Source organism: Caretta caretta, chromosome 1 (assembly GCF_965140235.1).
Source record: "Caretta caretta isolate rCarCar2 chromosome 1, rCarCar1.hap1, whole genome shotgun sequence".
Lineage (NCBI taxonomy): Eukaryota > Metazoa > Chordata > Testudines > Cheloniidae > Caretta > Caretta caretta.
The window spans coordinates 121,914,048-121,986,136 of record NC_134206.1 but is presented as its reverse complement, the minus strand read 5'-3'; positions in this window follow the sequence as shown (position 1 = coordinate 121,986,136).

The window sequence follows — 72,089 nt, the reverse complement described above, 5'->3', positions numbered from 1 at the left end:
CACCCAGTTCCAACAGTGAACCTGATGGAAGTCAAAGCGGCTACAGAAAAGGACATCCAACTACAGGCTGTCAAGACAGTAATCCTAGCAGAGTGGCCAGAAGACAAAAGCCACGTATCGGTAGGCACAGAACTGTATTTTCAAATTGAAGATGAACTGAGTGTGCAGGATTCAATCATATTTTGAGAACAGAGAGCTGTTGTTCCTGCCTCATGCCAAAATTACATCCCTCACACCTGGGCATTTACCGCTGTCTTAGGCAGGCTTGAGAGTGTGTTTACTGGCCAAGAACGAATACACGATTCCACTTCTGGACAGAAGGGTATGACATCTGTTGGTTGTGCAATAACCACCAGAAGAAAAAGACCCTGTTACCGCATTTGCTGCCCACCCAACCGTGGGAAACGGTGGGAGCAGTTTTATTTACCTTCTATAAAAAGCAGTATTTTAATACAGTGGACTACTATTCAGTTTTGGAAAGTCAATGCCCTGCCGGATACGAGAAGCAAGTCAGTGATTGGCAAACTGAAGGCCCACTTTGCAAGATATGGCCGCTCAGGACACTGTATTCACCACCAACAGACCCCAGTCTTCTTCCAGTTTTGGAAGAATTCAGGGAATTTTCACGCAAATAGGAGTTTGACCTCTACATCACCTCCCCAGTATGCCCACAGAGTAATGGTAAGGTGGAATCAGCTGTGAAAACAGCTCTGAGACTGTTACACAAAGCTGTCTCTTGTGATCCCTTGTTGACATGTTGACACACAAGAATACGCCATCGTAGGTGTGCCAAAATAGTCTGGCATGGCACTATTGGGGCAAAGGACCAAAACCCTGCTACCATTGAGGTTGCAGCCTGAAGGATGGACATACTGCCAAAAGCAGATGTCCAACAATCAGAGAAAGCAGGCACTAGAGTACAACAGGTCAGCCAAGGACCTACCAGCCCTGGAAACAGGCTCTCATGTGAGCATCAAGCCACTAGAGGGGCACCATAAGGAGTGGACTAATGGAGTCATGAGTAAGGAGGCTACCTGTCTGGTATCAAACCGGACAGTCCTCTTTTTGAGAGGTTTGTCCCCCATCCAGTACTGGGACAAAACCAGACTTGTTTGTCAGGTATCAGACAGGGGCCGCCATTTTAAAAGCACACTGCTCCACCTCCCCCAGTGTGATTTGACATGCCTGATGTGTGCACGGTCATGCTGATGGGGGCAGGGCAGCACACCAGTGGGGGTGGAGATTACACACTCTTAAAGATGACACCCTCCCCCCTTGCAGCATGACCTCACACACCCCGTTTTGCAAGGTCACACTGGTGGGGGTGGGGTCATCCAGGTGGGGCAGACCCACACCATTCCCGGAAGTACTGGAATGTTTGGAACTCCGGGAACATGTGAGTGGCCACCTTAGTCATGAGAGGTGCAGTGGCACCCAGGTCATACAAAGTGACTACGCAAGAGAGACAAATGATCAAATGATCTGATGGAACAGGAGACACTTAAGAGCCAGCAGACAACACGCAGAGAGAGCCTACCAAGGTCATCACAGAAAACCGTCTGGAGTCCAACCCTGCAGGAGACTCCACAGAGAGAAAGTTTGCTAGAATTTGACAGAGGTGACAGGAAGACAGAGAGAGGTTGCTCCTAGTGTGGTCACTGGTTGAAAAGACCCAACTTCCTCAAAGAGTATGTAGCTCCCTGAGTCTACAGTAAAGACAGGACTCCAACTCAACTATGCACCAACAACCTCTAACCAAAGGAACAGGGGGTGGGGATCATGGGTTCAAATGTTTTTTCAATGTGTAAGTTAAAATGTTTGTGAAATAGGAAAGATGGATCATGATCAGTGGAATCGGAGTCAGAGGGCCCATGGTCCCTGGAGGAACTTTTTACTGAAGTCAGAGCAGGAAAACGGGGAATCTGAGGAGCTGGTTGGTGGCAGCACAGCCACATGAACAGAGCAGTGCACATGGTTTATTAACGTTACACTTGTTCAACTTAACGTGGATTCAGCTTCACTCTTTGCTAACAAAACACGCTGTGTGTTTTTCAACAGCACAATTACAGTAGTGTCTCATGCAAATTGTCCTAACATTAGCCTCAGAGCAATAGCTCCTGTGCCTTTTAGGCTAAGCAGAGAGAATGTCAGGTTTCATCAATATCCACTAAAGTCCTTGAAGATACTTAATGCTCATGCTTACAAATTTTTTTGAAGGGAATACACGTGTTAACTAGCATTCTGTTCAGTAATCCATATTTGTAGGACCAGGTCCTCAGAAGTTTAGTACGAGAATTTTCAAACTAAACTAGACATCCCTGTTCCAAAATGTAAGAAATTATAAAGAGATTATATTTGATTGAGCTTTTCAGTCCTTTTTCACATTACAAAGAGACTGATGGGGAAGGCTTCTTAAGAAGATGAATCTTTCATAAGAAAGAAGAATCATTTGCCAAAAGTCCCAAGAAGAAAATTCTCTTCCTAGATCTTCTCAAGGACTAGATTAATATTGCTGAGATCATCTCAAGGATTTGGCTAGTTGGAATTATTTTTGCTCATACTTCTTTCAGAGATGAGTTTACCTCACTCACTATCTTCCAATTACAAATTCAAAACCTGGCAATAAAAACCTTTCTACTGATCATCTCACAATATACAGCATAGTTAGAAGACCATAAATGATTATCTTAAATAGTTTCATTACATTTCTTTAACTAGATTATCTTAATCTCTGGGAAACTTCTAAAATTTACTTAACAAATGTATAGTATGTAAGGGCTATCTGGTTGTTTAGGATTCAGATGTTAGTATTGTAGAATGTGGAATGTACCTTTCTGTATCATTCCAGTATGAACACAAACTCTTGGAACTCTTGCATTCCTTCTTTTGGAGAAACATTCTTTCCATGCTCTGAAGTATCTTTAGCCTCTGTTTGCCAGAAGCTGAGAATGGGTGACAGGAGATGGATCACTTGATGATTACCTATTATGTTCATTCCCTCTGAAGCACCTGGCATTGTCCATTGTCAGAAGACAGGATACTGGGCTAGATGGACCTTTTTTCTGACCCAGTATGGCTGTTCTTATGTTCCAACAGGATTAACTCAATTTCATTTCATCATAAACAAAAGATATGTACAATTCCATACTCAAGCAAATGTTTGATTTAGAACAAGAGCTGAAGATATCTTGCACCAACATCCTATGGTGTGAAATTCATAGCATCAAAAATATATAAACATAATTTTGTAACCTGAAAGATATTCTGTTTCTTCCCTTCCCACCTTGAAACAGGCCTTACAACTCTAGAAGCAACCCAAGTAAATTATTGTCCTGCTTAATCAAAAATTAGAAGGAAAATTAATTTAATCATCTACCTCCCCTCAAAGATATCTGTAGGTGAATAGTTTATGAAACTAAAGCTATTAACGTGATGATGAAGGAATCCTGCCAAGAACAGTACATGACTGCTCCTTTGGGACTTCTAAATACTATTCATACTTTTTTCAGTAAAATTAATCCCCCTTCATTGATGCAGAACACTGATTGAAATCTGTTTGCCTAAAACTGTGAGCAGAGCTAGGACTAGCTTTATAGTCCTTAGTGAAGGGGAAGGTGCCAGGCTACGATTGCTTTAGGAGCTCATTTCTGTGAGAATTTTTGAAAAGGGCTGGTTCCTTGCCATAAAAATGTCTCACAGGATAGGTTTTTCAGAGGTCTGTCATATCACAAGCATACAATTCCAATCTGAACAGCTAGAAGCAACCATCATGTCTTATTTACAGACCTTCCTTACCAAAAATGACACAACCCACACTGCCTCCAAAATCATTGTTCGCATATGTTGCAAAGTCATTCTTTCCCGAACACAAAATTTAGGTAGAGAATTTTAAAGGCACAGAGGGCAGTTACACATCCAACTCCCATTTAAAGTCATGCTGTAACCTCAGGGGGAGCTGCATGAATGGTGGTGTAGTGGAGAGAAATTTGAAGCCAAACGCTGATATAGACACAATAATTTAGAATCCCTTACATCTGCCAACTTTCATTTACTGCTTGGTGAGTGAAAGGAGCCAAAATTGGTATAACTTCTCCCTTTTGATTCAAAGGAAGGATTTGAATCCACATCTCCTACCTTCCACGTGACTGCCTTAATCACCAGCCAGAAGAGTACCCAGAAGTCACCTACTACAGGACAGGCCCAACAAACAAAATAACAGAACGCCACTAGCCGTCACCTTCAGCCCCCAACTAAAACCTCTCCAACGCATCACCAAGGATCTACAACCTATCCTGAAGGATGACCCATCACTCTCCCAAATCTTGGGAGACAGGCCAGTCCTTGCCTACAGACAGCCCCCCAACCTGAAGCAAATACTCACCAGCAACCACACACCACACAACAGAACCACTAACCCAGGAACCAAGCCTTGCAACAAAGCCCGTTGCCAACAGTGTCCACATATCTATTCAGGGGACAGCATCATAGGGCCTAATCACATCAGCCACACTATCAGAGGCTCGTTCACCTGCACATCTACCAATGTGATATATGCCATCATGTGCCAGCAATGCCCCTCTGCCATGTACATTGGTCAAACTGGACAGTCTCTACGTAAAAGAATAAATGGACACAAATCAGCTGTCAAGAATTATAACATTCAAAAACCAGTCGGAGAACACTTCAATCTCTCTGGTCACTCGATTACAGACCTAAGTCACAATATTACAACAAAAAGATTTCAAAAACAGACGCCAACGAGAGACTGCTGAATTGGAATTAATTTGCAAACTGGATACAAGTAACTTAGGCTTGAATAGAGACTGGGAGTGGATGGGTCATTACACAAAGTAAAACTATTTCCCCATGTTTATTTCCTCCCCCCACTGTTCCTCAGACGTTCTTGTTAACTGCTGGAAATGGCCCACCTTGATTATCACTACAAAAGGTTTTCTTCCCCTCCCCCCCGCCCCGCTTTCCTGCTGGTAATAGCTCATCTTAAGTGATCACTCTCCTTACAGTGTGTATGATAACACCCATTTTTTCATGTTCTGTGTGTATATAAATCTCCTCACTGTATTTTCCACTGAATGCATCCGATGAAGTGAGCTGTAGCTCACGAAAGCTCATGCTCAAATAAATTGGTTAGTTTCTAAGGTGCCACAAGTACTCCTTTTCTTTTTAGGAGAGAGTGAGTGAAATAATCTGGTGTTTAGGGCACTCACCTGATATGGAAGCAAAGTGAGTTTAAGTTGCTGCTCTAAAGTGGGGATTCAAACCTGGGTCTTCCACATGCCAGGAAGGGCCCTAGCCACTGGGCTAAAGATTACAAATAGTGCCCCTCCATAAAGGGCTTTCTGAACCTAGCCCTGAAAATCTTTTTCCCCAACCAGAACTAACTGGGTCTGATTTGTGAATAGTTTCAGGTTGACCAAAACTGCACTTTTTGGTAAATAAACTATTCAGTTGAAAACCTTCATCCGCTTCTAGCTACACCAGCTTTAAAAATCAATGAGTGTTGAGTGCTGACCTCCTGTTGCTGATGATGTGAGTTGTTGGATTATCACAGGAGGTTAATCAGAGGTTAATGGGGCTAAAAGCAGAGGTGAGTGTGTTTAGTGGAAATCAGAGTTGGCATAACCCATGCTGATAGGCCAAAAGAAAGGAGTGTAGCATGAAAACAACTAGTTTTAAGTCAAAGTAGGCCACCTCATACTATCGGGAACTTTCTCACACTTATTTTCCTATTGCTCCTTGTTCTCATTCATGCATCTGAAAGTGCCATGCTAAAGAATTACTCTTTATTTTGTTTTTCTTTGGGGGGTTGGCCAAAGTAAGCCATGCTTTGCTCTAACTATGGTCTGAGAAAATCAGGAAAAGACTCTCCCCTCCCCCACTCTCCACTGGCTCCTGTTTGGCCCTCAAAGAGGCAGGACTGTGGAACACCCTTGAAGGACATAAATCCACACCGTGTAGAGGTCAAGCATAGGAGTTTATTACGTACAGCGCTGACGGAGTGTCACCTCGCTTATTTGGCTCAGAGACACTGTCAATCAATTGATTACAATGGAATATATGGATTTTCCATGGGCGGGGAAAGGGACGGGGTAGGCAGTCCCATACCCCCGGATAGGTTTAGCTGCAAGACATGATATCATAGTAGCCAATGGTCAAAAGGTTACATAATGTCTCCACCCATGGTCTCAAGTTAACAAATTAACATTTAGCATTTAATTAGTACTTTAATAAATGTATCAGTATAGAATATATGCTGGATTCAATTTGGGGTCCATAGGAATGAAGTAGCTCCTTTGATTGTCCAACAGATATATATCTAGGGGTAAGAGCAAAGAAATAGTGAAAGTATATGGCAATAAAGATTGTCTTTCAAGTTGTTCATTTGTGTTTTAAGGCAGGCATTGCTCCTTGGGAAAGGGAGGTGGGAGGAGGCCATGTCTTATACTGACATGTTCCAACCTTTTCATAAACTCAAGGTTGGATGTGTGGGAAGAACATCTCCCTACAGAAGAAACTAACACAACAGAAAAAGGGCTTCTTTGTTCTATTTGCAACTTTGAATATGACACAATTATTGCCCCCAACATCTGGTGTTTTGCTGACCAGGCATATCTTAGCAAAAGCAAGGTTATCTTTGGTTATTTTGCTTTTTCTTAGCTATTGCTATTTGCTAGGCCTCCGATCGCTTAATCAAACTCTGGACTTTGGGCCTGTACACAAATCCATATACCAGGTTATTACATTAGCAATGGATTTTAACCCTTAAGTCCCTCCTCTTGACCCTAGGGTTCCCTAACCCACCAGGTCAAATTTACCAATTTCAATGTACCCAGTCTATTTTGGAGTCGCCAGTAAAGCACCAATACCATCAGGAATGTCAGTATAGACACACCCCACATAACTTGACAAAATAGCACCCAGATCCATCCCCAGGGGACCTTATCACCTGAGATGGCATCGCCCATGATCATCGCTTTAACCTCCACTGCCTGGTTCCGCGCCTTCGAGTACTTCACATCTGCCTGGTCCACAGTTTCCCCTATCAGGGTGTACCTCAGACAGCCTTCCCCAATGTGCCTCTCGGCCTGGGCCACCAACTCCTCGATCTTCGCCTGCAGGGCCTGTAGACCCTCCTCTAGATACTTACTGCCGTAGTGCCATTCCGGATCCCATGTTAGGTTACTCATCGTTGGCGGAGTACGGTGGAGCAGTGTCCCATCAACAGTCAGTGTTGCCCTTCAGGGAACTGTCATGCATATGGATGGATGCCTCGAGGGGCAGGGCTTTCCATTTAGCTCGATGGAGTGGTTCTGGACAGTCACACACCAGTAGGTACCGTTCATCTGGACCAGCTCTGTGTGTGCCAATTTCTCAGTGATGGCCACTTCGAAGCTAGAGAGATTCATTAGAATATTATGTGGGCATGTACACAGAATTTCCTTATCAGAGTGGATGCAAGAGTCACTAGGATACAATGCTCTCCCAGCAACCTCGGAGTATGCAAGGCCTTCTATCTTAATAACATGACCCCTCCTCCATACTGGCAGGGAGGTCACCATCCTGGCTCACTGTAAATGCGGGATGCCCAGACGTACCAGAAGGTTAAAGAGTATACTTTGACCTGTCCAAACTGGTCTTTGGACTCTCATTGATTCTCTGTTTCGCCATGCCCACGGAGGAGTACTGGGGAGATAGGGTCCCACCACTTCCATAAGGGCTGGGTGGACCCGGCCATCAAGGAGATCGGTTACAATTCCCTGTGTGGTGATGGCCGAAGTTTGTCCTGGTCTCCAACAGCTCTCCGCCAGTGCCTTTATTTTGGTACCATGTCAGTATAATTGGCACACTACTTGCGTCCTTCCCCATGCACCACAGGGACAGCAGGAGCCATAGCAGGAGCCTCCCCATGGTCGCTCTGGTTGTCCTGGTCACCCTTCAACCCTCTTTTGTGGTGTTAGATGTCAACAGAACCTCCCCACTCCAGGCTGTGGAACATTTATGTGACACGCTAGCTATTGTTTGCCCTCCTGGCAAAAAACCTTAATACCATAGACCTTTTTCTGCAGCTGAGAAAATGTAGAATATTGATACTCCAGTCCCTGGATGGTGGAAATATTATAAAAAGGCTGCATCTCATAGGCCAAAAAGAGACATTGAAGAAGCCACTAGGAAATAAACTTAACTACCAAGACATTCTATGAATTTTGCACAGTGCCTAGCACCCTGGGCCCTGATTTGGGGATGGGGTGTGTATGGCAGCTACTACAGTGTAAATGGTTCAGTTTTATTTAGACTTGTCTAAATAATGCTGTGATTGAATTATTCAATTTCACTTTTTCCAGACACTAAATGCAACATGATATGATGGATAAGGCACTGGGTTGGGATTTTGAAGACTGGTTCAGCCATTGACCTACTGTGTTACTTAGGTAACATTTTCAAAAGCACTTAAGTGACTTAGGAGCATAAGTCCCATTTTCAAAAAAGACATTGGCATTTAGGGGCCCATAATCATCGGGAGTTAGGCACCTAAATACCTTAAAAAATCTAGTCTCCTAAGTGCAAAAATCTCTTGAATATGGGACTTATGTTCCTAAGCCACTTAAGCACTTTTGAAAGTACCCTTTGTGCCTCTGTCTTCCCTTCCAACTATGTCTCTTTAGATAGTAATAGTGCCTGTCCCCCAAAATATTTTACACACAATGGGACTTGAGACTCAGGGCCTTTAGGGTACACTGTAATATAATTATTAATAATGGTGCCCTGTGTTTGGAAATACTCTGACCCTGCTTAACAAGTTTTCCCACTTCTAGAAACCGGGACATATCAAAAGTGGTAGAACTGGGCTAACTATTCATTTTGGATAATACTTATTTAGCAAATAGATCCTGAACCAATACTGATTTTCTTCTAATGAATTTAAATATTTTTTTAGCTTACTGGTTATTCACAGACTAATTTGCTTTATCTGCTTACTATTCAAAACTTCCTCTGGTTGATCACCCAAGCACATGGTATTGCTTCCGCTCCCTGATTGGAGGACTGAAATGCTCAAACAGGAGAAATGAAATAGTGAAGAACACTCTTGCATGAATTTGTCCAATGAATAAACACTTATGCTAACATGAATATTTTACAAATACCTTGCAGCTATCTGAACACTCACAAATAATGAATGACCACATATTATTGACCTAAACTTTGCACCTGGAGCCATGAAAATACTTGAAAATCAGATTTGTTAGACCAGCTGGAAAAATACCATTCTTATTCTCTGTGTTCCCTCTGCCTTGCTTCTACGGCAATATCTATTTCTTTAGAAATGAGGCAGTACCATGTCTCTTCTACATCGAGGCTGATTATTCTGATTTTGTACCAGTGAGTAACTGCTAATTTTAGAAGTCAGCTCTTCAGTCTGTCATTCCACTGACAATTTTTTTTAATAACAGATCTTTTCTGGAATCCATATTTCTCTCTCTCAACTGCTACCCAACAGCTCTGGGGACTATTTAAGGGCTCTGACCTGTCTGCTGGTGCTGGCAACTGATCCACCATTTCCAGTTATATCCTGCCTTCTCAAAAAGAACAGGAGTACTTGTGGCACCTTAGAGACTAACCAATTGATTTGAGCATAAGCTTTCATGAGCTACAGCTCACTTCATCGGATTTCCACAGTATGCATCCGATGAAGTGAGCTGTAGCTAACGAAAGCTTATGCTCAAATCAATTGGTTAGTCTCTAAGGTGCCACAAGTACTCCTTTTCTTTTTGCGAATACAGACTAACACGGCTGTCACTCTGAATCCTGCCTTCTGATTCCCTGCTTTTTGCTAGCTGAAGCATTGAGAGTTCTTATTTTGCATCTGGACCTCAATACAGATTGTGAAACTCAAAACATATAACATACACAGTTTTGACATTGAAGGACTCCAGTATGCACAGACCCATTACAGGGTTGTGACTTTAAAGTAAAAGCTGATTCTTATTCCTACATGATACAATGTGCTAATGTTTTGGGGAAAGAAGCAGTATACGAAAGTTATATAAAATATTTTCCTTTGAATTTCAGGATTTAACTTTTGATAGCACACATTTAATTTAAAGTGTATATATACATAGGGGATGCTGACTTGAACATGAACTTCTAATATTTTAAAAATGCTTGCATTCATAAGTATCATTCACATTCAGTTGCAGAATTCCAGATTAAAACCTTGTTTCCTGCTGCCCTTTTTCTTACTACCGCTATGTGCTGTGCACTAAGATATCCTGTGACCTCCCATGCTCACCGGTTGGTCCCACCTACCTGCTACGTCTTGTCCTTCAAATTGTATGTTCTTTGTGGCAAAGGCTCTTCCCTTGCTATATATTTGTGCAGTCCCTAGTACAGGGGGACCTCAACCTAGTCAAGGCCTTTAGGCACTGCTGCAAGTCAAATAATTTACAGTAATAAATCCCTTCACCTCGATTACACCACCTTTTTGGAGGTCTAGACACCCCTTTTGTCAGACATGGCAGACATTGGTCTAGACTGGTGACGTGCAAAAGTGGCCCCCAAACCCCAGAATTTTGTGCACTCTTTTATCTGAGCCTCCTTACACCCACACAACTTATTTTTTCTGCAAAATATTAATGACCTGGATATCATCTGCATGGAGACATCTCTAAATTCAATAGCGGCCTTGTGGCAAAACTTGGCACAGGAACATATGTGTTCTCTGGCTTCTCTGACATTTTTCTTTGAAGTGTTCATAATGGCAGGGATGGGATAGCTGGGTTAAAATGAAAATGCACAAGCACAACCCCCACATTCACTTTGGACATAGAAAGTTAAGCTAGCTGAGGTTACAGGCTTAGTGCTGCATGACAGCAAGGCACTAGGTTGCCTGTCTGGTAACATTTTTGATACAACCTCAGCTTGGTTGTGCTGTGTTCCTGGAGTGTTGCAGGGTGGCAAGGTCTGATGTATAGAGGTATCTCGTTAATATGCCTCCTCCATTTAAATAAGCACTGGGAACTTTAATAGGCCATGAGTCTGGTCGATGCCTCGTGGGATGACGGAGCATCAGCAACAAACTCACCTTCAAAAAGCTCAATGTATCGGGCATCCAGGTCTGTCTGGTGATTGTAGCAGATACATGGCTGAAATTGACCTCCGGTGCTATGGTTCTGTTAGAGAGCTTATGTAAAAGCCCCATTTCTCAGCAGTGCTAGTTAGTCTGATGCACACTGGGCATCACTTTTCACACTCTCTAAACCCTGCTATTTTATTTTGCAGGCATGCAAGTTGTTAATGGACTGCATTTATGGGAGAGCAGGGGAGTTTAGTACCACTAGCATTATCCAGAAATATTGGTCATAAATTCTTTATTAAAATTCCTTCTTTTTCTACATAAATTTGTCAGCTAGAACCTGGCAACAATACAAATGGAGATTATTGAAATTCAGTTCCCTAAAGCAGACATTAACTCACTTTTTTTCCACTCGACAAACGCCGCTCCTGTAAGTTTTTAATTGTCTAGATTGACAGTTTTTGACATCTTAATCTCTCCTGATGAGGTTGGCGTCTTAAAAGAGCAGAGCTTGCATACTAAATTGTACCTCACAAACAGCAACAGTGGGCTGTATGTTAATCAGCTGCAGCTGGAGTCCAGTTTACGTTAATACTTTCTGACCCTGATTCTACACTCACACTTTCGTAAAGCTATAATTCCATTAGTTTCACTGGGTTGTTCTCTGTTTACACCAGGTGAGCTGAGAATCAGAATTTGTCATCCTTAAAGTCTTCCTAAAACAGTAGATAAATCTTCAACCAATCAAAATATACCCTTGAGCTAAATATTACTGGACCAATTCCTGCAAATCACTGCAGCTCCGCTGAAGTCAACACCATTGACTTTGGTGTTGGACACCAGTTCAGAAATTGGTTCATTGCATTTATGCAGCTTCTATTCCTTGGTATTTCATTAAGTATATGCTCTTCATATGTTCTCCACCTTGCACAGCAAATACATTGTATACTTACTCTTTCAATAAATAGAATAACTATAATCAAGCCAATTGATATTTTCCAGAGTAACTGATCAAAATAGTTGTCATACCTCTACATTGTGTAGAGGCAACAACACTAATCCATTGTACAAATGGTTGCAAACCAACCTTGTGAATCCCCAGGAATGGGGATATTGTGAAGGTGATGTGCTTGGTATATGGAAAGCGATAAAATTGGCCTTGTTCCCACCACAGGTTTTACAGGAAAAATTGGAGAAGTATGTTTGATGCATTAGAGCAGGCTACACATTCTCCTTTGAAAATGCCTATTAGGAGGAGGCAGATATGATAGGGCTTAACACAGTTTTACCCAGAACAATTATTAATAGTTTTTTCCATTAATGTTCACCTGGTTTTGTTATTGTAGTAATAAAGACTGATAAATTCCAGGGAAAAATTAAATAAAATAAAAACTGAAAATGAAGGGTCCTAAATATTTATTATAGGGCTAATGTGTTTGATTTTTCCTCATATTTTTTAATGGACCTAATTTACTACAACGCTGAATGTAAATTCCTTTTGAACCACTCGTGATGAACTGAAGAGAATAGGAAACCAAATTAGCGGAGTGTCAAATTGTGACCAAGAGACACAGGAGGCATTCAACATGGCTAGAAGCATCAACATGTTACCAGAATCTCAGCAAGTCAACTACCAAGGAACCTGTCTCTGGAAGAATGGAGAAGAAAGACACAGGGGACATACTTGATGGGCTGGAGAAAATACCTTAAAGAGCTCAATCTGTTTATTTTATCAAAACGAAGATTGAGAGGTGACTTGATTACATATAAGTGCATTCATGGGGTGAAAATACCAGGTACTAAGGGCTCTCTAATATAGCAGAGAAAGGCACAACATACCAATGGCTGGAATCTGAAGCCAGAAAAATTAAATTAGAAGTAAGGCATACATTTTTAAATAGTAGTGGTGATTAAACATTGGAACAAACTACCAAGGGAAGTGGTGGAATCTCCATCTCTATCTTAGTTTGAAGACATCAAGATTCAGAGATTCTTGGTCTTAGACTCTATGAATCTTGATGTCTTCAAATGGAGATTGGATGCCTTTTTGGAAGTTATCCTTTAGTCACACACAAGTTCTTGGGCTCCATAAAGGGGTAACTGAATGAAATTTAATAGGCTGTGAAATGCAGGAGGTCAGATTAGGTGATCTAATCTATTGGTCCCTTCTGGCCTTAAATGCTGTGAATCACCCCTTTCACCATAGAGGTAGAATAAAGCCATGAATGTTTAGGTATTGTAGGTTGACAAATACATTTTTTTTTCAGTTTTATCTGGAAACTTTTATGGAAAATAAAAAGCAAGATAGTTTTTGGAAGAAGAAAAATCTCACTCTTTGCTAAGTGAAAACTGGCACAACATAGCTACACAACTGTAGAGAAAAGGAGGCAAGAAAACCTGTGCGTGTGACAGGTTTCAGAGGAACAGCCGTGTTAGTCTGTATTTGCAAAAAGAAAAGGAGTACTTGTGGCACCTTAGAGACTAACCAATTTATTTGAGCATGAGCTGAGCTGTAGCTCACGAAAGCTCATGCTCAAATAAATTGGTTAGTCTCTAAGGTGCCACAAGTACTCCTTTTCTGTGCGTGTGGTATGTGTAAAAAATGTGGAGAATGTCTGTATTATTTATTATAATATGTGAGTCTGTAAAAGGAAGACAGGAAGGATAAAACCATTTTCACAGATAAAGAACATTTTCTCAAACACAGTAGTCAGGTTTTTAGCTATGAAGAGGGTCCCTCAGCCTCAGCTATGGTAATGAGGTTGTTTGGCATAAGTTGAGAAGAGAGAGACTGAAAGACACTGAACTGTTGAAAGGTGCCAGTGGCAGAGAGGAAAGGGGGAAAAGTGTCAGCAGGCCATGAGACTGACACACAGAGACTAAGGGCTAGTCTGCACTAGAAGCTTCTACACCAATGCAGCTGCACTGCTGTAATGTGCTGGTCAAGATGCTCTATGCCAACAGGAGAGAGCTCTCCCATCTGCATAATAAAACCACCTCTCTGAGAGGCAGTAGCTATGTTGGTAGGAGAAGCTCTCCCACCAGCATAGCGTTGTCCATACTGGCGCTTAGGTTGGTGTAACTTACGTCACTCAGGCGACATAAGTTATACAGACATAAGTGGTAATGTATAGAAACCCAGAGCCTGCAGTTAGCAAGCTGTATCTTGGTGCCAAGAGAGAATGGGGGCAGGGCTCCTGTCATAAATATAAAGGGAAGGGTAAACCCCTTTAAAATCCCTCCTGGCCAGAGGAAAAATCCTCTCACCTGTAAAGGGTTAAGAAGTTAAAGGTAACCTCGCTGGCACCTGACCAAAATGACCAATGAGGAGACAAGATACTTTCAAAAGCTGGGAGGAGGGAGAAAAACAAAGGGTCTGTGTCTGTCGGTATGCTGCTTTTGCCAGGGACAGAACAGGAATGGAGTCTTAGAACTTTTAGTAAGTAATCTAGCTAGGTATGTGTTAGATTATGATTTCTTTAAATGGCTGAGAAAAGAGTTGTGCTGAATAGAATGACTATTCCTGTCTGTGTGTCTTTTATGTAATTTAAGGTTTTGCCTAGAGGGATTCTCTATGTTTTGAATCTAATTACCCTGTAAGGTATCTACCATCCTGATTTTACAGAGGTGATTCCTTTGCTTCTATTAAAAGTCTTCTTGTAAGAAAACTGAATGTTTTTTCATTGTTCTAAGATCCAAGGGTTTGGGTCTGTGGTCACCTATGCAAATTGGTGAGGATTTTTGCCAAACCTTCCCCAGGAAGTGAGGTGCAAGGGTTGGGAGGATTTTGGGGGGAAAGACGTGTCCAAACTACGTTTCCCAGTAAACCCAGATAAAGTTTGGTGGTGGCAGTGGAAATCCAAGGGCAAAGGGTAAAATTAATTTGTACCTTGGGGAAGTTTTAACCTAAGCTGGTAAAAGTAAGCTTGGGAGGTTTTCATGCAGGCCCCCACATCTGTACCCTAGAGTTCAGAGTGGGGAAGGAACCTTGACAGCTCCTAAGGCTAAGTTATATCTAGCTAGGGGCTTGTGGGGAATGCCAAACATAGGTCAGACAACATGACCATATATTGCTCCGGGTTATTTTTAAACCTACTTCTCTAAGCTCTGCATACCATTTGGGCAAAACAAATCATACTGCTTCTGTATCACTGCATGCTCTCCACAGGCCCCAGAAGGAGACCTCTGGCAAGGTCCAAAGCCCAGTTGGACCTGCTAAGTAACAGTTGGCAACAAGGGAAGAGTGTAATCCAGAAACTCAGTCAGAGAGTGATTGGATCATAGGATCCCACCCCAAAGAGAAGGGGAAGTATGGGCCTGTCACTTGCAAAGAATGCACTCAAGGAAATGGAAAGGGTCTCAGAAGCAGTAGCCTACTCAGAGACTGTGACAGAGGATAGATCATGGCTCACCGCAGGAAAGCAGCTCAGAACTGAAAAATTGCTCTTGAATTTGACTCTTCATAGGGTATTATGCAAGTGAATATTAAGAAGACAGTGATTATTTAGATAGATTAATATATTCAGAGTCATGACTGAACAAGCTATAATTTAAGGAACAAAAAAGGCTCTGGGGTTTGTGAGCCTTTTTTTAAATATTATTTAAATGGAAAAGTTAAAGAAGCCTGGGTTTTTCAGATTGTTCTGCTCTTCGATACAAAATGATCATTCTTTCTTGGGGGGAAAGAACCTTCTGTGGTTGTCAGCTAACATCACCAGGTGCCACTCAGAACCTGTCATATAACAATAGCTGCACTTCTTGTTATTTGCTTTATTTTATTACTTGTAAGACTCTGTCAAGTCCATTACTCACCTTGCAATTGATTTGGGTTAAGATGAGGTGGGAAGGGGGTTGTTAAAATTGAAATGCTGCATCTTGGGAAATTGGATTAATTTCCATTCAAATGCAAAAATGAATGTATGCAGTGAAATTAACAGCACTAAAAGTCCTATTTGTATAGAGCCAAAACTAGTGCTCGAGGTGAGGGAGCATTCCAACCCACTTTCAGCATTTACAAACACCTCTCTGTGCACTGAAGAATATTGCTTTCATAAAAATAGAGAACTGCCAACACTAGGGAAGAGCTGAATTTGTCACATGAGGCAGAAAAAGTCCTTGGTCCTAAATCAAACTGGGTGTGCCGCAGATAATAGAAACCAATACATTTTTCAGGAAAAGCATCATGCTGAGGAAGTGTTTCAGAGGTATAGTCTTTTTAAAGTCTCGCTCCGGTGTAATTGTTATCAATACTGCATTCTGCTTACTACAGGGAAACAAAGATGGAGCAGCTCACTCTTTGTGATGTATGCACTTCAGTTCATTGCCCTTCAGCTATTGACATCTTTATCTCCATAGCCAGGAATGACTGTTCTGACTATGAACAGCTCTCTGATTTCACTACATATACAATTCATACGCTTTTTTGAATGTGCTATTCAGAAACCTAGGAATTCTGCCCAATGAACTGAAGCCAAGTGTTCTCAGTGTGTGTTCCATCTCCTGTTTGTATCACAGCTGCTAGGGATATCTTACAAAATGTTCTGTCTGTTTAATAACATCAGAAATGTCATGTACCAGCAAACATCTTGGTAATACAAGTTTTCTTAGCTTTGCATTCTGATTTCAGGGCTGAACTCAGAGACTTTAGTCACAACAGAGATCTGCTGGATCCTCAGCACTTCTGAAAATGAGGCCTCTGAAATAGATGCCGAAACATGGATGTAGAAGCCTAATTTTAGGCACCTGCCTTTGAAAATCTTGGTTCCAAGTTACCTCTGTGTTTGCTAGCATTTTACACTTTATTTTATTTTATTTATTTATTTAATGGAAATGCTTCTTGCTAATCTCTCATTTACAAAAGTCTTAGGAATGCAATGGAATGGGGGTAGGGTGCAGTGGCAACATGAACCTTCATTCCACCTCTCGTATTGATATAGTTGACTCAGCTGTTAACATCTAGCCTTAAAAAGCAGAGGGTGTGGGTGCATATTCCTTTTAGGAGGCAAGTTTATGGGAAAGAATAGGTTCTGTTCCATTTCAGACAACATTTCTGGCAACCAATCTAAAAAAGAATAGAAAATAGAACTGTTTCTGAGGAACGAAACTATTTCCTTCACCGTTTCTTAGTCACATACATGCTTTCTGATTCTTTAGCACCAAGAAAAAAAAAACATTTTTGCAAATATTAGTCAAACGTGCATAGACAGCCAGAGTGACTATGGTTGATGGCGTCGCACCAGGCATTGAGTAGTGAAGTTACCACATCTGTCTCAGTCCTGCCAGCCCACAAATCTCTGGGACAGCTACATGGGATGCACCAGGGAGTGCAGCCCTTTGCACACGGATGGAGGGTTTGAGAGCATGGTGTGCTGGGGTGTTTTTGCGCATCCTGGCAACGTGGCCGAAGAGCAGGCAATGCTTCTTTTGAGTAAAGTGAGTGATAGAAGGAAGTCCAGATTGCAAGATTGTGAAATTTGCAAAAAGACAAGCCACTTTATGCTCAGACTTTTGTCCTGACAGCACATGTGGACTACTTCTAGCAGCTCTAAGTCTGCCTGTAAGAGGGTCCAGGTTTCTGACCCATATAGCAATACAGGTAGTATGCAGGTTTGATCCTAAACTTTGTCTCACGGCAAAGACATTTTTGCATCCGTAAGCAAGACATGGACTTTATGCAGGAGCTGGAGAGAGCTATTCATCTAGGAACGTCTGGTTTGCTGCAAGTATTAGAACCCTGCTTGCAGCCTAAGTAGATGAACTCATCAATGCTCTCTATGGTACTTGACTCTATATGCCCTGGGGGTTCTGATGGCCCGACGCAGACGTTCTGGTCCTTGGTCTTCTGACATGAGACATTCAACCTCACACCGCAGGCAGTGTCTTGGAGACTTTGGAGGGTGGGGCTGAAATTCTCTGACCTCTAAACAAGCAAGGCAGCAGCAGCAGCATAGTCTTGGTCAGTAACCCATTCTTGACAAACCTTGCTTCAGATGTGTGGAGCAGCATGTTCTAAGATCCAGCTGATAGTTTGACAGAATAGCACAAATATCAGTCCGAGCATAAACCTTTCATTATTTCTTTGTATGAATAATTCTTGTTCGTTTATTGACCAGGTCACTAACACTTTGATTCTGTTAAAAACTATGTATAGGCTTAACGCTAAGGCATAGAGACTTGGTTGCCAAGAATCATAATGAGTTATATACTGTATATATATATAAAAAAAATAGTATATATTGACAAATCATGATTTGTCAATGCAGCAAGTGAAAACATCAAGTAAATTGATTCAGGTTTGTATCAGGCTTTGAAATTGCAAATTTAAGTCTTTCTATAGAGGTCTATTTTTCTTTTGACTGACAAACTGGTCATCACACAGTTGTGGGGAACCTTTCCCCAGTGGGAATTTGACTGAATAGGAATGGGTCCTGATCTTGATTCCATTGAAATTAATTGCAAAACTGTCACAAACCAAAGCAAGACTGACCTGTACTGAGGACTTGATGATCTGACCTGTGATCAGGGACCTGTTTCTCTAGCCATACCATATGTAGAATTTGCCTCCTCAGTTGCTGGTCTGTCTTGTGCTTTATGCCACTTCTTTGCTTTGATCTTACTCAGAACTTCGTTAATGATCTGCATTTCCAACGTTGGTTCCCTGCCCTGCACTTGGTCAAAGTGGAACCCAGGAAGATATGTCAAGTCAGAAAGGAAGGCAGTGGAGTGAGAGGTTTCTCAGCAGCAGAGAGGTGGGGTGAGTTGGGACACACTCTACTCATCAGTCATGATTTGCTTTGCTTCCCAGTGATCATGACCAGCCAAGGTGGTTTTAAAGGTACTTATACTCTATGCCAATTCATGTTTAAAATTATGTAATCTCATATTTGAACTTGTGTTACCTATCGTCTTATTCTAGATCCAGCCCAAAGGTTCTATAGCACCCTAGTGTGGATGTACTGAAATGTAATTGCAGCCTTTTGCTACAGTTCATAATCTGTACAGAGTACGTGTCCGCATTTGGCTTAATTACCATCAAAATTCCTCCCAACATTTAGATTGCAAGACCTCTGGGGCAGAGAGTACCTTGCATGTTAAGTCTGTAAAATGCCCAGCACAGTGAGGTCCTGGTCCTGACTGGAGCTTCTGGACACTTTGGTAATAGAAATAATGTATAAAAATGGAGCATTCCAAGCTAATCACTTGCAAATAGATTCCCTCCATGGTGGTACATTTTTTTCTTTATGTATTTCCAGTGGCATCACACCATAATCGTGCTTGAGCAAACCATTAGGGATATATTCATAGTATTAGATTATTTACTAGTTTCATATTTATCTGAGTTATTTCTTAAATACTCTTTAAAACACAATAGAAAGGCATTTATTAGATGTGGTAACAATCTTTAAATATGGAGTCCATGACTAAAAAGCTCTGAGGAAGAGTGACTAAAGCTGCCTGTTAGAAATTTTTAAAGAGTCTCACATACACTAGGCAGAAAAGAAATGATTGGTTGGGTGATGGAAGCCCCAGTCTTGGAAGATTTATGCAAATTTTCAATCACTTCATGCTGGTTATGTTCTTTGATGATATGGTATGTGGTTTGGTCACATACAATTCTGTGTCTGATGCCCTCATTACTCATCCAGATGATACCCCAGTGATCTTTTCAAGATCTAAGGTTACTGGTGCTTAGTCTCCTCATTAATACCATGGTCAATGTGGCTCAAGCTGTACATCAAACACAAGGATATCTGACAAAGACAAAATGGATGGCTTGCCATCAAAGTGTAAAAAAAAATCACATATTGAAATAAATGAATGCACATAGGTGTGTCTGTAACTTTATCAAACTAAAGCTGTTGCTATACAAATTATAAAGAATAGAGTATTGCCAAAATGAATCTCTCCCTCGGGTCCATCATTTTCCAAATGGGCTCTCACATGCTGCTGTGGTTTGAATTACAAACAGGGGCTGGGGTAGCATCCTGATTCAATGCATTTACAGAGATAGGGGGACAGGGAGGGTCTTCAGGGGTCAGAGAAGGCCTAGGCCTGTGGGGTCACTGCCCTCCCCAGAGGGATGGGGGGGAGTTCTGACCTGCATGTGGTGGGGAACACACCTGGTTCTACCTCTCCCTGAGCTCCGGTTCCACTGCCAGTTGGGAGTGATATCCCCAACCCCGCTCCTACCTCCAGGCTCCTGACCTGGGGGGTTGCCTCAGGCCCAGTGCAATGATGCTAGCAGTGGTGATGGTGAGATCTAGGCCCAGCTGGGGTGGGCAAATTGCTCCCCACCCTATTGATGGTGGGCACAAAAACTGAGTGGGTCTGTGACCCCATGTGCCATGTCAAATTTGGCCGGCTGCCCATAGTTACACCATTTCTCACTCAGATTTGGTCCAGTTACCCAAGGTTGCAACACCACTCACTCAAATTTGGCCCAGCCACCCCTCCAGTGTCTGGGCCAAAACTGAGATGGGAGCCCTGTGCAAATGCACCCAGTGCACATTGGTTAACACAGGCGTGATTTCTGTGGGTGCAGTTGCACCCATGGACTCCAGCTAGAGAAGCCACTGATTATGAGTTTCATGCTGACGTAATCTGTACTTCAAGTGCATGGGTTTTCTGAATGGTAGCTTTGTAGAAAAATCAAAACACATGACAGCCTTGCGAATTAGTATAGTAAACTTAAATTAACAAAGACTGTACATTTTGGTTTCTTATGAACGGTATGTTGCTCTTTAAAAAACCCAAACCTCACTGCAAACCTAAAGAAAATGAACTAATGTATTGATATTCATAGTGCCCCTGGAGTTTTAGGCTTATAATCAGAGCTGGGGAAATAATTCACAACAATTCAAGAAATTTCATTTTGCTTTCTGTTGGCATATTATCCACAAGTAGGTAGCAACTTTCTTGAATGTCTTCAAAAGTATCTGTCAAAAACGGTCTGGGTATAATTCTTGCTCACTAATTTGTAGCTATTCAAACTGTTTCAATGGGCACCTAAATCCAGATGGTATGTTTCCGTTTCCTGATAGGATTAGTCAGCTTTTTTCAATAAAGTGAATTTATTTTTCATAAATTAGAGTTGGTCAAGAATATTCAGTCCATATTTTTTGGATGGAAATGCAGTTTCCTCAAAATTTTCTGTGGGGAAAATTATGATTTGCTGGAATTTTTGCAATTTTTCTATCAAGAAAATTGAAACAAAATTTTATCTGGGATCAGGTCAATCCAAACATTTCTGGTGTTTTTTTTAAATCAAACTGAAATGTTTTGGGTCAGTTTGACATTAATCTGTCTGCAGCAGGGCCTCCTGGCTGTTGAAGTTTGGGTGTCTCATGTCCCCACTCTCCTCTATGACCTGGGCTCCATCTCCTATGACCTACAAGTCTCATTCCTGGGTTAAGTGATGTGTTGCATCATGGGAATCATAAAACTTCAGCACAGCAAAACAAAATATTCCAGCTCCCGGCTTGTCTACACAAACACTTTGTTTGTGGCAAGCTGGGGAGTGAATCTACCCCTCACTACCCTGCTGCGGACTAAGTGTCTGTGTTGACCTTGTTGTTGTGCACTAAAAGTTCCCTAGTGGGTTTTCATACACTCCAGTTTCAAAATGGAGAAAGAGTTGGAGTCATTTGGGCTAGAGAGAGAGAGCCAGAGAGCACAAACATACGCACCTGAGTGAATCTCTAGCCTGGTGGTTCGCACGCTCACCCTGGATGAGGGAGATCCAGGATCCAGTCCCCCTCCATCAATAACTCTTTACATGTCCAGAGTGCAACAGCTTCAATAGGGGAAACTGAGGGAGCCCCATATCCGAATACCCCATAGCCCAGTGGTTAGGGCATTCACTCACCTGAGAAGTGGCAAATCTTTTCTTCTTCTTGGGGGAGATACTTGAACCAGGAATCTCCCACATCCCAGGTGAGGACCCTAACATCTGGGCTAAAAGTTATGAATAAGGTCCACCTCCTTCTCTTTCTCCCCAGCTGCTTGCAAAAATGGTCTAGGCACATAACTCCAAAGAGGGTTCCTGGCTGTGAATCGCTAGCAGAGCTAGTTAGGTGCCTCTCTCCAGACTGGATGTAGGTGCTTACCTCTGTGAGGGGGTGAGAGGGGTGGGACATAGCACACACCTCTCTCATTGGCATTTCCCACTGACTTAGTTTAGCCAGCTTTCTGCCTACTTTGGTGGCTTTTGTGAATTGCAGTCTAAGGTGCCTATTTCTCCCCATTCATTGTGTAAGACCTTAGGTGCCTAACTTAGCCCTGGTCTACACTACGAGTTTAGGTCAAATTTAGCAGTGTCAGATCGATTTAACCCTGCACCTGTCCACACAACGAAGCCATTTTTGTTGACTTAATGGGCTCTTAAAATCAATTTCTGTATTCCTCCCCGATGAGGGGATTAGCACTGAAATCGACATCGCTGGGTCGAATTTAGGTAGTGTGGATGCAATTTGATAGTATTGGCCTCCGGGAGCTATCCCAGAGTGTGCCATTGTGACTGCTCTGGACAGCACTTTCAACTCAGATGCACTAGCCAGGTACACAGGAAAAGCACCAGGAACTTTTGAATTTCATTTCCTGTTTGACCAGTGTGGTGAGCTAATCAGCAGAGGTGACCAAGCAGAGCTCATCAGCAGAGGTGACCATGGAATCCCAGAATCGCAAAAGAGCTCCAGCATGGACCGAACGGGAGGTACTGGATCTGATTGCTGTATGGGGAGACGAATCCGTGCTATCAAAACTTTGTTCCAAAAGATGAAATGCCAAAATATTTGAAAAAATGTCCAAGGGCATGAAGGACAGTGACTATCACAGGGACCCGCAGCAGTGCCGCATGAAACTTAAGGAGTTTAGGCAAGCCTACCAAAAAACCCAAAAGGCAAACGGCTGCTCCGGGTCAGAGCCCCAGACATGCCACTTCTGTGATGAGCTGCATGCAATTCTAGGGGGTGCCCCTACCACTTCCCCACCCCTGTACGTGTACTCCTGCAAGGGGGGAGTATCATGCAACAGGGATGAGGATTTTGGGGATGAGGAAGATGATAGCACACACCAGGCAAGTAGAGAAACAGTTCTCCCCGACAGCCAGGAACTGTTTATCATCCAATACCCTCCCAACCCAGGCTCCTGGACCTTGAAGGCAGAGAAGGCACCTTTCGTGAGTGTACCTTTGTAAATATAATACACAGTTTAAAAGCAAGTGTGTTTAATGATTAATTTGCCCTGAAGACTTGGGATGCATTCGCAGCCAGTACAGCTACTGGAAAAGCCTGTTAACATGTCTGGAGATGGGGCGGAAATCCTCCAGGGACATCCTAATGAAGCTGTCCTGGAGGTACTCCTAAAGCCTTTGCAAAAGGTTTCTGGGGAGGGCAGCCTTATTGCGTCCTCCATGGTAGAACACTTTACCATGGCAGGCCAGTAGCACGTAGTCTGGAATGATTGCATAAGAAAGCATAGCAGCTTGTGGTCCCGGTGTTTGCTGGCATTCAAGCAACATCCGCTCTTTATCTCTCTGTGTTATCCTCAGGAGAGGGATATCATTCATGGTCACCTGGTTGAAATAGGGGAATTTTATTCAGGGGACATTCAGAGGTGGCTGTTCCTACTGGGCTGTTTGCCTGTGGCTGAAAAGAAATCACCCCCGCTGTTAGGTGAGGGGGAGGGGTGACGCTATCATCCCAGAGAATTGGGTGTGTGGGGAGGGTTAGTTGGGTTTGTGCTGTATGTTAACCCAAAAATATCAGCCCCTCCTTTTAAATGGTTAATGTGTCTTTTTCAATTTTAATCTCCCTTTTTTCCTCCCACAGCTACAAATGTTTCAACTCTGTGACTAGTATCTCTGTTCCAGCAGCTAGCACAGATAAGAAGGTGGAGAAAACGCACTCACAATGAAATGTTCTCTAAGCTCATGCAATCCTCCCGCACTGAAAGAGCCCAGCAGAATGCATGGAGGCAGACAATGGCAGAGTCCAGGAAAGCACAAAATTTCAGGGCAGGAGGGACATGTGAGAGGATAGATGGCTGGAGCAACAGGAGAGGTGGTGGCAGCATGATGAGAGGAGGCAGGATGCAATGCTGAGGCTACTGGAGGATCAAACTGATATGCTCCGGCATATGGTTGAGGTCCAGGAAAGGCACAGACCACCACTGCAGCCTCTGTATAATCAACCATCCTCCTCCCCAAGTTCCATAGCCTCCTCACCCAGACTCCCAAGAACACGGGACGGGGGGTACGCTCCGGGCACTCCACCCCAGAGGACTGCCCAAGCAACAGAAGGCTGGCATTCAATAAGTTTTGAAGTGCAGTGTGGCCTTGTCCTTCCCTCCTCCCCCACTCCACCCGGTGCTTCCCTCCTCCCCTACCCCTCCCGGGTTACCTTGGCAGTTATCCCCCTATTTGTGTGACAAATTAATAAAGAATGCATGGATTTGAAACAACAACTTTATTGCCTCTGCAAGTGGTGATCAAAGGCGGGAGGGGAGGGCGGTTGGCTTACAGGGAAGTAGAGTGAACCAAGGGGGCGGGTTTTCATCAAGGAGAAACAAACAGAACTGTCACACCGTAGCCTGATCAGACATGAAACTGGTTTTCAAAGCTTCTCTCATGTGCAGCGCACCCTGCTGTGCTCTTCTAACTGCCCTGGTGTCTGGCTGCTCGTAATCAGTGGCCAGATGATTTGCCTCAACTTCCCACCCCGCCATAAATGTCTCCCCCTTACTCTCAGAGATACTGTGGAGCACACAGCAAGCAGCAATAACAATGGGAATATTGGTTACACTGAGGTCTAACCCAGTCAGTAAACTGCGCCAGGGTGCTTTTAAACGTCCAAATGCACATTCTACCACCATTCTGCACTTGTTCAGCCTGTAGTTGAACAGCTCCTGACTACTGTCCAGGGTGTTTGTATATGGCTTCATGAGCCATGGCATTAAGGGGTAGGCTGGGTCCCCAAGGATACATATAGGCATTTCAACATCCCCAACCGTTATTTTCTGGTCTGGAAAGTAAGTCCCTTCCTGCAGCTTTTGAAACAGACCAGAGTTCCTGAAGATGCGAGCGTCATGTACCTTTCCTGGCCATCCCACACTGATGTTGGTGAAACGTCCCTTGTGATCCACTAGTGCTTACAGCACTATTGAAAAGTACCCCTTGCGGTTTATGTACTCGCCGGCTTGGTGCTCCGGTGCTAAGATAGGGATAGGGTATCGCCCCACCACAATTAGGGAATCCCATTGCAGCAAAGCCATCCACTATGACCTGCACATTTCCCAGAGTCTCTACCCTTGATATCAGCAGATCTTTGATTGCGTGGGCTACTTGGATCACAGCAGTCCCCACAGTAGATTTGCCCACTCCAAATTGATTCCCGACTGACCAGTAGCTGTCTTGCATTGCAAGCTTCCAGAGGGCTATTGCCATTTGCTGGTGAACTGTGAGGGCTGCTCTCATTTTGGTATTCTTGCTCTTCAGGGCAGGAGAAAGCAAGTCACAAAGTTCCATGAAAGTGTCCTTATGCATGCGAAAGTTTCGCAGCCACTGGGAATCATCCCAGACCTGCAACACTATACAGTCCCACCAGTCTGTGCTTGTTCCACAGGCCCAGAATCAGCGTTCCACAGCATGAGCCTGCCCCATTGCCACCAGGATGGCCAAATTGCCAGGCCCGTGCTTTGAGAGAGGTCTGTATCCATGTCCTCATCACTCTCGTCACCGTGCTGCCATCGCCTCCTTGCCTGCTTTTGCAGGTTCTGCTTCTGCACATACTGCATGATAATGCGTGAGCTGTTTACAACGCTCATAACTGTCGCGGTGATCTGAGCGGGCTCCATGCTTGCCGTGGTATGGCATCTGCAGGAGAGCAGAGTGGCTGCGGAAGCGGTCGTTCAGTGGCGATGGTTTGCAGACCTACCGCACCGTCTGCTGCCAGGATACAGCAGCTGAACAGGCTGCACGCTTGCCATGTTATGGCGAGACAAGAGCAGCTGAGCAGAGTTGCAGCGGAAGTGGTCCTGCGAAACCACCAGGAGAGCAGGAGAGCAGAGTGGCAGCGGAAGCGGGAGCCCATGACAGACAACATGGAGAAATTTGCTATCAAGACAAGAGCAGGACAGCAGAGTGGCAGCGGAAGATTCGCTGATGATGGTTAGCAGCCCTACTGCGCCGTCTGCTGAAAGCAGTCTGGCGCCCGCCCAGAAAAAAGGCGCAAAACGATTGTCTGCCATTGCTTTCACGGAGGGAGGGGCAACTGACGATATGTACCCAAATCCACCTGTGACAATGTTTTTGTCCCATCAGGCATTGGGAGCTTAACCCAGAATTCCATTGGGCGGCAGAGACTGCAGGAACTGTGGGATAGCTACCCACAGTCCAACGCTCCGAAAGTCAACGCTAGCCTCAGTACTGTGGACACACTCCACCGACTTAATGAGCTTAGTGGGGACACACACAATCAACTGTATAAAATCGGTTTCTAAAAAGTGACTTCTATAAATTCGACCTAATTTCATAGTGTAGACATACCCTTAGTCTTTGTGAATCACACTGATGGTTTTCCAGAAGCCCCATAATTAGGGCCTAACTTTATTTGTGCATCCAGGTCTAAGTGACTTGCTCAGGGTCACATAAAATCTGTGGTAGAACAAGGAACTGGAGACGGCCTAGTGCCCCAGCCACTGACCCATTCTTTCTCTCAGTTCCCGCCTCCTCCCCAGTTATGCTTTGCATCAGTGTGGTAGGTAGTGCACCTGGTATAAGAATAGCAGGTAGTGAAATCACAAGCAATATTCTTCCTCTCTAATAACTATATTGAATCAAAATTCTTACTCATGTCGATAAATATTTTCTCTTATTTGTTTAGGTACATGGGGGGGACTCGTTTTTAACCTTAATTATCCCTAGAAGTAGCAAGAAAAAATTGGCTTTCAGTAATTGAAGTCCTGGCTAAGTAATTATGGTCTGTTACTTATTAGCTCATAGACTCTTCTTAAAAAGAGAGCCATCTCTGCAGAATCCTCTCTGGAGGTTACAAGTAATAGGACTTTAGGTACTATTCTAACCATCATTTCACCAGAGAGGGCAAATTCAATTAGTTCTGAAACTTTGATTGTAATGGCTTTAAATAATAATGGGTCTCAAATGTCTGGATATTTTTGTGCATCGAATGGAGATGAATTCCATGAATTTGGATATTAGGAAAAACTTTTTCACTAAGAGGGTGGTGAAACACTGGAATGCGTTACCTAGGGAGGTGGTAGAATCTCCTTCCTTAGAGGTTTTTAAGGTCAGGCTTGACAAAGCCCTGGCTGGGATGATTTAACTGGGAATTGGTCCTGCTTCGAGCAGGGGGTTGGACTAGATGACCTTCAGGGTTCCCTTCCAACCCTGATATTCTATGATTCTATGATTCCTTGTTTATGTCTGTCATAACTGGACTAAGGGACAGTTCAGGCTGAGAATGGCTTCAGCCACATATAGCTGTTAGGGGAAAAGTGTATAAAAAGATGGACCTGATGAGAACTAGGAAGCCAGAAGTTAATTATCTGCTTATGCCACATCTCATAGGTTGGAGTAACAAACCAGGGGTCTGAAGAGAAGGGCCAAATCAGTCCACTGGAGGGAAAAAGGACAACCATTAAGACAGCTGTTCATTAAGAGAAAGAAGGCTTCTGAGGAGGTTGAACCCTAGAAGGCTAGGTTATAGCCTGAACAAGAGTTTTCTGTTCATTTATGTAAAAACCTTTGTTTCTTTCTTTTATAACCTATGCACACTACAGTTCAGGAACAAGGCCCTGAAGAAAACCATGCTTCATGGGACTCTTGATGCTGAACCAGCTGGTTTAATTATACAGCTTACACACTCTTTTCCATCACATTGTTAGCTTGTCTTCCCTGCAATTACTTCACCAAGATATAGTTAACTTTTTAGTCTTGCTAAACTTTTTTGCTGTTCTCTGAGATCCCTCCAGGTGTCAATATCTTTCTGACAATTTGGTTTTCCAAATACAAAACAATGTTCAAGATGTGATTGCACCAGAGCAAAATAAAGGCCTATACCTTCCTTCTTCATGATAGCACTGCATATCCATATCAAAAAATTACATTGGCCTGTTACCCCCTGTATATTACCTGGCAGTTTTGTACATAAGCTTTTGTCCAATCACATTTAGATTTTTCAAAATTACCATTCTCTCTCTCTCATTTAATCTGTATTTCAATACTGTTATACTGCTCATTATATTTTATATTTAAATTTTTTAAGTGTCTGAGTTGGAGTGGGATGGGGAGATTAATTTTCCTTCAGTATTGTGCTGTTCAAAGTGCCTTTAATAATCACGTCTCATAGAATGAGGCTAGTCATAGGAGACAGGCCTGCTAGTTAGAACAGGCAAGTTAATAAAGGGAAACCATCTTAAAAGACCACAACAGTAGTGTGACTTTAGATTTCCAACATATGACAGAAGAAGGCTGTCACCTGGTGGTCAGCCCTTCGAAGGAAGATACCAGGACTTAAAGGATAGCAGGCTCCTAGTCCCCCTCCTGTAAACCTGCCACCATAAATGAGAAGAGCATGTGGAATGCAGTGGGGGTAATGTTTGGAAATGGGCAGAACCTTGCTGGATCACATTGGGATTGATCTGGGAGTTACCCTTTCAGGTGTAGAGGAAGCAGCAGGAAGGGATGAACTCTTATAAAGCAAAGATCCATATGAATGCCCTACTAATAAAAATAGCCTCTGGAAATATACAAAATATCGACAGAGCTATATCTAACTCAAATTCAAAAATAAAACAGACAGAGTTTGGTCTAATATTGTTTTTCAATGTTTTCCCTGAGTGATGAGTTCAATGTTTTCCCTGAGGTTTTATCTGAAGTATAGTTCATTCACATTCCCTCTGTGAGTTTTTCTCCTGGTTATTGAAAAGTCAGACTAAGACTACTTTTTTGAGTCGCCTTTCATTTTTCCCTCTTTTATGACTCAGTGCTACTGCAGTTCTATTGAACCTTACACTCTTTTTTTTAAAATAGTCCCCCTTTCTATTTCCAGCTGCAGGATGTCTCTTCCTTATTATAGTCTTGTCCCTATCTGCTGAAAGTAACATATCTTGCTTCAGAAGCTGGATCCATTAATTGGCTTTTTAGTGTCTTCTGACTTTTCCCCCCTGCTTCTTCACATAACATGCCCCTTTTGCAGTATGGATACATTCACTTCACTTCCTCTCTTTAATGCCCTCTTTCTTGCAGTGGTTCCCTCCGTATCTCACTAACCTTAGTCTATTTTCACATTCTAATGCCTTAAGAATAAAGTGTCAGCTCTAATCTTATTTTCATCCTGAAGATGGGGTAGGGTGTATCTGGACTGAGTATAAAGATTCACAGTGGAGCTGTTAACCATTAAGTGGATCTCTATAGTAGGAAGAACAGAAGTGGAGCAGCAGGTTGTGCCCAATAAGGAGAATGGGTTGAAATTGATGGATCATGCCATTTCCTCTTACCACCTGCTCAATCTTTGTTCACCCCATACCTACCCCATAAATGAGAGCTTCTTGCAGTGCAGTGGAGGACTGAGATGTAAGGACTTTATTTGGTTGATAGCCATCATACATATGATTTATATTTTGTTAAAAGAAGATTCAAGGTTTGAATTAAACTTAGCATACTCTTTGTGGAATGTTTCATAGTGCACTTGCAACTCCAAGGGTCTGGACAAGGGTTGTTCCCACAATGTATTGACTCCAAATTAAAACTAGGTTTCCATTTTCCTCCCTCTCTTCTTAAGGTGCTACCTTAGCTCTTATTTATTAGATTTATAAACCACTTTAACCCCCCCCCCCCCAAAAAAAACAACCCCAACCCCCTCATATATTGCTATGGGCATCCTAAAGACACAGTACTATTAAAAATAAAGCAATCCCCTATTTAGAAACTCCTCTTCCAACAAAACCAGACAGGAGGCTCTCCTAAACCTCCTGTCTACCATAAAGTGTAGCTCCCATCAGGTCCCACCCTCTCTTCCAAAGGCCAGGCAGGAAAATAAGCGTTGCAATTTGCCGTAAAGTTCACGTATATACTCTAAGTGTGGAAACCTGTTCCACAGTTGAGGGTCCTTCACAGAATGTTCTACTGCTAGCACATTGACTTTAACGGGACTACCTGTCCGGTACGGTACAACGGAGTGGAAGTAAAAGTGGAGGGCAGACTCAGACCCTTTGGCGTCTGTATGGAATAATATCCATCCTTTCCATGTGGCAATCTTCTACAACAGGGAATTAAACCCTAATTTACTTAATATTGTACCAAAACAGAAGTCAGTGACACTTACTTTAATACTTTTGTGATGCCATAGTACTGAAATTGATTCATTTTTAAAATATATGTTCCTTGACTCACCTCATAAAATTACTATAATATTCTATACGAGTAACCTAAAACACTGCAGCCAGCCTATTGTAAGCGTTAGTGTTTAGGACCCTTCCTGTAAAATATTCTGGTATCGACTATAAGAGGAGTAGTGCTATAGCTTCCATTTAATGTGTCATTAATTTCAGGAAGCCAAAGCAAAAGCAAAATTGTACAGTAAGTCAGTGGGAGTACTGTCACCTGTACCTCCTCCAATTTACTAGTTCCGTTTTGTCTTATGGCTTCTCTCCATTCACCTTTTGCAGCTCTTTACATTGCACCTCGGTGGAAGAGGTCACATCTATCCATGTCCCCATCTGACATAGTTCATGAATGGGTGAAGTTAGGTTCCAGAAACTCCTCACACTTCAGTACCTCTCCAAAGGCCGTGCGTTTCTTGTCTCTTTGAGACTGTCTGCTTGAAGTTACCCATACAGCAGTAGTCTTCTGTGATGGGGCACATAGCCCACCCACACTGGAGCCGGCAAGCTCAATTAGTGCACCTGGTTGAAGATGAAGCCTAGCTAGGGGAGAAGCTGTGTGGTGAGCATAAAGGAAGGAAGCCGAGAGGAGAAGGGGGCTGTGAGATGGCTGACAAAGCAGCAAAACTTGCTCTAAAAATGAATAGGTGATATTAAGATACCCTTAACTAGACAACAGTTTAAAAGCGTGGGCACGAAGGAGCTTGTGAAGGAATGGCAAGAACTATGGACTAAGGAAACAAAAGGATGAAGGATCTACAATGTATGCTCAGAAATCAAAGAAAATATTATACTCCACAGTCATGATAAGAAAAACGAAGTAGTCATTTTTAGAGTGTGAACAGGTCATTGGGTCTTAAATGATAAGTTAAACTTATTAAAAAGACCCAAAGACAGGCTGTGTAATGTGTGCAAAACCAAAGCAACTGTTGGTCATGTTCTGTGGCACTGTGGGCAATATTCTATCAAAAGAAAGTTTCTTTATGAAAAATTGTGTCGGCTTGGAATCAAAGATTTTTCCTTTATGGAACTAGTGAGACTGGCAGGGAAATGGAATAGTGCCAAAAAAGCTTTGCTGCATTTCCTTAAGGATTCTAGACTGAGAAAAAGGAAATAAAACAGTAAAAAAACCCGTGGCTTAAAAGGAAGGAAGGAAGTGGAGCTCATAGCCTCCACTGATAAGGCTGTTGCGCCAAAAACCTAAACCAAGTCAAGACAAGAAGGGTGCTGCTGGGAGAGAGGAGAAGAACTCTGCTGTCACTCTGTGGTTGCTAGAGAGTGAAGGAGGGATCTAGAGAGAGGCAGATATACAGCAAGTCCAGGGAGGAGCTGAAGGAAGGCCAGAACAGGAAGAAGTACAAGGAGACGGTGAGGAGTCTGAGATAGCAGATCTTCGCTGTTGATCACAGGGTCCCTGGGTTTCCCTACTCATCACTGGAAAAGGTGGTACATAAATACGCTGACAAAAGGGGGAGAAGGACTGTTGAGTTTGGAGCTGGGCATCAGGGTAAAAGCCCTAGGAGGTGCTGATCTTTACAAGAGTGGGAGTACAACCCTGCAGAGCCCAGGAAGGGATGAAGAATCTGTAGAAGAGTAAGCCTGAGTAGGGGGTGAAGAAAGATGTTTAATTTATTGGACTGTTTGTTTCTTCTCAAAGGCTGGGGTTTGAGGAGGGCTATAAGTGACCTGGCTGGAGGACCAAGTGACCAATGGCAGAGGGCACTAGAGAGGACAGAGCCTGCTATACTATGTCCAACCATGAAGGGGTACACCAGTGGTGAGCCAACCCTTCCACATCTTAAAAAAAAAAAAATAGAAAAGAGAGGGAAAAGAAAACGAAACCAGAGAAATGGCTTGTATAATATACCTCATCTGAATACTTTGGAATGTGCAAGGTGGTAGGCTTCCATGGCTTAGTTGCAGAAAAAAGATTTTTACATTTCTGTGAATCAGTACTCCGATCATTTCTCCTGTCAGCTATTCATACTTCATGACATTCAGTCCTGAGAGCAATTTTTCCTATACTCCTTGACCCATATAACAATGTTGTTGCAAAATGACCAGACTAGTCTCCTTTAAACTTTACACTCTATATTCATTTTTTATTCTTTACAGATGGTGGTGGAGGGGGAGAGGTGATTTCACAGTGCACTCTTCTGCCAGAGATTCACAAAATTAGTTCCAGATGTTTTCAATTTTTTCAGTATTTGTCTATTTTGCTTTGCAATCCCTCAGACTATGTCATCAGTCATAACATTCATAAGGGGAGCATCCATATGGCATCACAAGAGAAATGGAAGGTAAACATTTGTCATCTGTATACACATAAGCTACTCTTCCTTCTTTTTATATCCCTTCCAGTTAACCCCCACCCCCCAAAAGTGTAATAGCTGGAGTCTCCTTTATTATTATTTATCTACTCCCAAAGAAAGAGTAATATTTCTTGACTCTAAGAGCCAGATCCTTATTTACAGTAAGACCCTTCTGGCAGTGTGAACAGGCCCTTACAATATAATATACGCCCACATTTTAAGGTTACTTTACACTGTCAGAGCATCATAAAATGACCTTATGTAAATGAGAACCAAGCCCTATTACAGTATGTTAATGAGAAGCCTATAGTGGCACACCACCACTATCAGGGAGAACTGATAGCTAAATGTGGTTACTCTTTTAAAAAATATGCTTTAAAATCAGAAATATACAAATGATTTTGTATTTTCTGGGCTTCTTTCAACCAAACTCCAGTAACAAACTAATCCCATAGATTCAAAATTCAGAATCCTAGCTTTTATTATGTCTGGGAGAGGAGATGATTTTTTTCCCACTGTTTGACATCTTAATGTTGTTCTGCTGGGAAACCTCTGTTCATGAAAAGGGAGCTATCTGAGTGAGAACATCAAATTCTGCTGGCTGATCTAAAAGTTTCGGGTGTCCTGTAAAGTGAGATTCTGTTGCAGTTCTGCTAGGTGAATTCAGTGAGACAGAGCTCTGGCCAGCTGACTAGTATACTTTATTGCCAGATGCCCTATCAGAACAAGGCCAGAACAAGGCAAGGCCATGTTTCTTGCCTGCCACAAAACAATTCATTTTGATACACTACTGGATATATTATTTTTTAAAAATGCAGCTTCTTTGACAATCTTGTTTAAAAAGTGACTTTTCCATGACCTGATTTTTCACTTACAAGGGCATTTCCAGTTTGAAAGGAAATGCTTTAAAGTAGCTTTCAGGTACAACAGAGCTAAAAGCAAATAAACATCAGATGCCCCAATGATTCATGAGCTCATCTACAATCTAATCAGAGACTTTCTAGGCATATTGACTTACCATTCATAATAGAAAGATCTTTGAGAAACTGAAAGTAGGAGGTCCCTTGAACTCTGAAGACTATGAAATCCTTAATGAAGGGGAAGAAATACCTCACAGCTGGAAGAACATTGAACTGATATGCACTGAACCTGATTCTAGTCCTTCTTACACCTCTCTTGAATTGGTGAAACTCAATTGAGTGAATACTGATTTACAAAGAAGTCAGGATTGACTCTAATTATTTTACTACAGCAAAATAAATAAATGCATTTGCAAATCTAGATTCATAGCCCAATAGATTTTAAGGCCAGAAGGGTCCACTGTGATCATCTAGTCTGACCTCCTGCACAAGCCAGGCCATAGAACTTCCCCAAAATAATTCTTGTTTTGATCTTTTATTAAAGATATGTTCTAGTTAAATCTTGATTTTAAAATTGTCAGTGATGGCGAATCCACCAGGACCCCTGGTAAGTTGTTTCAATGTTTAATTACCCTCACAGTTAAAAATTTACACCTTAATTCCGACCTGTATTTGTCTAGCTTCAACTTCTAGCCATTGGATCTTGTTCTGCTTTTGTCTGCTAGATTGAACAGCCCATTATCAAATATTTGTTCCCCATGTAGACACTTATAAATTGTTATCAAGTCACCCATTAGCCTTCTCTTTCTTAAGTTAAATAGATTGAGTTCATTGAGTCTGTCACTACCAGGTGATAGATCTAACCCCTCTGAGATCCTGCGATGATTTAAGCATGCGTATAATCCCATTATTGAGACTAGTCATGGGTGCAAAATTACACACTTGCTCACATCGTTGCAGGATTAGGGCAATAATTGTTCACAGATAAAAACTTTGTTAGAATTGAGGTTGAAAGTGTAATTCAGGGGAGTCCAGCTAATATCCCACCCAATATTGCACTTCATTTTCCAAAATTCTCCTTTTAAGAAACCTAAATGGTAAATGTTTTGGAAATGAACAGTTAAGAGAACCAGCAAGTTCCCCGCTGGTGTAGAATCTTTCAGCATTCACTATAGCCCCTTCCGATGCACAAATAATCAATAGCAGCCAGGGCTGTGAAGGGCCTTGAAGGTGAAGACAAATCTGGAATATGATGCAATAGAAAAAGAAGAGTCAGTCGGAGGGATTCAAAGTTGGGAGAGTTGATGTAGCCAGAGCAATGGGAAATGAGAGAGAGACTACCTTAACGGACCAAAGAATCTGGACAATAGTTGGTGTTTTTTATTTCCTCATTGGAGGTGTGTAATACATAGGATTAGTTTTCAGCAGGGAATACTCAAATTTACAAGTTCAAAACTCTCTTTCTATACATACTTTCTTGGGTTAAAATTCTAGTTTCTACAAATACTTCTATCGAGTAACTCATTCAATAGATTATTTCAGAAAGCACAAACACAGACAAAACACAATGAGGCTTTGGATTTGTTTTGTTTTTTTGTTGTTATTTGTTTGTTTGGGCTTTCTGAGCAAATAATTGTGAAATATTTATTGAGGTATTCACACAGCTTGACTTGTGACCCAGGAACTAGTAAACTATGTGGTACATCTCATGAAGTTCAGCTCTTCCAATTATGGGCACAGCATAGTCCATAACATAGGATTACTGAGGAAAAGTGTATAAAATACTTCTCAGTTATTACAGACAATTTAAGGACAAGGGATGAGCACCAAAATATGGTATCATCATTGGCCAAAGCAAGGGTTCCCGTGCCATCCTTCAATTCCCTAATGTTCTTCTGTATAAGAAGAGGAACCTTCCTGGTGCTCTTGGAGTGTAATCATTCCTTTCCCAGAGAATTGTTTTTCTATTAGGCAAACACCATTTAACTCATTGCGAAGTAGCTATAAAATAATTTAAAATACTGCAGATCCCATCTGAGCAGAGCTTCTGGAGCTGGATCCAGCAGCCAATAAATTATTTTGTGCACTTTGGAAGCAATATAAGACACTGTCCTGAAACATAATTTGTAAGGAATGCATATTTAAAGGCTTAAAACTGTGCTAGCAAGTTGTTTACATTGTGAAGCTGCTCCTTCTGTTACAGCACGAGACAACTTCCCAAAGAGCTTTTGTAAACAACACCACAAAATGCAGAATAAGCTACATTGACTGCAGTTGTTTAACAACACTCCATTACATAAAAGCGCTGGACCCTAAAAAGTGTTGTGACTTAACAGGTGAAAGGTCACGTCTTTCCTTGACATAGAATTCACATAAGAGTTTAGTTGCACACATGTATAATCAAGTTTAACACAGGGCCTTGAGTTCATACCCAGGGATACTAAAACAAAGGTGGTCTCTTTTGGATGACAAGATGTGAAACCAACGCTCTGCTTTAACTAGCTTCCAGTTTAGTTTCCAGGTAGAATTGTTGGTTTTGACCTGTGAGCATGAATAAGTGGAGTTAACTTGGAGGATTATTATGTCCTTTGATTGAAATGCCAGTTTATTTTAGGGAAAATATATAAAAGTGATAAATTTTATATTTAAAAAAATCAAATGTAGTAAAAAGCAGTAATTTCCGTATAACATAGCACTGGGTAGCAATGACTAAAATTATACTGCAGGACTATATTTCTCTGAAAGGGCCAGATGATGTACTGCTTATTACCATTTCTGAGCTGTTACGGGACTATTCCTGGGAGTAATTGCTCCTTACTAGGGTTAGTAAGGGGTTCACAATCTGGCCTTAGGTGACTTGTCATTTTTAGACAGCAGTGCTAAACTAGGACACTGGCTCTGATCCTGGGCCACTGGTTCTGATCCTGATTGCTTTGTACCACTCTAGTGACATAAAGCAACCGTAGACCCAATAGATTCAGCCCCCAGAATATTTCCCTTGTGCAGGTAGATCTTCAGGTGGCAGAGAGTTATTGTAGTGGCTCCTACATCACCGTCCCTCCGGAATGCTACTACTGGGGACAGAGAGTGGGCAGAACTCTTCTGCCATATCAAAATTCACATAAAGTTAGACTGGCAAGTTCATAAATGGAAGTGTGTGACAGGGGCAGAGGGCAAGTGGCACTCTGGTATCTGGTAATGAATTTCAGCTGGTGAAACCGGTTCAAGTGTACCCCAATTCTTGAATGTCATGAAAGGTAGCTGATAAGTGTCATACAAGGGTATCAACCAAAAGCACCTAACTCACTGGTTATTAGTCTCATTGTGTAATGTAGGTGCAAGTAACTGATGCAAAGTTATGGACATGAACTGAAATGTGTTTGCCAGCCAAGCAGGAGCTACCCAAACCTTGAGAATGGAATGTGGATCACCTTGGAGTTACTTCCAAAGTACTTTGAAAAACTATACGAATGTATTTACATATCATGTAAATGGACCCATCAAGCTAACAAGGGGTGGAGGTATACCTCACACTATCACCGTGGGGGAGGAGATTGATAAGGACATGTTTAACTTCATTCAATTGCCCCAGAGGCAGCAGGAATGAAATAATTTGCATTTTAGCAGACAACCGAGTGGGAGGAGAAGCAGCAGGACACTTCCTTCAGGAGACACTCCATGTTCCCTACCTCACAGCTGGAAACAGACTGTTATCTGGAGGTATCCCTCAGAAGAAGCCATTCCAAAGATTCAATGGGCTACAAAAAATAAGGGTACAGAATCCCAAATTATCTATCTTTCACCTAAGAATACAAAGGTACGAGCCCTTTTACTTTGGGGGATAGATCCTGACCCAGGAGTTCAGTCACTCATCTTGATGGAAATACATGATGAGGATTTTACCTTGAACCAAGTCTAGCTCGTTAAGTTTTAGTTACTAGAAAGTGTTTTATCTGTATTTCTCTTGTAACCATTTCTGACTTTAATCTTTATCCTTATACTCATTTAAAACTTCTCTCTTTGAAATTAAATAAATTTATTTTATTTTTAATCTACAATCCAGTGCTATGTTTGAACTGAACTGTTTGGTAACTATTTAAAGTAACACACTGTTGAATACTCTTTAAAGAAGGAACAAAGCTTAACATTCCTCTGATTGTTCCAGGACTGGGATGGGCATTTCAGAACAAGTTTTTGGGGAAATTCAGCACTGTGGAGAATGTGGAGTCACCTCACCAGTTGTTAACCAAGCCTGGTGGAGACTAGTGGAAATCTTTGGTATTGCAGGCAGGTTCCTGGATCCAAATCATTGGACCACGCCTGCCCAATATGTAGACGTAGAGTGTATGTATTGCTGACTATGGGCAACCCAGACAGAAAGCTATAGTAGCAAAACGTTAAGGTACTTAAGGGTTACAGAGTAAGAGGTGAAACAATCTTCACCTTTCTAGATTGCATCCTAGATTGTAACAATGTGCCATTGGTCCAAATCTCATTGCAGAATTATTTCAAGATTCAAAGAGTTAGGTAATCTCATGAAGAGGTCATCTTGTTTGTCACTAATAATATATGCTAGTTCGTGACCAGTTACATATGAGAGAGAGAGAGAGAGAGAGAGATACTTTGGCTCCCAGCAGACAGAAGGTTTTGGTTGAAATCCAAATTTATGATTTTCTTCTACCTTAGGAAATGCTTAGGTGGTCTAGCATCTGGAAATATGTGAAATAGGTTTTGCTTTAAAAAAACTGGGGGACCAACTTCAAAACCAATGCTATTAATACAAAGGTATACCCCTTAACCAAATTCTATAAATTGGGCAAAAATTCTTGCCGAAGAAGGCTGGTACTGTCAGAAAGGACACAGAATCTATACAGATCCATTGCTTGCATAGTTCATATTACATTTTATCTCATGCCCATAGACCTATAACATTCTAAGTTGTTCGGGACCCATCTGCCAGAATGAGCGCCCTCCATTCCTAGTGATTTCACACCTGCATTGAGAATGTTCAGCACCTCACAGGATTAAGCCCCATGTCATTAAGGTGGCCAGTCACACAATAGAATTAATAATGAACAACATAGTGAAAACAGCTCATGAGCAATGCAGGGACCAAAATGTATTCATAGAGTTTAAGGCCAGAAGGGATTATTAGATCATCTAATCTGGCCTCCTGAAACATACTCACATGCAACATTTGTTGAGCAAATGTGTACAAATCCAAACTATTCATGAGCAATTCACTAATTGGGGATACTTCCAAAATTGTTGAGTAAATGGTTCACTATAAATTGAAAGCCCAGTTCTAATCGTGATTATGTGTAGATAGGTGAGCATTGCTGTTTGCAAGAGACCTCCCTGATAATGTGTATACATATAGATTTTCAAACAAGAAAAATATGTTCAAACTGTGGATTGTTTAACAGAAGTGAAGAGCCTCATCTGGCTTCATTCAGCTGTGTAATGAGATGATCCTGTCTCTCATCACAGAAGAAAGACTGAAATGTACCTGTATTATGTAAGATGCTTTGTGCTTGATCAGAAATGTGAGTACAGCAAAAGCTGCTCTCATCTGCTAAAGTAGCTGTTACTCATATGTTTTTGAAGTACATTCACTGTATTTTGTACACTCATGAATGCTTAATTATGTGGCACGTGTTGTAAACAGCATTTCACTTTGCCCTTTAAAATGATTTTGTACTAAAAAAGTTTACAGTCATAGCTATATGCATTTTTTATATCAAGGTTTATGCTGGTTTGAAGACTGTCAGCTAACAGGTGGGAAATAATCAACCTTGCTGTTAAATTTCAAACTTACCTTACTGTGTATATACAGTATGAACTAAATTTTCCTTTCAAATATACAGGTACAAGGCCACGGACTTCAGTGAAGTTGCACCAGTGACACTAGAGAGACATTTCCTCTAAATGTTTTCATATGTAAAGCTGGCCAAAACTTAGGATCTCCAGCTCATGAAAGGCTGCCAGCTTGGTAGTTGTGCAGCCTGGGGAACAAGCTTGCGATGCCAGACTACTACCAGTCAGTTGGGAATCAATTTGGAGTAGGTAAATCCACCGTGGGACCTGTGGAGATCCCCAACTCCAGGGCTGTCCACACGGCAAGGGTGCCTGGGATCCACAGACCTTGGAAATTCATCCCAGGACCTCCAGGCTACCGACTACACAGCAGTGAGCCTGGAGGCTCTGAAAGCAGCCAGGGATTCCAGGCTCCCCACTGTGGCACCTAGAAGCCTAGACTTAGAGACCCCCGGCTAGAGCTGGATCTCCTGGGACTCTTCTAGGCTCCGTGCCAGGGAGCCTGGATGCCCTGGGGTGCCTGGGCTGTCCCAGAGCCACAGATCCTGGAAGCCCAAGGTCTCTGGCCCTGGGGTAATCCACATGGCAGAGCTCCCCTGCAGCCCACCAGACTAGCCATGAGGGAACCAGGCAGGGTTCTGGCAGACAGGGTTTCACCAGATCCCATCTTATAATTCAGTGCAACTTCATCACACCCAACTCACTTTCACAAGAAATTTCAGGTTTGATGAATTGCCATTTTTGACAATTTCCAACCAGCTCTACTCATATGTTAAAAGAGCATATATTTAATAAGCTTCAGAGAACTGACTGAAGTAAAAAAAGCACAACAGTCCCTTGATGCAATACATGCACATATGATTAACTAGCTTCCTGAATGACACTGAAGCTATTGTTTTCCACAAAATTCCAAATATGTTGGTAAATAATGGTAAATTTAAAAAAAAGTCCTAGACAAAATGGATAAACACTAAAACAGCAGACAGTTGTTAAGCTACATTCAGGCATTCAGCAAGACACTGTTGTGTATAAGTTGCAGTAGAATTAGCGTAAGCCAATACTGTAGCAGTGTGAAAGTGGTTTAAAAAATTGACAAATTGCCATTTCATGTGACTTCTGCATAACTTATTTTTTTCTGCATATTCTGCATATATTACATAAATTCATGAAAATACAAAAGAGCCCAGGGGTGCTGGTACAGTTTGTATCGAGGGGATTCTGAGAGCCATTGAATCAAACTGTAAATCCTGCATATGATGGAAACCACTTCAAGCCAGGGGGTGCTACCGCACCCCCAGCACCCCTAGTTCCAACACCTAGGAAAGAGGCTCATCAGCTTGAAATGGCATGCTTTTCGAAATAAGTTGAAACAGACACACTCCATTATCTGGGTCTTCTAAAGTGCAATTCTTGAAAAATTAAGATTCACAGGTGCAAAGCAGGGTATTACCCTCATTAATGCTATTTCTTAATTGACATTTATATAGCTATATCTATATAAAACCCTTAATGTTGAACATTTTATGGAGATTTTGTGGCAGTGACTGTGTCTTTAAAGAATGTAATCTCTATATTGGACCAAAGTAGAATCTGAATTTAACACAAAAAATAAAGGGTTAAAGAATGGAGGACCAAGAGTTGAAACAAATAGAAATGAGTCCTATTATTTATTAACTTTTAAATATATATATATATATATACACGCACACAAGAAACAAACATAACAAACTTAAACTTCTCATAATACATAATCTTAACATAATATATTAACCACTTCTACCTAGCTTTAGCTATACTTGAAACATTTCACATATATAATATTGTAGTGAGGCAGATTGGCTGCCCACAGGCCCAGAGGGGCCCCTCACTGAACCCTGGTGGGCGGAGTCATGCCACACTCAACCCTCCTGCCGGACATCAGTGGGCGGGACAGGAAATACAAAAGGCGGGCTGGAGAACTCAGTTGGGGCCCAGCCACCGGAGGAGCCAGATGCTTCCTGTGAGCTCCTGAGCTGGGAGGCTGCCGCGGACCCCGAGGAAGCTGAGGACTGGCCAGGACCTCCAGGGCCATTTACAGACCCGAACACGGAGGAGCTACAAGCCCTGCTAGGGCCCTGGGCCGGGACGCAGTGGAGTGGGTGGGCCTGCGTCCCCTCTGCCACCCCAATCCGTGGGTGGCCGTCTCCCCCTCACTTAGGCAAGAGGGCTGCGCTTGTCAGCCCTCCGCTAGAGCTAGGAGGTCCGACTGTTTTGCTGCTCTGTCTGAGTGCAGGCCTGAGCCTCCGGACTCTCTACTGCCCCGCCCTGGGCATGGGGTTGGGCTAACTGACAGTTCTGTTAGGTTGCAAGAGTTGGGATTGGAATGTAACCGCTTTATCCATGAAATAAAGGCTTTCCCTAACCCAAATTTATCCAGGGTAAGAAACAGATATTGCCAGTTCACTCTGTCAAAGGCTCTCTCTGCATCTAGTGAAATGATTGCATGGGAATTTCAAGAATGTTGGTAGAATGCCATAACATTAATCAACTGACTTGTGTTAGCTGAACCATGGTTTTTCAAAAATAAATCCCACTTGAGTGGGGTGAGCCATATCATTCATTACTTTTTCAGGCCTCTCAGCCAACATTTTTGAAAGTATTTTATATAAGGTATTGATTAAAGAGATGGCTCTATAGCTCTTACACTTTTGCACATCCTTACCGGGCTTAAGTAGTACAGTAATTAGGGCTTCCCTCATAGTAGGAGGTAATGCACCTTTCTTTAAGTCATCTTTGTAAATGTATGACAGCTTAGGAGCCGGAATTTCTTTGAGACTTTGATAGAATTCTATTGTCAGGCCATCATGGCAGAGGGTCTCGCCTCAACTCATTTCCTCCATCATCTTATTTCCTCTGATTGCAAAGGAGAGGCCAGCATTGCCTGCTGCTCTTCTTAGATTTATGACATGGTAAGAGTTTTAACAAAATTATTCAGTTCTTCTGGGCCAGGTGGTGAATCATTACTGTAAAGAGCCTGGTAGAATTTCAAAAATTCATCATTTGTCTCTTTTTGCTTAGTAATAACCTGCCCTTGTTCTGATTCGAGTGATATTATTTGGGAGCTTTGACTTTTCACTTTTAATCTGTATGCACAAATTTTCCTTGTTTCCCCTGGCTCCCTCTTTGTTTGTATGAGTCTAAAAAGAGCAAACCTGACTTATGCTGAAGTCAATCTATTTATTTCATACCGAAGATTGATTACATTTTTATGATTTCCTTGGAAGGAGTAGTTCGCACATTCTAAATCTAAATCTAAATTCTAAATAGATTTAAGTTGTTCAGTTAATTCCAGGAGCCAAGTCTGCCTAGTCCTTTTTCTATCCACTGAGTAGGAAATGAGCCTTCCCCTAATAAAAGTTTTGAATGTATCCTATAGGATGGATTGGGATATCTCTGGTGTATCATTTGTTTAAAAGAAAAACCGAATTTCTTCTGTGACATAGTTCTGAAAATGTTTATCTGCCAAAGGAGAGTTCAGTCTCCATCTTTTCCAAGTCCAGTTTATCTCAGGAGGGGAAAATTGCAGTATTACTGGTACATGATAAGAAATCATGATACACTTGATTTCATTATTAAGCACTTAGATCACCAGATTCATAGAAATCAGGGGAAAAAATCTATTTGAATATGGGGGAGGGAAAAAATCCTTCACTTTAGGGTTCTGCAAGTGCTATAAAATTTTTAAGCCTAATTCTTCCATATAATCTTTTCTAATGTTTCCAGCATGTGATTGTGTATGCTGGGGCTGGTGCGACTTGTCTAACAAAGGGTCCAATACCTCATTAAAATCTCATGCTATGATGACAGTTTCTAGTGCGATATTAATTAATTTGGAAAAGCCTTGTTTAAAAAAATCTTGGATAATCTTTATTGGGTCCATATATATTAATCAGGATATAAAGAGAGTCAGACATCTTAGCCTTCACCAGCAAAAATCTGCCTTCCTCATCTTTATTTACATCCAGAATTTGTAACTTGAGTCTTTTGTGAAACAATAGTGCTACATCTTTGACTGTAGAGGAGAAATTGTTAAACACCCCTTACCTCATTCACCTAAATTTTTCTGCCTCAAAATTGTTAAGGTGGGTTTCTTGTAGGAAGATATCTGCTTTCATTATTTTTAGATGGATTATAATACTTTTTCTTTGTAATGGGTGATTCACCCCTGTGATGTTCCAGGAAATACAGTTTTTATTAGCCTTAAGGAGTGTTTAGGTCAAATGTCTCTTTATCAGGTGTCCAAATAGCATCATTGCTTGGGCCATTATCCGTTCCAGATCTAGGAATGATATATCTGGGTTCTCCCTCACTGCCTGGTGGTTTGAGGGAGGGAAGTTCAGCAGACAACAAAAGGTAAAAGATAGGGATAATGTGGGAAACAGAAAAACTGAGAAAAAGAAACTAAGTGGTCAAAACTGACCAAGGATCACTTAAAAATACATAACTCTTATCCAAATGGAAATAGAACCTCAGTCTAGGAGGGTTACGAGGGGGTGGCCTTGTAACTCACTATTATCACTAGATTCCCTCTAACTTTGGGTTGTCTACACTACCGCTTAAGTCGATGTAACTTACGTTGCTCAAGGGTGTGAAAAAGCCACCCTCCCTGAGCAATGCAAGTTAGGTCGACCTACGTGCTGTCCACACCAACACTAAGTTGGTGGGCGACACTCTCCTGCCAACATAGCTTCTGCCTTTTGCTGAGGTGGAGTAATTACGCCGATGGGAGAGCGCTCTCCTGTCTGCATAGCGTATCTTCACCAGACACACTACAGCAGCCGATGTAGTGCGGTAGTCTAGATTTAACTAGTCTAATATCAAGGGAGGGAATGGTTTCTGCACTATTCACAGCAACAACAAAAAAGGGGAAAGAAGGCTAGCATCTGAACTGTGCTGTTGCAAAAAAAGCAAATGCAATTTGAAGTTGCATTAACAGAGGCATAGCATGCAAGTCACAGGAGGTGTTAGTACTACTCTGCTCAGCGTTGGTTAGGCCTCAGCTGGAGTACTGTGTCCAGTTTTGGTCACCACTTTATAGAAAGAATGTAGAGAAACTGGAAAGGATCCAGAGGCAAGTGACAAAGATGATCAAAGGGATGGAATGCAAGCCCTCTGAGCAAAGGCTGAAGGAACTGGGTATGTTTAATTTGGAAAAGAGGAGATTAAGTGGGGACATGATAGCAGTCTTCAAATATTAAAAAGGCTGCCATAAAAAAAGATGGAGAAAAGTTGTTCTCTCTTGTCACAGAGGGCAGGACAAGAGGCAATGGGTTCAAACTACAGCACAGCAGATTTAGATTAAATCTCAGGAAAAACTTCCGAACTGCAAGAACAGTAGGACAATGGAACAGACTGCCTAGGCAAAGTTATGGAAGCTCCTTCATTGGAGGTTTTCAAAAGGAGGCTGGATGGCCATTTGTGTTGATGGTTTAGACACAATAAATCCTGCATCTTGGCAGGGGATGGACTAGATGGCCCTTGCGGTCCCTTCTAAACCCTATGGTTCTATGATTCTGTAAATTTAAGAACAAGTTTATAGTGGATAAATAAGAAAGTTATACAAATTGTTTAAATACCATTATTTTAGCATAACTGGATCATTTGCAGATAAGGGTTCATTGGCAGAGAAGTTCTGCGTAAACTTTGCTGCAGAGAAGTTCGGCGTAAACTTTGCCCCCTAGAGCTTTGTCCATGCTTGATTATAGTGTGACCGACATTGCCCAATAGTTACATCAGCAGTGTAACTCAGCATAACATTTATTTCAACTCATTTAACAAAAATTAAAACTAAAGAAAAGCACCTGAACTAATACTATTGAAAAAACAACTGACAGTCTCATACTAACACATTCTCAATAATTTGGTGAATCATAGCCAGCAATAATAATTATTCTTGGATAGGATTTTAGGGGAATCTGATTTCTTTACAGTTGCAGAATTGAAAGGATTAATCATTAAATTGAAATCTTCATTACATCTGGTATCTGTTATAAGTATACATTTATGGCAAATTGATTGAATATTTCCAGATTTACTGTAAACATATAATCTAAGAAATTTGATTTGGGATGAATCAAAGTAAAATTGGAGGTAGAAAAGGGAAAGATTTTTAAAAAAGGGGTGGGGGGAACAGGGATGGAAAAGTTACCAGGAGGGAGAGTACCTCAAGTAGAAAACAAAAATCACACTTCTCTGTGGAACCTCACCAATCCGTGAGAGTAAAAAGTCCACAGGTCTGGTGAGGCAATTTGTTTGGAGTCAGGATCTCGAGGGTGGGTGCTTCCGGTGCACTGGAATCATGGAATGGTAGGGGAGATGCTTCTGGTGCACTGGAATCATGGGGAATGGGGTGGGTACATGCTCTGGGTGCACTGGAATCTTGGTGGGGTGGGGTAAGGAGGGTAGGTTCAGGCAAAGCAGGTGTGTCCACATTATAACACTCCACCCTGCTAACAGCAGCATCCAGCATCTAAATCCGGATGGAAGGTCAGGAAGGTCAAAATTCCATCAGAAAGGAGATCCTTCTCCCCACCCACTCCTCTGCTGGTACAAGCAGCAAAGTTCAAAGAAATAAAACTACAGAAGGGAGGAGACAAAATGGTGGGCTTGTATTCCAAATTCCTACACTGCAGTGACTGATTTGGTAAAGTTGTTTTAATGCATCCTGCTTGTATCTTCTGCAGGGGATCAGTTGCTGTACTGAGATCAGACATCTTTCAGCCCATTCTGCTATCCTAATACTAAGCATCTTTGAAAGCAGCAGGGAAGGAAATGAAGTCCTTTGGTCAGGGCTGTTGTCCTATTGAATGTAGCCCTCTTTTCCACCACATCCTTGGTATAATCTGGGGAAAACATCAGCCTGTCTCCTTTCCATGTTAGGGTTTTATGTTCACAGGCTTTTCTAAGAATGAGTTCCTTAATATTACATTTTAAAAAAATTTATTATTATGGCCTGGGGCTTTGCTTTCTGAGGGAGTTTTGGTGCAAGTGAGTGATGGGCTCTCTCAATATCTAAGTTCTGATCAGAAGCAGAGACAAAAACAGCATGATGGATAAAAATTCCCCTGGCCTCCCTTTTTCCAGCTCCTGTGGGAGACCCACAATACTCAGATTGCCTCTCCTTAATCTTCACGTGAGATTTGCTTTAGCCAGTCCATAATTTCATTAAATCTTAGAGGGGCAGCCTCTCCCTAAGCGGCCATCTGCTTTTTTAGGATTTTGTGGAATGTCTGGAGATGGAGAGCACCCATAATGGTACTAAATTGAAAGAAAAGCATTGTAGAGGAAGATCTGATGAAAATTGGATGGAAAAAAAAATAATTCAGTTGTGGAATTTAGGAGGTGGGGAAGGGAGCTGTAAAGCTATGCAGCCACCATCCGCTAGAGTCTCCCAGAAGTCCAAAATGAGTAGCGTTAAATAGTGAGCAATTCATATGGGTGCTGATATTTCTAAATATAGACTGAGGTCAGACAGGAATAGGTAGTAGATCAGCACAAATGATCAGTGGAAAGCCTGGAAAAGCAATGGATGATATGTGATGTGCAGAAAGGAAGAAGAGTGGGCAGAGGGTGAAGTGGGCAGTGGCAAGTGATCAGATACGGGGGAAGCCCAATCGCGGCACCACCCTTTCACAAGGAGCAGCATTTCTGCATTCTTTACTGGATATTAAGGTGGCATAGAATTTTGTACCTTATGCCCATCTTTCTTCATTAGCCAAAGTCCGGCCAAGGGGAGAGTTTACTACATTTCTGAAGCAGCCACTAAGGCTGTCTACAACTGCAACTTATCTGAAGCCTTTCCTGATCCATCTTGTTACTAACTCTCCTGGCTTGCTACTGATGCCATCTAGAAAAGATGGAACTACACACAAAGTAAAAATTGGGGAATGGAAGAATTTTTGATTTTAAGATTTATTTATTTTTAATGTTGGGGATCCCGGGTGTTTGAACGCACTACCACAAGGAAAGTTCAAGATTTTGGGAAGGCTTCTAAACTCTTGCTAACAACAGGTAGGAAAACTGGTCTTGTGATAGGATGGACCGCAGATGGTTAGCAGTTTCAATTTGATGTGCTTCAGACAAGTAACCAAAAGCTCCTGAGTTGCTCCTGAGGGTAAAATGAGCAGTTTTTGTTCCATTGATTGTCAGCTCTTCAGGGGAGAGAGAGAGTACATCTTAATCTGCTTTTTGTAAAGCACAGTGTTAATGTAAGTGCTTTATAAATGATTTTTAATCATTAATATCCTCTTTCAATTGCTGAATAAAGGTCTTAGCCATTACTGTAATGATATACAGTGTGATAAACAGTTCCCTTTCTACAATTGCTGCATCACTATATATCTTCTATGAGGTTTTTAATAGCTGCTGCCCTACAAAAAAGCAAATTAATCTCCATTTTGCAGCTAAATTGTGCTGAATTTTAGCCAGGAGTTGCTCGTTAGTTCTGCATTGCAGCCTGCCATGGTCTCAGAGTGGCCTCCCTGGTGAATATTTATTATTCTGGTACTCATTTGGTAGTAATTATCTCATCTCTGTCTGCGCTAACCTGTTACAGCTAGTGCTAGTTTTTCTCTGCTGGTGTGTAATTCCATTACATAGCCCATCAGTGGCCTGTTGCTCCTATTGCAAGCAAGAAAAGTAGCACACTCCCATCACTACAGATGCTAATATTTGTCCCTGCTTCATTAAATATCAAGTACTGTAGTCACAAAACCGTAAGTAATGATCATGTATAATTATGTGGCACTAATAACACCATCCTCGTCAAGCTTTCTGGGAAATTATTTTTTCCCCAGTTCCCTTTCTTTATTTTGATAATATCAGTGAGGTAGCTAACCTGCTATTTAATGTATCCATCATTTTGACAAGTCATGGAATCAAAAAGGCCCAGTGGGAAGTGCACTGAGAAGAAAAGGTTGTTTTTGAAATGAATAGCCAGTATTCCGTGATGGGGCATAATCTGTGAACTGGAGGACGATAAAGGAACTAATATGGAACCACACGTAGTGCTGATGAAAAACTTGCTCTTTACCCATAGCTGTAATTTTTACTTATATTTTCTTTAATTCCCTTCACGTACGCAGATTATAGTTAGCACAGCTCTCACACTTCCCTAACGTGATGCTCTGCATACAGGCCTAATCTAAAGCCCATTAAAGTCATTGGGAGGCTTTCTACTGATAGGCTTTGGATCAGGACCACAAAGAGGTTTCTACCAAATTCTCTTCAGGACCCACCAACACTACTATTTAACTGTCTGTAATGGCCTCTGAGATCCTTCCCCCAGGAATGAATGTTCTCCCTCCATTGCACTTTCAACTTACACAAACATGGGAGCAAAAGCCAAGGATCAGAGTGAATTCCTTGCTCCACTTAAGTCAATGGAGTTTTGTTGCCATTGATGTCAGTGGGGCCAGGATTTCACCCCAGGCGTTTAACCTGCATGACAAAGGACAATGGAGAACACAACTGTTAGGCGAACCAGGCTCATTCAGTGATAGCATTTTTAATCTTGAATGTAAATACACAGTAAAACATGATGGAATATGAGGCTTTCTTAGCAAAAGGCCTCTGACTGTTTCCTATTTTGGGCCAGCAAGAGGCTAAGGCCGGAGGGTTGGGGTTAGGAGCAGGGAATTATGGGAGTCTCTTGTTAAAATATCACCAGGCCATCATTTGTTATGTAGACTGTTTGGTGTTTTGATCAGTATACATTTCCAAAGTCTTCAAAATTCACCTCCAGTTGGGGAGAAAAACAGTCACTGTTCTTGACATGCTCGCATTTCTAAAAGAATAGTGATAGGGACCGCAGATTTGATTTAATTTCTGCACCTTCGTTCACAGTTGTTGTTAGCACTCTCTGAAACTGATGACAGTGTTTTTACTGGAAGTTTCAGATTTCTGATTAACTGAGCTCATTCCACTGTCTATAACTGGAGAGGAGGGATTTTAACCTAAATTGTTGATGTCTCTAATCAATTTTCTTGATAACTTCTAGGGATAGTGAAGCCTTTAAACTTACCTTCTTCATATGGTTTATACCTTTCCTTTGTTAGCATTAAAGGCAGCAGGACTGATATAGGTTCAGTCCTATAATATTCAAGGCTGAGAATTTCAAAGCTGCCTGAAGGATCCGGATATCTGATTCCCATTAAAAGCAGTCCAGACCATGGCATTCACAGATGTCCAAACCAGATGTTTCAATTAAGACCTTGCACTCAGTTTTAGCTACTTGTCCCAAGACTCTTCTTTTTCCCAAAGGCAGCTGTCTTAAACAGATCCCTCTCCCGTTCTTCAGCACCTTTCCATTACCAATATTGGTGCTGCTGATTCTCTTCCTGAAGACAACTCTCTTGCATCCTCCCCTGCTCCCCGAGCCCAAATCCAAACTGGCTTTCTTGCACAATAATCTTCCCCTAATTTTAATTAGAGCTGTTTGAATAAATAGGACACTGTTTGGTGAGCTTTTCTGTGAAAATTGTTCCCCTTTTATGTGGTTCCCCCCCAAAATTGGAAAAATTCAACCAGTTCTACTTTTAACACATCTACTTATAGACTCTTTTAGTGCTTCTGTATGTTGTTGCCTTAGGCACTATCACTTGTGGGTGGTGGCAAGGAAACCTCACATATGGAGGAAGCATTGTGGGGACTAAAACACAAACCATTATGAAGAAGGTTTTCTGAGTGCAAATGGCAGCTAACAAGGAGGTTTTATTTGGGCTGGTTTTCAAAAAGGGTGGATGACATGAGACAGGCAGGGAATCAGTTATGGAGAGAGATGAGCAACTAGGTCAATGGAAGATCTAGGACCAACCCTTAACCAAAATTGCTTATCTAGCAACTCTGACTCTTTTTGGTGATTTTTTTTTATTAGTACTGTGTTACTGGCTCTCCTCTGTGACATTGTATGCAGCAGGAAATGTACAACAGACCAAACCAAAGCAGAAGCTCTGAGAAAAGCAACAACAACTGCAGGCTTTATCCAGCACCATTCAATTCAATGGGAGTTTTGTCATTGACATCAATGGCGGTTGATTCAGGCCCTATGAAGGAAAACTAAAATGGGCTGATCCTACCGAAGTCGTGCTCAGAATTTTTGAAAATAACACCTCTATTTAGAAGCCTAACTTCAGGCACCAATTTTGGCCTAAGTATCTATTAGCTGCTTAAGGGGCAAATGGAGACATAAGTCTTTAAGTATTAGAAAGATGTAGGCACCATGGATGCAGAGGAATTATACAAAGGGGTGGAATTAAAAGTAATGGGATGAAATTAGAAAGAAAATTTCTGCTGTATATCAGAAAAGTTTCCTGACAATGAGGTCTATTAGAATGTGACATAATTTCCAATGGGAAATGGTGAAATCAGTTTCTGGGACATTTTAAGCTAGAATGGGCAAAGCACTTGAATATTATACTGGATATATTATATTCCAGGGAACATTGCATTAGCAGGCGTTTGGACCAGATGGTCTAATAAGTCTTTTCAATGTCTAATTTCTTTGCTCTTATGAAATAACATGGAGGTTGAAGGAGATAGAATAGAGGTATACTGACAATACCAGGGTATCTGGTCTCAGATGAAATATCCGTACCTTTATCGACACTGATTAAAATCAGTTATCTTTGCAGGAGAGCAAAGGACTTTTAAATTTTTTTTTCTTGTTACTTATGAGGAAATAAAGGAATTCTGTTTTTTCCTACGGTACTCATTTTGCATTCTCTGGAGGTGCACTGTTCCTTGATGTACTTCTAGCAATCATTAGTGAAAGATCTTAAAATAGGGTCTAGCTCCAGCACTTTCATCACATCCCTTGAAGTGTCATGCTAAGTGTTCACTGAATAATTGATTCAGCAGTTGGCATCATGATACAAGTGGTTATGAATATGCAGCAAGAACTTTTGTCAAACTGAAATTTTAAAAAGTACAGAAAACTTTTGTGAGAAAAGAAATCACTGTACAACTGTTTTATAAATGGAAACAAAACAAAAAACAATGAAAGGACTATCTTTGAGAATGTGTGCCCATAATATTGCTCTATTTAGGGTGACCAGATATCCCAATTTTATAGGGTCAGTCCCAATTTTGGGGTCTTTTTCTTATATAGGCTCCTATTACCCCCCCCCCCACACACACACACCCCGTCCGGATTTTTCACATTTGCTGTCTGGTCACCCCAGCTCTATTATAGATGTCTGTCACGCAAAATGTTCAATATGTGCTGGTAGAACTATAGGTCCAGAAAAGCTGCAGTCTGAAAATAATCTATCTACATTTCTTTGGAGTCAATTTAGCAAAATTTCCAAATCAACCATTTATTATTAACATCAGTGGATTCTCCCTCTAAATGTTTTATATCTGTAGATGTTCAGAAAATGAGCAGCCAGAACTAGGAAATCATAAACTTTTCAATTAGGGGTGCGGTGAATCCTAGGATCAGGAAGCCTAACCAGAGTTTGTAGAATCATGCTTTATGAAAATTGTGTATTTTATGTAGGGCCTGTGCACTTACGTGTGGGGGAGGGAGGAATGAAAGTGGTAGGGAGGTAGTAGAGCCATGCAAATAATTGACTTTTCTCTGGAAGGTCTGAAAAATAAAAATATATTGAAGGTTGGGGGGGGAGTTCAAATGAAATGTCTTGGGTATCTTTTAGTCAGAGCAATGGGAATGAAAGGTTATCTTCACAACAATGGAGGAGAAGGAAATAGTCATGCCCTGCTGTTATCACCCTTAGCCCTGTGGTAAGGCCACTCACTGGGCATGAGGGAGACAGGTTCAAATTTTTCCATGGGAGAGGACTTGCATGTAGCTCTCCCTCGCCCAGGTAAATGCCCTCAGTACTGGCCTGTAGGGTACTCTGGGGTAAGGCTCTCTTAACTTCTCCTCCTGAAGCTGTGTGCTTTGTATAAAATACTTAAATATTCATTGGATAGAGAAAGTGAGAATGATTCTATAGTCTGATAGTGAGGGAAAGTGATGGGATCAGGAATGTGAACCCAGGTCTCCCCCACAGGTGAGTGCCCTGACTACTGGGTTAAAGGTTTGGAGGAGGGGGCAGCGCCTCCTCTGTGAATGGTGCCTGAAAAATGAAAATGTTTCATGTTGAGAATGTCAGAATGGTTCATTTGGACATTTCCAAAACATTTTGCTTTCACTTTGGCCAAAACAATTAGCCAAAATCAACATGAATTTGCAAATAGCACGACAACCTAAATCGGTAGTTTTGGATGAAAAAATTGTGTCCCAAAAGTGTTGCCCAGCTGAATGCAGAAGTGCCAAATTTGAGTAATAGCCTACTTACATTTGCAGAATTAGTCCAAGAAAAGATATTACCTCACCCACCGTGTCTCTCCTTTGAAGAATTAGAATTCTTCAAGGTTAGACTCTATCTCTGCACTCAAAAATTTCAATTCCCCAAACACAGTGATGGGCTGCTGAAATTTTAACAAGAGCCTCACACAATTTCCCCTCTTGTTCCCCCCAATCAACTTGTAATAAAGCCCTTATCCCAACAGCCCTTGTGCTCAAAGCAGAGTAAAGGATTGCAGATTTCTTTTGCTTACATAGATACTTCTTCCTAATCAAAGAGGGAAGCAACACTAGGCTAACTTATCAGAAGCTGCACTTACGCAGGAAATGTTTGTATGTTATTATTGTGTTCAGCCTGTCTTCTTTAAAGCTAAGTGGGTGGGGAAAAGCCCTGCAGGGATCTGAACTATCTTTCCTAGAAAACATTATGGAAATATGTGACACATCATGCAGCTTGGTTTATTCCAAAAGGTAAATATTTCTCACTTTAGAAGCATTTTTAGGAGTCCTAGGTGTCTGGCAGGGTTATTTTAGCAGTATCCAGAGAGGGGCGAGGAAATCACTTCCCTTCAGTGTAGTAGCACAATTTTAACAAAGGCATCTCCAAGAATTCCCTTCAGCACCTAACTGCCAACACACTGACTGATGTGAGAGAGTTGATGCCAGAAAGCTAAGTACACTAATAAGATAGGACCAGGCGAGTCTTCTAAAGAGAACCGCAGGCAGTAGAACTCCCTATTTCTGGCCAGCTTGAACACTGCAATGATTCTTCTGTCCACTACTGTCACTAAACACGCTCCCAAGCACCCTGTTCCTTGCCTTTATCCTCCACGTTATACAGCTGGCATATGACAGATGAAGGAGAGGAGTAAGCTGGTGGGCTACTCACCAGCCCAGGAGAGAAGCAGCACCATGCCCATGTCCATTTCAGGCTCTTGTCTCAGGGCATAGTTTATTGTTCAAAACATAGTAATTCCCCTGAACAACATGGACAACAGTCTGCAGAGGCCTCTCCCCTGACCCTTCTCAGCTCCTGGAAAGACATTCTCCTTCTTCCTGCTAGTTCAGGTGATATGCAGGTAGCCCTTAACCCTTTGGTGGCTAATTTACCCTGTCACAGGAGGGTAAATGTCTTGGTGAATGGTGACAACTGAACTATAAAGAGTTTAATTAAAACACACACCTCATGATAGCTGTGCAGGAAGCCCCCAAAGGTTTCTTACTTCCCTCAGAATTTGTCCTGAGTAGCAAACCCTATTCCAGGCAGCAGACAGTCTGGTAAACCCTTTCTGTTTCTAGTTTCACTGCTACTCTCTGGCTGTAGCAGCTTAGAGCACACGTCTCTACTTTTCCCCTTAGTGCTTGGTTCCAGCTCTCACAATTCTGTTCCTGTTATTCACCCACCTCTGTGTGTAGGAATAGGTTGCACAGCTGTCCCATTTGCACTGGGCTCCCAGTAGCACCCAGAAACACTGCTCTGCTAGATGTTTCGATGACAGATAGGGTTGGGATTAGGACTTTCTGTGTACCCTAATGAAGCATCCTGAGGCATCTCTCTGACTCTTGCATGAGGGCTTGGCTTCATCTGTCACCACTGGCAACCAGGGACAGGTGAATAATGGGAGACTGAAGCAGAACTGATTGATTAAGAATAGCAGAGTATGTTAATAATTGCATTTGGAACTAGCTCATGAGTAGAGCTGAGCAAATAACAGATTTTTTTTGGTTTTGAGGGTTGAACAGCAAAATTTAAAAAGAAAATCCAGTTTGGAATCAAAACTTTGTTTTAAAAATATTTGCCATCAAATATAAAATACTCTGTTTCAAATTGACAGAATGTTTTGGTCGATTTGAAACAAACTTCTTTTTCCTAGTTTTTATTTAGATACGGTCATTCAAGTGTTCTGAATCTCTTTATTGTGTGTGGGTTTTTATTGGACAAATGTGAAATTCAATTGCTATTTTGAATCAAAATTGAAATAAAATGAAACATTTTGACATTTAAAAAAAATCAACCAAAACTACATGCTGAGTTAGTTTAGGGTCCCGAAAAGGCATTTTAAATAAAAACACAAGTAATTGAGAAGATTTTGCCTATTCTACTCATGAGTATAGACAGCAATAAGTGGCCCAGAGTTGTGAATGGCTTAGTGCACTGAGTAAATCCAGGGGTGAGTAGGCCTAAGCCACATCTCCCTGATGCTCCCTCAAAGAACGGCACCTTAACACTGGCCACACAGCAAGCTTTACGCCCCTGAACAATGTTGTTCTAAGTTAACACTGTGCCATGGCATAGATAGAGAGCAAATCCCATCACTGCGCAGCATTCTCTCCCCAGTTTCAACAACCGTAACATTGACAACAGCACTGTGAAGTCCTTTCCATTCTTAGCTGCATCCTGACTCAATGATTATTTTCTTAATGGCAGGAAGATGACAAGAAGTCTTTAGTGTAACAAAATGTGAAAGAAAACGTAAAGAGAAACAAATGGGACCCACCTCCCTCCCCTCCGCCGCCCCACTCCTTCTCTAACCTACCATTGAAACATGTTTACGCTATTTTGAAAGTTTAAAGTGCTGCAGCAATTTATCATGGTGTCTTTAAATTAGTGCTCCAAGGTAGCTATGAAATTAATGTACAGTATTTATCTGTGAACAAATTGTGTGTGACAGCCTGCTTAAAAATCCTATTTTCCCTCTTTTCGTAAGTAACAAACAGAAACAAATGATGCACTTTACCAGAACTGAATTTCTAATTAAAGAAAGGGGGAAATGGGGTCAGTTAACAAATACATCAAAGTGCTTCATGAAAATCTGTTTTCTCTTGCTGACAAGAGTGCCAGATATTACATTATGCCTATGGTAACTGATCTGTATAAAAATATTTGCTTGTAGTTGCCCATAATGCACAAGTTTTTAAACTTAGCCCTGGTTTTAGATTGCTTTCCATCTTGTTTATTTGTTATCACAGCACCTAGTAGTCATGGACCAGGACCTCTTTGTGTTAGGTGCTGTACAAACACAGCACAAAAAATAACAGTGTTAGGATATAGATATTCAGGCCTGTCTGTAAAGGCCTATACTCTAAGAATTTAGGTGTATTCTTATCACTTGGCTAATTATAGAGGTATAAAAGAAAGAATCAAAATCACTGTCTGCTGGTGTAAGGGCCTTCTCTTACTGTGACAGTCTGAGGCCCTGTTCTTAGGCTAAGGCCTTTGGCTAAGCAGCAGAGGCAGCCATAAGCTAGGAAGCAAACAGTCACATCCTCACATTCCAAACTAGTCATATTGAAATAAGGTGCTATTGGGCTGTTAGGCACTATCAGGACAGGATTGTATTCCTATTACCTCCAGAGAAAGGGAAATGCCTAGAAAATGTAAAAGGAAACGTAGTTTGATAGCATCCTGTCTGGGAAGAACTCACTTATCAATAGCTGGGATGTGAAATCCTCACTTCTGTATTGTCTTGTCATTATAGTTCCCACTTTGCTATTGTTTCTCTGTATAATCTCTGTCTGGTTCTGTGATTGTTCCTGTCTGCTGTATAATTAATTTTGCTGGGTGTAAACTAATTAAGGTGGTGGGATATAATTGGTTACATAATCATGTTACAATATGTTAGGATTGGTTAGTTAAATTTCAGGAAAATGATTGGTTAAGGTATAGCTAAGCAGAACTCAAGTTTTACTATATAATCTGTAGTCAATGAGGAAGTGGGTGGGTGTGGGGGTGGGTGGGCGGGTGGGTGAGGGAGATGGGAACAGGGAATGGGGGTAAGAAAATTGGAATCATGTTTTGCTAAAGGGGGAAATGGGAACAGGGAATGGGAGTAAGGAAGTTGGAATCATGTTTGGCTAAGGGTAGGAATGGGAACAGGGACACAGGTGTAAGGCTCTGTGGTGTCAGAACTGGGAAGGAGGATACTAAGGAAGGAAACTGGAATCATGCTTGCTGGAAGTTCACCCCAATAAACATTAAATTGTTTGCACCTTTGGACTTCGGGTATTGTTGCTCTCTGTTCATGCGAGAAGGACCAGGGAAGTAAGTGGGTGAAGGAATAAGCCCCCTAACAAACAGTACCTGCTCCAAGGAGCTTATATCGTGGTATTTGAATCTACTAATGCTTTCCCTGTTTGTTTTGATAGAGGGCAAAGAAATTGAAAGTTTAAAGAAAAATTCCACCCACTTTGCTCGGTACAAGAGTCTTTGAGCTTGCATCTCCTTTACACTAAGCCCCACTACACCACTCTGGCAATGTAAAGGAAGCGATGTAAAGGAGAATTGGCCCTGAAATTTCAGTAGATCAGAAGCGTTAATCACATTTTTACAAAAGAGGAAACGGAAGCACAGGAATTAAGGAATATTTCTGTAATTGAATCCCTGTAGCTGGAATCTTGTGCCCACACAGATCCAATGCAGGATCGGCAGTGACATGCAAGATTTTAAAACGTTTCTTTCAAATTCATTTCACGTATCAGCTTGAAGGTCACTCAGGCTCAATTCAGCAAGCAGTTAACGCATGTTTTTTGAATCTCATTGCATGAAAATAAATGTTTAAGTGACATTCTGAACAGGGATAGGCTGCTGAATCCGGGCCTCTGCATCCTCAGCACTTTCTTTTTCCCCCCATTGTGAATGTTTTCCTTGATCATCTGGGGCTATTTTTGTACATAGTTAATTTTTCATTCAAAACACTTTTTTTTTTCATGCCTGTGGTTTTGTGGGTTCAAATCAGTGGTTTTCAGCCTGTGGATCTGTACCTCCATTCAAAAATTTTCAAGGGACCACAAATGAAAAAAAGGTTGAAAACCACTGTGTTAGATGGTTACATGAATGTCAGATGTGTTCGTTGTTGTTGTTTTTTGGGGGGCAGTGGAGGGGGTAGGAAAATGCTTACTCATCAAAACCTAAACTTTTTGCAGAAATGTGTTTTGATGGGAAGGGAGAGACCCCCGCAATAGCCAAAACCCCTGTGGTGAGGGCATTCACCTAGGATATGAGAGGCTCACATCAAAGTCCCTGCTTTAAATCAAGCAGAGCAAGGGCATGAACTTGGGTCCTCTAAATCCCAAACAATAGTCCTAACCGCCAGACTATTGGGAGAAACCTCACACCCTTAACTTCAAAGGAGCCAGGATTTCATGTCTTCAGTGCCTGGAAGAAGGTCCCTATCTAGACAGATGTTTATTCTGCCTCATCTTCTTCTGCAGAGATTGGAAGGGATGCCTCCCAAAAGCCTAATGGACTAGTGGACTGAGTCTTTCCTGAAATCAGCCTTTTTAGACTGACTTAGTCAGTTTGCTGTTGACCCCTTCTGGTGAGACAGGTAGTTGATGGACTTTGGCAGTTTAGCAATACAATACTTTTTTCTCTATCAAAAATCTCATTTTAATATATTAAACCTTGGCACAAACCCAATAACATTATTATGAAATATTGATATTTCTGGCACCTGTTACAGATGTCTTTAGTCTGCCAAGCCAGCACAATTGCTGATTTTAATAAAGCCATTATAGATTTTAGATTCTGACAGAGTGTTAGAGGCTGCAAATTATCTCTATTTATCTAAACCAGTATTTTGCAAACCATGTGCTTTTTGGACTGTGTGGTCCATGGAGCACATACCAGTGGTAAAGTGCTTGAGTGCTACATAGATGAGCATGGCATAAATAGCTCATCAGTGGAAAGATGGCAAATCACAAAGTGCTTGTTGGCGCTTGCTCATTTCCATCTGCTTCTGCAGGTGTCAGAGGTACCTGGCTGGGAATTTTTTGACTAAATGTTTTTCTGTGAGAAAATGACAGCCTGTTGAAATCAAAACTTTTCACAGAAATGTATCTGTGAAACCTCATCAGGAAGGTTTCTCAAGACCAGGACAGGCTTGTGTCTCTACTTTCTCTGGCTCCGTGAATATTGTCACGAGTGGAACTAGTCCACTGGATGAAAGAGAGTCTGGCTTTGTAGCCTGGTAGTGCTGACACTTACTTGCCATGTAAATGAACCATGTTTAAGTCACTACTGTGAATCAGGGATAACAGGGACTTGTACCTGGATCTCCCATCCCAGGTAGATACATAGTGAGAGCAGGGACTTGAACCTGAGTCTCCTCTCCCAGGTAGATATCCTAATTATCAGGCTGTTGATTATTGGAGGGGTAGGTATCATTTTTTTAAAGAAACAATTTTAAAGCTCTCATTTTTGTTCCAATGCAGAATGAAAAGAAATTCTGAAACTTCAAAATCTTTAACAAGATGGAATCCTTGGATTTTGTCCAGCCCTAGCTAGAAACAAGTAGCCAGCTTAACAGCTACTGAAGAGGAGAGGGAAGAGAAACTTCCCTCAGGGACCTGAGCTAGGAAAGCATCCAGAGACCATCAGGAGGAGTCAGAGAGAGAGAGAGAGAGAGGGCCCTGGAGAGGTTCTATTTATTCTATTTACAAAATCCCTAAAACAAAATTTGTCAGGCACTCTTCCCATGCCACTTAGTGTATTGTAAATACAGAGCAAAGTCCTGATTTCACCTTCGCCTAGCATGCCACACTGTGATGCCCTTATTCATGGTGAGCAGCAACTGATTCTGCAAGTAGTTTAACTGAAGTCAGTGGGACTGTTCATGTGAGGAACCGCTCATCAGTGCAAGTTCAGGGTTCATAATCTGGCAAGCACTACCATTAGAAAATGAATGTTCAGGAGAGCTAGAGAGAGCGGGGAACCCACGAGTAAGCAGATGAGAGATATGAAACAGAGTAAAAAGACTTTTTTTTTCAAAAAGGACACCTCACTTATCATATTAAAGGCTATTACAGTACAATAATCCCTTCTTAATGTTACTTTTCCAATTGTTGCAGTTGTGTAATGGTGATTGGGATCACACTTGAGAGCTGGGCTGGGAGACATTCTCTCATGTAATCCACACTATGTAACCATTTGAAAATCCATGATATTAAAATAAATATTGTAGAATCAACCAACTCAGGGAAAATAGTTTAAATATGAAATGCCTCAAATCAGAATAGACACAGAAATACAATGAAGTCTTCTCAAATGAATACCCAATGAAGCCATAAACCCTTTACAAGTATAAAATTCCACTACACCAAAAGGTAAAATGTATTCCTATCAAGTCCGTTTTCTATTACACCTCGTAAATAAATAAGTTTTGTGCAAACCAACCTTCAATACGTTGAATTTCACAACACATAGCAGAAGCAGCCTGAGTTACCAGGTTTCTGCTGCATTAACTCTGAATTGTATTTAATTTATATGACAAGCAGAGAAAGGAGTCTTGAAAGACTGAATAAGAGAGAGAAGCAGTGCTGTGTATATGATGAGTGACTGCAGAGCTCTAGGCTGTAATGAAAATACTACGGCCCCTATAAATCTTGGTTTACTCTTCCAAAAGGGGTCAGGAAGACCAACTCAGTTATAAGGAGTGGAATTAAAACCTACTTTTAATATAAAGTTAATTTTTCAGTTTTCAAATGGGATGACTAAACCAGAATACTGAGAACAACAAGTGGAAGGGATTGAGCTAAACAAAACAAGGAAACTGAGGGCAGAGAGCCTTTCAGAATCATAAGACAGACTTTTATTGACTTCAGTGGGTTTTGGCTTAAGCTTTAAGAGAATAAATAAAATTGCAATGCAGGGTATTTGCATAGGAGCAATTTGTTTAACCCTTCCCCTCCTGCCATGCTCCATTGTTACCTAACTGGCAAAGGAGGAGAGGAACAAAAAGGAAACTTCATGTTTTCTCAGTAAAAGTAAATAGAATCATAAACAGTCCTGTAAGTTTGCTTGAGAATTCAACCAAACTCTTTCTTGCTTTTCTTTGTTCTCTGCTTATTCATATGTACACCATATATTATTCCTTAGTTAACTTCACTGCTGATTGTTAACTAAACAAAGAAAACCCTTGTTTGTAAGTAGAATACTTGATTCAGATTTTTCTACAACATAGTATTTTGTTTTGCTAACCATTATAATAATGGCATACTAAGTTCTTTAAACACCAGGTACTAAAATATTAGCAGAATTATAAATACAAATGATTTGATTTAACCTGCACAATTACAAGTATAACATATGCTAATGTATTTGCAGGGCATATGATTGCATGGCAATTACATATATTTGTGGGCAGATTTACATGGTTACTTGTACTGTAACAGATCTGGTACAAAATCAACTGAAGTCAATCAACTCCCATTGTCTTCAAAGAGCTTTGGATCACACCCACATTGAGCATGTCTTCTGCTAAATATTTTGTCTCAGTATCTAAAACATTTTCAGGCAAGATAAATAATGATTGGAAGATATAGCCCCAGCACAATCACAAGCCAGGTGGAGATAGGCATTGCCCCCACCTATTTTGCCTGTGGGACCTGATTTGGCAGGCATGCTTTAAGCACGCCTAACTCCACACACAACAGCCAGGGATGGAGGACTCCCTTTAGCCCAGTGGTGCAGGCATTCCTCTTAGAGGTAGGAAACCTCTCTTCAATTCCCTTCTCTGCCTGATGAGGGAAAAAGGACTTGCATAGGGTTTCCCACCTCTCAGGTGAGTGTGATAGAGCAGAATTCTGCAGTTAACTGCCTGTGAGGATCTTCTTTTTGGTCCATGGGGCATCAGCTGTTCTGTCCTGCTTCCCAGTGTGGGCTCTGCTTTGACAGTCCCATTACCTGGCTTCAGCTTGCCCTGCACTCCGGCTGCAGTATTCCCACGCCTACCTACCTGCCAACCCACCTCCGCAGGGGCCAGGGCTGCTGGGAGTCTGGGGCAAACTGGAGGAGTGGGACACACACACACAGGTGGGTCATAGAGTGAGGATGCCACAGCTGGGACATGGCATTATGGTAAACAGAGGGAAAATAAATTGAAGTGCGTCCCAAAATGTGCCCCGATTGGACTATCGGTCTGTATGTCATTCAAAAACCAGCCAACGTGCTATTTTGTGGAATTAGGCAGGTGCATAAACTGTTCTTGTAAGAATGGCTTAGGAGCCTGACTCCAGTGCAGGGTTCTTGGCTGTGGATCCCAATCAGAGATAGGCACCTCCCTCCAGCCCACACAAAGTGCCTAACTCACTGAGAAGGGCAGGGCTTAGTACACAGCGTCCACATCGTCTATTGGGTAGCTTAGGCAGCTTCCGGTCTACTGTGCTGGCTGGATTTTGTGAATCCCATTCTGAAGCACCTGTCTCTCCATATGAATTGTGTAGGGAGCCTAGGTGTGTAACGCAGGATGTATGGTCCCCAGTGACAGGATGTATGGTCTCCCAAGGTGCCAACAAGTTAGGCATTGCAATGCCTAAGTCTCTTTGTGGATCTGGACCCAGGTGATAGTTAAGCTATCACCTGATCTCTGGCCTCCCAGCATCAGCTGAGAGGCAGCTGATTAGTCACAGGTAGTTAGGCACAACTCCCCTTAAAGCCACCCTATGACAGCACTGCATAAATCCAGAACAAAAAGATGGTCTCTCTGTTGGCGATGAGGGGGCACAATCTGTTGTACTATTTATGAGGCTAGTGACAATCAAGAACTCAAGAGTAATTTGAGCTAGCTGCAGTGGAGAGTCCTATGTTATTGCTGTGTTATTCTTTACCAACTTTGCCTACGCTGAAGTTTGGGAATCTCTCAACCATGTTATCCCTGAACTAAGTTATCTCAGGCTTTTTTGTTTTTATGTCTCTACTTCTGTTGTGTACGCTTACTTTTCCATTAAATATTTAACTTGTATTTGTTTGTGTGGCTGGAACATAATGGATGTATGGCTTTGTCTGGCTCAGAATAATGTTGAACGTACTAATGATAAGTAATGCACATGATGCATTTAAGGGAAAACTTCATTTGCCTTGCTATTTAAATGGGATATAGCTCAAGCAGAGTTTCGTGCTACTGAGTTGATCAACCCTTTCAGGTTACTACTCTACTGATTTTTAGTTTTAATTAGGGCTGTCGATTAATTGCAGTTAACTTATGTGATTAATTCAAAAAAGAATTGTGATTAACTGCACTGTTAATAAAGAATATTCTATTCTAATAGAATATTCTAAATATTCTATTCTTAATAACAGTTAATAATTGTTAATAACTTTACAATTAATTATAATTAATCTCACTGTTAAACAATAGAATACCAAATAAATTTAAATTTATTAAATAGTTTTGGATGTTTTTCTGCCTTTTCAAATATATGCAAATACAGTGAAAATATTTGTAATAAAAAATAACGATGTAAAGTGAGCACTGTACACTTTGTATTCTGTGTTGTAATTGAAATCAATATATTTGAAAATATAGAAAATATCCAAATAAATAGTATTCTATTATTGTTTAATAGTGCAATGAATCATGATAAATTTTTAATCACTTGTCAGCCATAGTTTTAACTGAGCTGTGGTTTTTGATCTGAGCTCACTTTCTCTGGATTTGAACCTTGACTCTATTGTATTACTGAGAACTGGCTCCCATAGATCTTGCTGTGTTTATAATGGTCTTATTTTACTGACCACTTCCCTCAGTTCAGTTTGACTTCAAATGTTGCAGAGCATTTTTCTCTTTTAGGATAGCTGCAAGATGTCTTGAAAAGGGCACAGCTCTGCCTGGGACATTTCTAGAGCCCAATTCTGCAAGTTCACCTGTGCTTAATTAATAAAGTTAAAGATGTGTGCAAGTCTTTGCAGGGCCTAAATCCTCCGCTATCTTGGAGAATAAGGCCATGTCTATACATGCAGCACTGCAGCAGTGCATTTGTACTGATACATCTGTGCCATTGCAGCGCATCTGGTGAAGACGCTCTATGCCGACGGGTGAAAGCTCCCCGGTCAGCATAAAAACCCACCTTCACGAGTGGCAGAAGCTAAGTCTGTGGGAGCAGCTCTCCCGCTGACATGAGTGTTTGTCAGTGTAACTTATGTCACTCAGGTGGGTGGTATATTCACACCCCTGAGTGACTTAAGTTTTGCTGACATAGGCTGTAGTGTAGACATTGGTTTCAGGAGGAAACAGCAGCATAGAAATGCAGGCTTGGGGATGGCCTCTGGGATGTAAACAGCAGAGTTTAACCATGTAATAATGGTTTTTCAGCACATTTAATAAAGCTGTTGCCCTCAACTCTGTTAGTCTGTTGCATTGCAAGTTGCTAATGAAGTAAGGAGATCTTTGAATTCCTGGGTGTCCTTCTTGAGAAGGAAGTCTAGGATGCAGGTGTGACTGCAGTCTGCTACTAAAGTCATGTTGATAGCATCCTCCGGTATGAAAGAGGTAACAAAGTCTCTATTGCCCTAATCCATACTTGCTGTGGTCATGAAGTTGAGGTGTTGAAAAACCAAGCTCCAAAGCCATTAGTTGGTTGTCATTTAGGGGAAAACTAAAGAGCTGGATAACACTAGGGCATGGTCTATATTGAGCTTTTGTACCAGTAGAAGTGTTTAGATTAGGGGGATGATGTGTATCTGGTCTTATTTTGGTTTTCTTTTTCTTTTTTCTCTTGAAATAGTTGGACTACTTTAACTCCTCACATGGATGTAGTTATACTTGTATAACTTATCCCCTTTCCAAAACAGGTATAAGCTCTGCTGGTAAAGATGCTTTTTATACCAATATAAGTATGTCCACACTGGGTGGTTTATAATACTCTGCCTACTGTGGTGTAGTTAGAGGAGTACAACGTCTGTATGTAGACAAGTGCTAAATCAATTTCAAACAACATACGGAGGCTGTGGAATGTGAGGAACTGACAGAAGAATTTGCCTCATGAAGGGCCAAATCCCATTCTCCTTAATCATGAGAGTAGTCCTATCAAAATATTGGCTCTGCTCTTCACTCTCTCCTTCTGCTTCACTTTATTTTGCTTCACTTAAAAAAAAACAAAAACGTGCTACTCTGGTCTAGAAGTCCTCCATTTCCCTTTTCCTAATCTTTCTTTCCCTCCTGCATAAAGTTCTTCCAAGCAAATCCTGTCAAATATGTAAGGGATTTATAAAATAGGGTATTGCCTCTTTTCAGAATCTGTTTGTCATGTAGACTTAATTGTTCTACCTTATCCAACTACAGTAACTGTTCAGCAGCAGCAAGGTTTTCTTTCTTTTTCAAATCACAGATAGTATCTATGGCCAGTTTCTCTCCAAGGCCCAAACTTCTCAACTCAGGAGAGGAGTGGAGGAGTAGTCAGAGAGTTACCTCTGCATTAACGTAGGCAGCTGCCAAGAAATCTGTGAGAATGATGGTCGCAAGTTCTGGAATGAAGTATATGAAAGCCAGAGTTGGATCTGTTTCCTCACTTATCTAGGGTTCATGTGTAATCACAGCAATCCAGAGTTAGTCCACCTCTAAGATATGCTGCAGGAACCATCTCTGTGGTAAATCTTTGCCACCGTAATGTGGAATAGTAACAAACATCTTGAAAAGTATCCTAAACAGCGTCTCCCATAAAAAGAGTAGGAAGAAGACTCTGAAATCCATTAGAGACCTCTTCATGCTAGCCCAGTTTATGTGGGAATCACAGAGCTACTGTAGTGCCTGGTAGGTTATTAAATCCTACTATAGGTAGATTGAGTGAATGTGTAGTTCTCTTTCATTCACATAGGAAGGGCTACCAAGAAGGAACTAATTCTCAATAAAATCTTGTTGTAATATTAACACCTATCTAGCCCTTCTGTAGCCCTGTGCATTTTCCTTTGAAGCCCAAAGTTTCATCTTTATTCCAGGAAGTACTACCAATAAACCAGATACAACAACAACAGGTTTGATCTTTGCCCTGGAAAATGGCTCATTAGCTTCTTGGGGCAGGCATGGCAGACTTATGCTGTTGTTCAATAAGTAGTGAAATCATTAAACAGTCTGTGCAGCTCTGTGGTCCTTGGTTTTAGGCCCTAACTGATGTACATAATAATTCAACATGCTTATATTTATACAGCAATTACAATGTAGACAACTTGTTTGTATTTAAACAGCTCATAGTGCCCATTAGAGAGCAGTATCCAGAGCTCTTACAGAGGAGCAACCTAAGATGAGAATGTTTTGATTAGAACACAGAGGCACTTCCATTTCAGAAAATAAAAATATTTGGGTGGGCTCTACAAACAGCTTGTTTTGTAGCCTGCTGTTCTTCCTCTTCTCCTGCCCACCCTGGGACTAATGCAGCAACTTGCAGAGTAAGGTACTACTCGGTGTAAGTAAAAGGGGCAGAATCTGACCCTTAATAAATAAAACAGTGGTGTTCTCTTGTTGCTGAGAAGTTAACCAGGGGATGGTTAGAAAGAACACAGCACTGGTCAGAGAGTGTAAGAATACCACCATCTAAATCAAGAAACCAGACCTTCCCATTATACTGCTTGGAAGGGCTGCACGGTATGTGAGAACCACTAGCAGTACCAGTGCACAATACATTTAGTATCTTCAGGCAAAACACTCCTGAAATGTCTCATGTAAAATTAAGACTGGACTGAACGATTATGTTACCATGTTTCATAGCACAAAAGGGGACACAAGATGGGACACGAGATGCTACTATGCTTCTGACTTCAAATCTGTCTGTCTTTATAATGTCCAAAAGTACGTCTTCTTTAAAAGGAGGAATTGAGTGGCTGGCTCAAAGGCTCAGTAATTAGATACCCAGCCTTCCACCTCTTCATTCCTAGATCTGTCTATGGTATATGTATTAAAGAGGAATGTATTAATAAGCACATTCCATATGAGCCACTGTGCAGCCATCAGCTGTTATCTCTTCATTACTACAGTGATGGACTGGATAGACAACAGTAACATAGAAGGGAAGTCTGTATCCATTTGCCAATCCACTGACTGAGCCTTCCAATCCCCTTATGTTCTTACAATTGATGTATAATATGTTTGGATTTGGAATACTATCTTTAAGGGGCCCAAGTCTGGAAACCACAGTGTTCCATACTAGGATTCTGTACTGGGATGGAAGGGTTAATGGAGAATAACCAGAAGCAGCTGGACATACAATGTTCCTTGTATTGGACCACTGGAGAGAATATGGGATCTCATAAGACCACCTGCCCTTGTGGGGAAAATTCAAATTTGGTCATTTTGAGGTATTTAAAAAAAGTAAACAACTTCTGACTCCTTTTTTGCGGGTGGTGGGGGTGAGGGTCAAATTAAAAGTGTGCTAACTGAATAGCCTGAAAGGCAAACCCAAAAGTAGTGGCATGTAAAAATAAAACCTGGAGGGGTAGGGGGAGTCTCATGGCAATTTTGCCTGGATATATTTCAAAGAATGAAAATTGTACCAGATTCCTTAGAACAAAGGATGGGCGATTCACTGAACCAAGTAGAAAATATCTGCCTGATCTCCAAGTCTCTCTCTATTCTTTACTCTACTGCATTACCCCCCTCCCTTTTACTACAGAGAACTAAAGCAGCATGTAATGAGCCATGTCTCACATCTATTACTAGCCCAGGGAACCCTATTGATCTCATCAGTGTTAAATTAACCTTGCTAGCGATATCCCATTTTGGACACTACTGAGCTGTAGTGATGCCATTTCCTAAACAAGTCATGGGTTTTATTTCAAATGAACATGGTAACTGACTAATCAATGCTGAAAGATTATTAAAACCTGATTCCTGGCTTTAACAAAGCCTGTGTCTCTCCCCACAGGCTGTACAACAGCCATTTCTTATTGGTTTCCAGTACCATTATGCCCTTCTCTCTGAGCATTATTCTCCCAGTTCAGTGGCTCACAGCTACACGTATCTTCTGAACTGCATCATCCAATGGCTCACTTAATCAGTGTGTTACAGTACTGCAGGTATTGTTTATGCATTTGGGTTTATTTCACCCTCGCAACATATTCTTTGTATAAAGAACCCTTAAAACAGAATACTAAAATGTCTTAACCACTCTTTGCAATCAAATCTTCAGTTCTTAAGAAGAAAGTCAGTTATTCTTTCCTCAGTGAAGATAAATAGAGAAATATTTTCACATTCACCTTTCTGTATAAATGCCTGGGCTGACTTGTACGAAGGGGTTCTCCTGAAGTTTTTTTTGTGAAATCTGGTGAAGCACTCCCTCCACTAAAGCCATTCCCTAGGTTTATCAAACTGAAAAATCTTGGAGCTTTGAACTTTGGCACTTTCTCTTCCTCAACGTTATGATGCTTTAATATTCTATTAGAATATTTAGAATAATATAGAATATTACTTTCCTCTAGCAATGAAAGGAACTAATAGAACAGGGAAAACAGAGCTAGCTATAAGGATACCCTGTATCTGTCTCTGCTTTACTGCAGAGATTCTAGTGTCAATCAAGGTATTTCCACTGAAGTTAATGGAACTGCACAACTTTCACAAGATAATGATCTGGCTCTCTGCCCACAGGTTTCCCAGGCTCCCACCTGTCTCGCTTCCTCCTTCAGTTTTAAAGAAACAGTGCACATTTTCTCAGAAGCCTTAAATTCCCTGTCTAAAGCTTGCAGGTTAAAGTAGCCTGATGACCCCTGAGTAATTGCTGCCATGTGGAAACTGGAGAGCTGGTCTACATGTCATTAAGTTCTAAATGGACTTGGTCTTGTGGGGAAGAAATGGCTTGAGGCTCGTATGTTCTTAACTAAATAGTCTAAAAATCTAAACACACTAGCAAATTTAAATATAGCACATAGATCATGTCCTCACTGCAGCGTTAACCTGGCCTTTTACCTGGGCTTTACCTCTACCACCCACCTACACACCCTTCTATCCCCAGACTCCCTAAGCCAGGTTTGAAGGCACTTTATAAGTGGGTTGGCTGACCCAGCTAGAGATGTAGGTTAGAGCCTATATTCTTCTTTAACTCAAGCTCTAACCCACCCACTTCATAGCATACATGCAGGCTACTTAATGTGGGTGCTGATAGTCCTCCAGTGTCTTCCCACAATTCTCTTGGGGCTGCTTCTACCTAGTCCTTTGTTCTGCATTGGAAGTCACATATCAGTTTGTATACACTTGTTCAGTATTTAAATCCCACATTTCACACAGCCTACTAGGTTCCCATGCCGTGCTTGGACAGGGATGCCATTTGGGAAATCTTCCTGCCAGCTCTCCAGAGGCTCAAGCCAAGGACTGGTGGATAGACCAATAAGGCCAATAAGTACCATGATTTGTGGAGGAATAAGAACCTCTCCAAGAAGCTGGCAAAGGAGGAGATTTTTCATGGACAGCATTACAGTACAGGGAAAGAATCAAAAACCTGAAGAGCACATACTGCAAGGCAAGTTGCCAGACTTGCCATTGGAATCATTTGCCAAAGTCTTCCCCTTGGCAAACCCTGAGGAGTTTGGCCAGGTGCTCAGCACTACCCAAAGTACTAGGGTGACCAGATGTCCCGATTTTTCATACTAGCTATCTGGTCACCCTACAGAGTACAGACCTCACACTCATGCTAGAAAGGCTTTTTGAGACCAGATGTTGTTCGATTGGGGGACAGAGGGACTAGAGGAGCTTGAACAGATTCCAGTTGCTTCAGGGGATGGCCAGTACAGCCCCAGCCCAGAGTCCCAAGACCTGTTTGAGAAAAAGACAGGGAATGGGCCAGGGAGGAAGCAGTATTGCAGCAAATGGGTAAGATGTAGACATGGCAGCTGCTATTATGGAAGTTATTGCATCATATGGGGGCAGCTTTTGCCAATCTCATTACCGATGTAGGCAATGTTATGTGCCGTGGGGTGGGTTCTGCTTCAACTGAAGACAGAAGAACCTCTGTCATTGAAATATTTACCAATACCTTGGTGTGGTGGTAATCAGGTAATCGCTGCCTTTGAGAAGAGAAGTGCAGAGTGCTGGAAAAGAAGGCATACTGAGGAGATGAAGTTGCAATTCATGGAAACTTAGTGTGATTCAGGAAAGTTAAAGAGGAGGTTGCATTATTGCATTGTTTGTTTTTTGCAGGGCTTTCTACCTTAGTTGGTGTGAGACACCCATCCAGGCCTCTAGCAGTGAGGACCCTGAACCAGCAGTGGGAAAGAGAGTCAGGGATGAGCTACTGCAGGATCTGCAGTAGGACTCTGCTAGCAAGTTGGACAAGCATCTAGAAATACAGAGGGAGATGCTCAAGAAAGAGAGACAGAACAAGACTGCAGCTTATGGTGGATGCTGGAGAAGATGGTGACTGAGTACATTGGGCATGTTGTGCAACAAGTGAGCAGTACCAGCAGCGGCAGAGTATTGTTCAAGAGACTGAGTGCAATGATAGGCAGCAGGAACATACCGGGCCAGACTCCAGCACCTGCCCCAATCCAGCCTGCTTCAGTGGACTTCTTACACACTACCATATCCTGCAGCCACCGGACAGTTCTAGGTGAGGGATGAGCCAATTAGTGTATTCCTGGCATGGACGTATGCATGGGCAGAAGTCCTTTGCTCACTCTACACCTAGGCAACCATGGGGGAAGGAGAACAGGTGCATTGACTATGTGCTTTTCCATTACGTGTGACATGGCACTGACTGGCTTGATTGTTGGTGCTTTTTGCACTTTGCACTTTTCTCGAAATGTTCATTGTTCACATAATAGCAGCTGCCTGTTATTTTAATAGACTGTTTGATTGTACAATCCATTTGTACATGAGTGTTTGAAGGAAATAATAGAGACAGGAAGTTCAAACAAAAGCTTTTAATAAAGTCACAGATTAATGATAGACAAATGGATGGAGAGTATCTAGAAATATTACTGCAGACGAATTGCATTATTCCACGTTATCTCACTTCCCTGAGCAAAGCAATGATGTGGGCACACAAGGGTGGTATCTTTTAAGTCCCTTGCTCTGCTAGACCCAGTCCCAGTTACAAGAGGCTTGCTCTCTGGTTTCCTGTAAATCAGCACTGTCTCTTACCCACTGCTCTTAACCATTCTCTCCCTTATCCTAACTTGTTGTTGTTGTGCAGTGCACAATATGCTCCCAAAACATGAATAGAATTGGGCACACTTGGCATCCAAATAGTCATGTAGACCAGTGGTCTCCAAACTTTTTGGCTCGTGCACCCCCAAGGTGAAGACCAGAAGACCTGCCACAGACGCACCCCTGACGGAAGAAGAACGGAAGACTTACCGCAGACGCGTCACCGGAGGGGAACACCAGCTGTGGACATGCAGAGCTGCCGCCGAAGAAAAAAACGGTGGAGTGCCGTCTGGCGGCGCTCCTGCTGCCGCGCACCCCCTGGGATCATCTCACGCATCCCCCTGGGGTGCACGCACCCCAGTTTGGAGGCCATTGATGTAGACGGTGCCATCTGCCTTCAGTTAGCCAACCACACATTCCACTGCTATCCTACAACTACTCAGTCTGTAATTCAACCTTCTTTTGCCAGACACTCACATCAGAGTAGGGCTTCATGATCCTGGGCAGTAGAAGATAGATCTCCCAAAGTAACGATTGGCACAGACACCCCATAAACCCACATTAGTTGGAGGAAATAAAGTCCTTTCTTATGCAAATTTGAAAACCCCTGGCATCATGCACCTTCCTAGTACATGTTGCTGGATCTGTTGAGTGTATATTAGTTATAGCAATCACCTGAGATTCCCAATTAACACTCTGAGGTTTGGTAGGTGATCAGACCTAGTAGCATTAGAATTACTGTTCAGTTGGGCACCCCGATGTGCATGGTTGCAATACTCATGCTTAGGGAAAAACCTTCTGTATTTGTAATAGTTCTAACAACAGTTAGCAAAGCTACAAACACTCTAATTCAGCAAGGTAGCTAGAGATAGCACAGAATGAGCATCCACCTGTCCACACCATCCTTTGCAGACAACTTGAAGTGTTGGTCATCATCTTCCTCATCCCCACCACCAGTAGCTGTCATCCTGGCATCTACCAAGGCACACAGGGCGGGTTACAGCTCTTACAGTATGTTAATCTGATGCTGCTAGTCCTAATGCATATTTGGTTTTATCCCCTTTTCCTTATTTGTATTTCTCACCCTACCTACCATAGGTCACTAGGACTTTTATCTCAAGTTTATTAGCATATATGTCAACTAGTTACCATGGCTTTCTTGTGGACATCTGCTGATGTTCCTCCCTTAAAACATCTTGAGATGGCTTCTTGTGTTTATCTCTCAGCAGCTTAGTCATTACAGCCCTCTATCTTGTGATATCTTATGATCTGGGGTTACTCTTGGTTAGCCAATTATGTTAAGGTGTTTTGGGCTTAATGCCTTGATTAATTTAACGAAGCTATTGTCTTACAGGCCTTGAGTCTCGTAGGCTCATTGCATTACAGCCTTAACTTATACCTGTGCCTTATCTAGAAAATACC